Raw genomic sequence first — 72,089 nt, 5'->3', positions numbered from 1 at the left:
TGGTGCATCTTTGGCATAATTAAGTCATGGGCTATGCAATTGATCATCCATCAGTCCACGTGCAGTCAAGGTTTTAAATATCTGTGATATTTCCGATATATCTCCCGATATCTTTTTTTTTCGACGAATCGATGTATCTTGGGGGGTAAATATCTTATTTTCTACCGTTTATGCGAAATTTCTCCGACATCGTCAAATATCCCCGATATATTAGATATTTGCGATATATCCCTAATAAAGTGAAGAAATATCTGTAAAATTTGATATAAAAATTAAAAAAAAACTCAGTAATTCTCTAAATGAAAATTTGTGTGAAGAGAGATCTCTTCAAGGCAAATCTGAGTGAGGAGAAATCCCCTGAACGTGAATCTAGGTGAGTAGAAAGTCCCCTCAAGGCGAATCTAGGTGAGGAAAAAAAATCCCCTCAAGGCGAATCTAGGTGAGGAGAAATACCCTCAAGGCGATTTTGGGTGAGAAGTAATTCTCTAAAAGCAAATTTGTGTGAGGAGAGATTTGGTAATGTGTAGTCTGTGACTATTTCTGTAACTCTGTATGTAGTTTGTAACTCTGTAGTTGAATAATAGAGAGAAGATAAAGGTTCAATTATTCAAATGAGGCCAAATGACATTGCAGAAGGAAGTCAAGGAACCATATATGGATGACATGATGAGAAGAGAGTGCAGAGTACGGGGTATTAAATTTTGGCTATGCATCTTGAAAAAGTGAGGAATAATGAAGCTACTGTGTAGTATGTGAGTGTATAGTCTGTAGTTGAATAGTATAAAGAAGTTGGAAAAGCTTGTATACTGCTACTACAACATGAAGTTGTGGTTGCAAGATAGACAGGCAAAGAATAATGTGGTCAATGAAAACAACTATATAGATCTACTTCCATGTTGCAAGCAAGCCGCTTGATAATGGCATTGATCCACTTCATGATTGGATTATGCTTGCACACCTCGATGATGAAGCTGGAAGACCTCTTCCACAAGTTGTAGAAACTGTAACTAATGCTGAAATCAACGTAAAGAGAGTCTTATCTGAAGAAGTTGTTAAAAACCCAGAAGATAATTTAGATAGTGATGATGCGTGGGGTGGTACAACAACTCCAGAGAGTTCTGATGATGGTGGAGAGGGTGGAAGCGGAACAGGTGGTGGAGGTGAAAGATATGAATATGGACAATCTTCTGTGGATGGAGGATTAAACCAATTTACCTGTGAAGGTAATTTTGATCATACCACCCAAGATGAAAAGGACTAGAGGTGAAACTGATGATCAAAGTTCCCTATCTGATGTTTCTTCAATTGCCTTAAGTTTTGACTCTATCAGTTTAGGCACAGAGCGCGCGCAATTGGATCTCAAATGAATCTCATGAAGGCAACAATTAATTTGGTTATGATGCTTATGGATATAATCAATATAGAGAAGTATATGATCAGTCATCCAGTTGGGTTCATCCTTATTATCCCCTTATAGGGGAAACAGTCGGAATCTCTAAAGAGATCTATAACTATCATATGCATGTTCATCACTGCAATTCGCATTATATGGGTCATATGTCTTGGTCTGATTATTGCATTTTCGTAGACCAACGAGCCACTTTTCAACAGCCTAGAGTCTCTTTTTGGATGTAGATGAAGTTGACATTCATATGTATTTATATGTAATTCTAAATTTCTAATAAATTGACTTTTTTCAAAAACGTTATATTTTCTCCTCTATCCCCGATATTTCAGATATCTCCCTTTTTCAAAGTACCGATAGATATGAAGATACCGATATTTAAAATCTTGCGTGAAGCTAGTCTTCCATTTTCCCTTCTTTTACTTTCTCTCCCAGCCACACATCGAGCCCATCTCACTTCCTCACAGCCCATCACTTCAGCCCATGTTTTAATTAATCATAATTCCTTGCCGCTTCAACACAAGCCACCACGACCCATATATATACACCAGCCAATTAACCCTAGGAGAACACACTGACACAAGCGGCTGCACTCCCCATTTCATATTCCTTTACCCTTCCTCTAACACCTCACCAAGAACCAACCACCCCATATCTCATCTTTTCTTCTCCTCACCAATTTCTTCACCTCACCAAAATTTCATCACCTCACCAACTTCTTCTCCTCACCAAGATTCCATCTTCTCTCTTATTCTCTCTCTTCCCAATTTATCATTCTCCACCATTTTCCAAAGAAAATCAAGGGGCTTTTACTACCCACACCATCAATTGCTCATCAACACAAAGAGATTTTACTTTTGGTAAAAGTAGGGGCTTAATTTTAGGTTGGGTTCATGTTTGCCTATAGCAAATTGTGAGCCTAGCTTGTGTTCCATCTCTCCTTTATCATTTTTCTTAATTTCCTATGTATTTGATAATGGGTTGTGAGTAGTTCAATTTTGGGAGGTAGGGTTGTGAAGCCCTAACTCATCTTGTATAAATATTGATGCTTTACTTTTAATAAATGCAATTTCCATTGTGTATGCTTTAAATCCGAATTTATTGGTCCTTAGAAGCATGTTTCTAGGCTTTGTCAACCTTTGAAATTATGTTGTGGGTAATTGTGATGAATAGATTGATAAATTGACAACTTATTAGTCTTGTGGCATCTAGGATTTAAGTATGGCGACCATCAGCTAGCTTAATTGTAGCTAAGCTTGCTTGGGTCTCTATTATCTTGCTCTCTAGGCCTTTAATTTTGGATATTGTGGCCTTAACCGGCGTAATGCCCAAATTAGAGAGTTGATTGTGGCCTTAACCGACATAGTTAATTAATACACCGAATGGATAATTGGTTTAGTAGCCGTAACCGGTACTAGATACGGGACTCGACACATATAGGTAATGCATGAATTTATGAAATTGGCATCGATGTTTGCAAGATAGTTAATGTGAATCACCCGACACTCCCATGTTTCCATTAATTTGAAATCCGAATTTAATTTCTTGCTTGATAATTAGTTGTTTGCTTGTATTTTAGTTTGCATTTAATTTAGTTAATTCTCAATTCAAAACTCCCGAACAAAATTCTACCTTCCATTGTGCATAACTCGTTTGGGCTACAAGCTAGTTAGTGGCTTTGATTAGGCTTAGTGTGAGCTAAGCCGAGCATTGCGAGGCTTGGTGCCTTGTGAATATTATTTTATTTTTATTTTTCATTGTATGCATTTGAGTTGTCCGGCCTAGTGCCAATTACCTCGGTTAGGTCCAACACCTAATCTCCGAGGTACGATAAACTAAGGTCCAAATACTTTCTTTACTTGACACGATTCGTACGCTTACGAGAGTTTATGATTCAAGTCAGCTGCAATTCGGCAGAGACTGAGAAGCACTTATTTAAAGATTGCATGCATGGCACTCCAATGCTTTTGGAGTTTCTGTCCGTTAAAGTTAAAGCCTAAGAATCCTGTACGTGTTGCTGCTGATGTGAAGGCTTGGGTCTTTGATATGATGGATATATTGTGTTCTGAGCAGTGTGACTTTATTATTATGGGCCTATGGTTAATTTTCAGTCCTCCTTCAGGAAGACTGGAAATTAATGTTGATGGGGCTTTCTAAGCTGATTGTGGAAGTGATGGTATTGGGGTGGTGGTCAGAAATGAATTGGGCATGGATATTGCGGCAATTACAAGGCCTTTTTTGCATGCACACTCGGCTATTACTATGGAAGCAGAGGCGTGTAGAGCTGCTCTTCTTCTTGGTATACACCAAGGTTGGACAAAAATTGATATTGAAAGCGACCCTGTCATTCTGATTGCTGCTTTCAATAGCAAGGAGGTGAATTATTCGGAGGTAAGTCGAGTTTTGGATTATTGTAAAGATTACCTATCTGCTTTTCAATTAGTTATAATTCAGCATATTTACCGTGAAGCAAATGGTGTTGCACGTAGGCTTGCTCACCTAGCTAGTGTTGATTGGCTAGATTTTGTTTAGTTAGATGAGACTCATGCTATTATTCAGGATGTACTCTACGAGGATTATTGTCATTGTTCTAATGTAGCACGGGGTTCAGGTTTTATGTCCCCCCCCCCCCCCCCCGGTTGCAAAATATTATTTCAATAAATGGAACCGGGCGTGGGGCTGAGTCTCCCAGCTAGGCTGCGTTCCAAATCTCTTTCAAAAAAAAAAAAAAAATCTTACAACGATCAAAATGGAAATCAGAAGCAGCAGAAAGAGCATTTTCCCATAAAGAATTAACGATAACAAAGAAGCAAAACCAATAAAAATTACTGTATTTACCACAAAATTGACTATTTTGAGTATGTATTTGAAGTCGATACTAGAGAAAATGAGCAATTACTTGTAAGATAATGTATATCTTGAACCATAAACTTTGTTTGCCAAGGAACTTCAACTTTGTCATTTATACTATCAATAAGAAGCTTCGAGCCTTCTTCTTCTTGAATTTGATAGTAACTCTTGATAATCGCTTGATGATGACCAATATATTAGAGGCCGTTTTGGGATATGAGAACACGTCCTTTTAGTTTCTTCCAATATTATATTTTATAAATTAACTATAGTATCCTCATTTCTTATCTCACATATCGTGGATTATATATATATATATATATATCTATCTATTAGAAATTAAAAAAAAAATTAGGTGAACTGGTTGCATTAAATATATGTGAAGAGTGTCTTGACCCAAAAAACGTGTGATATCATATGTAATTTTTGCTACTATCATTTTCTCATTAAAAAAGATAAAAAATTTATTTCTGAATTAGACATAATATATTGTACATATGTGCAAATATAGTGTATATATCGCAAATGTAAATTAGACATAATACACCATATACGTATATATCTATGTGTATATATACACATATATAAACATATTTATATATGTGTGGTTTCATGAGAATAGCATTGAAGTAAACATAGAAATCTCATTTTTAATGTCATCGAACAAATGTTGGGAGCATGGGTTGTGTTGAAGAGGAAGGTTGAGAGAGGCATCTTGGCAGCAAGAACAAGAAGGTTAAAGCCCAAAGAAACAAGGTGCAATCCCTCTGCATCTTACTTATCCGTCTGCTAATGGTGGTATGTCTTGCCCTCACAAGGGGGAAAAAAAATTAATTTTCAATATTTTTTTTAGTCTTTTGGCTTATTAAATAGACTTTGTCATTGGACGACTTAATTCTTAGTTCGTCTAGTTGAACAACAATTGAGTTCTTTAGGCAACTAGATTTACTGTTATGAGAGTTAGGTTATTAGTCAGGGGTTTAGTCATTTGACAGGCTTGTTTGTTTCATTGAATAAGCGAGCTAAATCTATTTACAATGAGGGGTGGTTGTCAGTTTGTTCGGTAGCTTGGTTCAGAAGTGCTTGAGCCAAGACAATAATTTATGTATGTACCTTGACATTGAATAAGTAGTGAAATTATCTATTATTCTAAAAATTAAAAAATGTCATAGAACAAAAATGTTGATTGTTAAATAGACTTTGTATTATACAGTTTCACCACAAATTTATATCCCTTTCTAAATTTATATAGTTGATTGAGTTGCAAGCATTGAAATGAACATTTGAAATCCTCAAATTTGTTCAGATTGTTATGACTTTTCAACCATATATTTTTTTTTCCTGTGTAAGAAAGAACCAGAAATGTGAACTCAAACTGAAGTACTAAGCCTCTTTTTTTCTTTTTTTTCTTTTTTTTGAGAATAAGTACTAAGCCTCTTTAGAAATACAGGAAATGAAAAACATACTAAGGGGAATTTCACCAGAAGAGAGAGAGGAGAAAAAAAAAAGAAAGGAGCCGTAGAGGTTCATCCAATCAAGAGTTCAAGACCAATACCATACAATTAAACATCCTGCACATGCCTTTCCATATACTGCACACATTCGTCCATGTATCTATCATGGAGTTCCTTGTCTCCAAATAACTCACTATATTCTTTAGCTCCATCCCTGTATGGCTTCCCCTCCTCACGCACCACAACCAAATTCACTGACTTCGCCAACTCGTTCCTTGTAAACCATCCACTCTCTTCGTCTCTCGATACCTCAATCCCGATCCTCTTGTCCCAAAACCTAGCAATTAGTCCTTGATCATACATAATTGGCAGCATGATTAGAGGACGCCCATATTGGAGTGCCTCGATGAGGGAACTCCAACCGCAATGAGTCAAGAAACCCCCGACAGACTCGTGGGCCAAAATTTTAGGCTGAGGAGCCCAAGTGGTCCAAACAAGCCCACGATCTTTGGTTCGATCCTCAAATCCATCTGGTAGCCTAACCGAGTCAGCATCGCCGGACCCATGACTCGGTTTCCTCAGCACCCAAAAGAAAGGCAACCCACATAGCTCTAATCCAAGAGCTAACTCATTGAACTCTTCTCGGCTTAAATTAATCTCACTCCCAAATGCAACATAAACTACTTTCCCTTTCTTTTGTTTGTCTAACCACTCAGCAATTTTAGACCAATTGTTGTCCGGTTGGTCTTCATCACTTGTTGGGACCAATGGTGGCAATAATCCCGTGGGAAGTACTACAGGTTTCTGGTAAAGGTCTGGAAGTAAATCGAGCCACTCTCCCTCGATCTCTCTACAACTTCGAATGAAGAAGACTTGACAACCCTGGATAGTTGATTCCGCACGAGACCAATCCGTCATGCCTGTGGCATTTTTTGTCATAGTACCATCTATCAAACTCTTGGCCTCGAAAGGCCTAAAAAAGACTTTGGACGGGAAGGGAATCCATTCGGGAGGGACAGTGAAATGCTCAGGCCGTGTTCTCTGAGCATAGCGGGACACTACCTCCGGTGACGTTGATCCCATGAAACATAAGGTGGACGCATTGAAGATACTGAAATAGGCTCGTTTGATGCCGAGCTTGATAGCTATTGGAGGCAACCAGTATGGGGCAAAGTCATAAGTGATCCAATCGGGAGCGTGTGTTTTGAGGAATTCAGAGATACCTTGTTCGAGTCCATCATGAGCTATTTTGAGGTATGGGATGACGTCGTTTGGGACGTCCATGGTGGCCTCTGCGTTTTCAGGGAGGTTTTCGACTCGGGGGAGTGGGATTTGGACTAGAGTGATCAGAGGGGTTAGGTTTTGTGGGATTTTCGGGAGGCGTTGGATGTTTCTAGGTGTGGAAATGAAGGAAACCTTGTGGCCTCTGCGAGCTATGTGCTTGGCAACTTCAAGAAATGGGATTATGTGACCGAAGGCAAGCCATGGGAACAAAGCTATGTGGAGCTTCTCAGGCTTGGCTGCAGAGGTAGAGCTCATTTTGATTAGTGAGTGTGGTTTGAGCTCATTGTAGTCTCTCGTTGCCTTTTATAGGGGTCTGTGACGTTGAGGATCTACATATCCTTTCCTATTGATATATTGACCAGGGCAACCATTCAATTTCTTAGTTATCACGGAGCTGATGACATATTAAGTTCCAGATAGAGAGAATCGTAGCCGTAGGGAATCTGACTGAGGGTTTGGGTTATTCTACAATGAGTACCTTCGTCAAAAACAATGGGTACTTTTACTCTTAAGTTCGTACTTTTAATTGAGAATGAAGGTTCGTTCGTTGGCGCCGAGACCTTAAGCATGGAGTTGCAAAAATTAATTAGTCCACGATTCTAATTGCTTTTCAATTTGATATTGTGGCCACAACATTATTTGTCTTCCTATTCATGATTCATGAACATAGCTAGGCATGCAGTTTACTAGGTATGTACGGCACATAATTGTCAGGGTATTTGTTTGCCTCAGTAGTGTTTGTTTGACTTTGCCTCTGTAAGTGTCTTTCTAGCAACTTGTGGGTCGTGCTGTCAAATTTGTAGTCTATTTCTTCGTCAAGACGTGTAGAGGTTTAATTACTAGGAGCCCAGACCCACTGTATCGAACAGTCGAAGTAGACATTTTTGATTTTTCGGTTCATGTTTATGGACAGCAGAACTCGCCTTCCTCAAAATAATACCAGCGTTGTCTGTTAGTCATTCTCATAGATCAATCAATCAATCAAATCGAGGATTGAGGATGGAGGATTAAAGGTCTTTTTATTTGACGCATAACCCATAGATCGATCTCCAATTTGATTGGATGATATTTTATTTTTTAGAGGAATGAATATTTATATATTGAGTGTTTCTATTGAAACCTTCAAATCTGCTTATTTGACCTTAATCTATTATGAATTATTAAATGACATATTTAACCTACTATAAAATGACTATTAAGGACAATAATTATATCAAAAAAATATTATATTTATTTTATGTAGACTTTCCAATTCAATAATATTAGATTGTATTCTTTATTATTTTTCATATATATTTTTATTTTCCAATTTCACTACATACTCATTAAAGCATTCATCTATATTTAATAAGAATTAAAAATATGATTAAGATCATGTGACATAAAAATGTATGATATATATGTTGAACACAAATTGGTGAGGGAAAACAAAATAAATCCTATTATGATTTATGACCCAAATCTAAGTCTATCCATTATATTTGCAAAAAAAAAAAAAAAAATTAGCTAGCAGTTAAAAAAAACTAAAAAAAAATATTTAAATAATTAATCATGAGGTACAAAAAATAGAGAAAAAAAAAATAAACATCAAAAAAATGATTTCTTCATTTTTTTTTTGCACAACTAAAATAGAAAAAAAAAAGTTAAAAAAAAAAAACCACATAATAGTTCATGTTATTTTTTGATTGATTAAAAATTAATTTTTGAAACTCAATACCTTGTGTTTGATTTTTTTTTATTGGAAAAGAGATTTATGCATGTTGTTTGATTAAGAAATGTATATGTAGTTAAGATTTATAGAGTAATTAAATCATTGAAATGACTAAGTTTTTTATTTTAAAGATAATAATTTGTTTGCAAATTATGTGAGTGAGGTTATTTGAGGAACTTTACTGAGGTTTAGTGAGTAAATTTAGTATTTGATAATTTGATAAGAGGTGTAAAAAGCATAGAGGTCAAGTGAGTAAATTTGGAGGTTCCAATACTCTTATATATTCTCATAACTTAACAGAGTCATTGTCAGAATATTATATATACTAGAGTTTTGTTCAAGTAAATCCTTATTTGTGTGTCTGACCCAAACTCTAGGTTACTTGACCTAGTGGTAATAGGGTTTAATTAGAAGGATCTAGATATTCCTATTCAATGTATGATTACCTTTCCTTGTATGATTCGGATTCTATGCATTGTAATTCTCTTTATAAAGAGGCCATTATCATCAATGAGAACACACAGCAATTCTCTTTCAAATACTGTTTCCTTAAAACACGTTATCAGCACAAAGCCCTAACCCTGAAACAAATAGCCAAACCCTGATTCAAGAAGCTAAAAACCTTGAATCTGAATACAAAACCTTGAAGCCTTTTCTGCCTCCACCTCACACCTTGAAGCACTCGATCCCAGGAGTCCAGAACCGGCGGCGCCACCCGAAGAACCGGCCGGAAACCTACCGAACCGGCCACCGGAAGCTCCATCCAACCCGCAGCAAATATTCCACCAGTTCACCATCTTCCTGGCACCAAATTTCAACAAAATTTTTTCAGTAGACACCTCTCAATCTGAAGATTCAGGAACCGGAAGAAAAATCACAAAAACCGGCCTAAAAGTGTGTGAACCGGCCAACTGGAAATTCTGCAGAAAACCGGCAGAAAAGAGAAGAAAAAAAAAAAAAAAAAAAGGGAGAGACAGACGCAGCCCATCCACCGAGCCCAAAAGCCTTCGGCCCAGAAGAAGAAAGCACTCGGCCCAGAGGCCCACTAACCCAAGCCCAGAAGCCCGCTGACGTTAGCCCAGCAAAACCTGACACGTCATCATCCACGTCAGCAGCGGACCCAGCACCACGTCAGCCCCGGACCAGCGCCACGTAAGCACGGCCAACCCCCGGTCAACACCGGTTGACAGTTTTCGGTCAATTTTCCGGCGACTTTTCCGGCCACTTTCCGGTGACATTTCCGACCACTTTTTCAGGTCAAATTTCCGGCGACCTATTTCGAGGTATTTTTTACTAAAAGTTCCCGTTTTTGAAGTTTTAATTCTTTTTCTCGGGGACTTGCAACCTCCCTTCTTCTACCCCCCTTTCTTCATCATAGGAGAGACCTAATTAAGCCGAACTGTGGGGGTTCGTGCTCACTCCGAGCTTGGAGCTTGTTGAGATCTCCAAACTTAGAGTTTGTAGAGAATTTATGATCGACCACTTACGTCATTGTTTCGATCTAATCAAATACCTCTTGGAATTGAATTTCTTGGAAGCGATTACGCTCAGAAATTCCTAAATTTCTTGGAAGCAACTACGCTCAGAAATTTTATATGTTTTCGTGGTAGCCTTTCACGCTCTGAAACTAACCCTAATTTCTTTTTCTCTTTCAGGATGAGTAACCTGAACAGATTGAACTTTGCTCCATTGGGAACAACTGGCTCTAGATATCACAAGTGGGTTCGTGATGTCAGCCAGCATCTCAAGGCCGATGGAATCCTGGATACGATTCTCGAGCCTAGCCAGGACGTGCTAATTGTTGAGCAAGCTCAAGCTTTGGAAGCAAATAGAGCAGCCTTAGAGGCAAATAAGGCGAAAGTCATCATCCTAATGACTCGTCATATAGATGATTCGCTCCAGTTTGAGTGTATGAAGACCCCAGAAGGATGTGGGTCTCACTCGAAGAAAGATTTGGCAACGTCTGCGACTCCCTGCTTCCTGGCCTAGAAGTGAGATGGCATAGCCTCCGCTTCTGTGATTTCAAGTCAGTTCTTTACTAGAACTCGGAAGTACTTCGCATTAAATCCTTAATGGAATTCTGTGGTAAAGAGATCACAGATGAGATGTTGATTGAGAAGACTCTCTCTACCTTCCCCGTCTCTGCATTGATGGTTGCTAAGAACTATCTAATCGATGTTACTGCAAGACGGATCACAAGGTTTCATGAGCTTATTGGAGCTATGAATGTCGCTGAAAAGCATGACAACATCCTTGTGAAGAACTATAATTCGAGATCCATGGAAACAGAGCATATTCCGGAATCCAATTATAGTCCTGCCTCTAAGAGAGGGCGTCAAGAGCGAAACCCTAATCTTAGGGATATTTCTGGACGTTCTGGTCCATATAATCGCTCTACTTGAGAAGGTAATCGCCAAAATAGGCGAACACGGAATCGAAGAGGTAAACGTGGAAAGAGAGAGGGAGGCAACGCCTCTAGCCATGTTGGTGGCGCCACCAATACTATGAGCCATCTAAATGACGCTTTCAAAGCGCCTCAATCAATAGAGTCTGAGCAAAGAGATGTATGTTCTCAATGTGGAGTATCCGGTCATTGGGCACACATTTGTAGAGCTCGTGAAGAAATTGTCACCGCCTACAAAGCATATTGTGAAGCAAGAGAAGCTCACTATGTGGAACAAGAAGATCAAGAAGATGATCTAGAGTGAAGGGTTAAAGACTACAAATCTGGCTGGGATCAATAGATCGTCAATTCTGTTTTAAGTTTTTATTTTTCCAAGAGATGTAATAGGCAATTGCCATATATTTTTGCTAAATACTAGTTAGTACCCTGTGGTTTAGATCCAAAATCAATTCAGTCCCTGGACTTCTAATTTCATCAAAAACACCCCTGCACTTTCAATTTTGATCTAATAGGTCCAATTTGTTAATATTCTGTTATGGGTTCAAGTTATAGTTGGATTATTTGTTGAAAAACTATTTATTTTTAATAGTAGGACTCACTCCTAAATTGACTATGCAGACCACCTCGACACCACATCATAAAACATAGGCCATATATGAGTCACATTAACAAGTTAAATAACTCAATTGTCGGAAAACTAACAAATTGGACCTATTAGATCAAAATTGAAAGTTCAGGGGTGTTATTGATGAAATTGGAAGTTCAGGGACTGAATTAATTTTGGACCTAAACCACAGGGTAGTAATTTGTATTTAGCCCTATATTTTTTGTAGTAAATGCCAATGGTTTGGTCTTTCTTCAAAGTTGGCTCACCCCTTAAGTGTGATGTCTAGGAAGGTTCTGAGATTAGTGGTACTTAAGCGAGCCTTGCTCCACCAACATCTCTTTACTCACCTGGTCACATTTATTTTGGAATTACCGAAAGAAGTTAGACGACTACCATTGTTTTGCATTAGCTAGCATTTTGGATTAGATTTTCTTTGGTCAAAGAGACAATGATGTAACTCCGTTGGCTTATGAATAAAATTTCGAGTTCTTTTCATTATGACTCCATTTTGATTCTGAGCATATGACTTTGTGACTACGATGGCTGGGCCATCAGTATTAATTCAAGGACATGGAATAGCCCAAGTTCCCCTTGCCAAAAGGCACCTTGATTACTGTCGCAAAAACTCTCTATGCTCTTAGGGCAAATCGCACATATGAGTAGCCAACGGATTTCATGCGAAAACGCATGTAGAGAACGGAAATGAGTTCCTTTGCAATACCTCTAATGATTGCGAACAAAGGAGCATCTTAGAGAAGTTTATGTGTCTCTCTAGTGGACTCTATGTCACTATTCGAGCTATTAATCCAATAAAAGTTATGAGAGAAGATCTCTTGGATTTAGACACATATTGGCTTTGTCACGACAGGATAGATCATCCTAGTCATTATATGATGATCCGTCTACTAAAGACTTCACATGGACATCATTTCTTTAGAGCGAAATGAAGCATGAATCAAAAGTTGATTTCTGGACTAAGTGTGACCGACGCAGCTGCCTAGGGCACCGCCTCTGTCCACCACCAGCCTAGAGCTGGCGCAGTCCCTATCCATGACGCCATGGATGGAGTCCATCATGGTGATGGCGCCCTAGGTGATGCTGCAATCACCAACTTGCTTCAAATAACGTTTCAGACGCTCAGGCCTAACCAAAATTCTCATTGGTTGCTTCTAAAGCCTCTCGCTCGTTTTACAAAGCCCGTTTCTTAGGGAAATTAGGACTGAGACCTTCCTATGCAAAGGATATGAAAATACTCATTATGTTCTTACATAGAATCTGTAGGGATTCTGTGGACTAGTTCAACCAACTAGCGGACGTTTAAATATCTCATGATATTGGTTGACACGCAAACACTCTGGTCACGTGTTGTGCCATTGTCCACTTATAATGGTGCTTATGCTAGCACATATCATATTCATATAACTCCTAGCACATATCATATGACAACGGGCTCACTCCCCGAATCATCCTATTCAGTCAATTGGATTTGACTATGCTAGTGAGTTTACATCGAAGACTTTCGATGGTTATTGCATTGGGACTGATGTTGGATATCATATTCCCATGTACACACCCAAATGGTCTCGCGGAAACGACTACGATGGTCGTCAGGTTATTGGTAATGCGCACCAACCTCCTTATATCCGCTTGGGGTGATGCAATATCACATGCAGCTATGCTAATTCGTCTACGACCCACCGCCACTCAATCTACCTCTGCGTTACAGCTAGTGACTGGGTACAAGAATCGTACTTAAGCATATTTGAGTGGGCCATTTACGTGCCAATTGCGCCGCCACAGCTCTCTGTGATGGGTCTTTACAGATAAATGGGAAACTACGTTGGATTTGAGACTCCAACAATCGTCCGCCACTTCATACCCTTGCAAGGCGATCTCCTTACCGCTAGAGTTGCGGGTTGTCACTTTGATGAGACAGTCTTCCCGTCGTTAGGGGGAGATAAGAACACGGATGTTCAGCAGGAACGACAGGAATTGTCGTGGTCTGTCCCCACTATGTCTCATCTCGATTCCCGTTAAAGTGACGAGATCACACAAATATGCTGCAAACATGCCTCCAAGGATGGACGTCCCTACAAGAGGACGTAGCGCCACCCTACACGGAGGTAGGCATGGCGCCAACACCAAAGAGAGTGGCACGCTGGCGTTACAGGCCATGGCCCCAGCTAGGATGCGTGGGAGGCCCGTGAGTTCGAAGGATACTTTGGCACATTCCAATCCTTTAATCATCAAGACTCAAAATCCGTCTCATGAGAATCTTCCGGATTATGGTTATCGTTGGGGAACGCCTCAATGTCAGAACCTATTCCTGAGAATATAGAGCTCTATGAAAATTACACTAGTGTACATGAGACGTGGGATAGAAACTCCATCATAATTGATGATGTAGTTGCGCATTTTGTTGTGCATGAGTTTGTTTGAGTCCGATGACATCGAACCACGCTCCGTTGATGAATGAAAGCCAACGTAGAGAGATTTGGCCTAAATGGAAAGATGCGATCCAGGTTAAGTTGGATTCTCTAACGAAGAGGAAGGTTTTTGAGCCAGTGATGCCAACACCTCCTAACATAAAACCTGTTGACTAATGGGTCTTCGTTAGAAAGCGTGATGAGAAAAAGAGATGGCAATCTCGCCTTATGGTGCAAGGCTTCTCACAAAACTCCCTGGAATCGACTACGATAAGACATATTCTCTTGTAATGGATGTCATTGCACTCCACTACCCTGTCAGTTTGGTAGTTTCCGAATAACTGATTATGCAGCTTACAAATGTGGTCACTACGTATCTCTATGGGGATCTAGATACGGAATATACATGAAGGTTCATGGTGAACTTCATTTACCCAAGTCAAGTGGCTCTAGACCACGTAGCGCGTTTACAATAAGATTGAAACGCTTACTAAAGTGACTACTTGATTGGGAAAGGATATGCCCACGCGTTTACATAACAAGTTTCGGATTCTATCGCAGTTTATGTTGGACATGATCTTCATTGGAAGCCCTTAAAGAGTTAAGGGAAACCACTGAACACTTGAAATCCGAGTTTGAGATGAAGGATTTTGGGAGAACACGATTATGTCTCGGTTTGGAACTTGAGCATCGTGTTGATAGATGCTTAGGCATTTTGACAAGGTCAAGCCTCCAAGCACCTCCATGATCGTCTGTAGTCTTGATCCTAAAAAGGATTCTCTTCGTTCAAAGGATGATGACGAAGATGTGCTAGAGGCAGGAGTGCCTTACTTGAGTACAATAGGCCCATTATTGTACTTAGTTCAATGCACAAGACCAGACATCTCATTTGCAGTAAACTTATTAGCTAAGGTATAGCTCTGCGCCAACGCGATGCCATTTGATTGGTTTAAAAGATATCTTTCAGTACTTGAGATGTACAATTGATTTGGGCTTGTTCTATCCCTACAGAGAGATGATGGATTCAGACCCATCACACACCAGAAATGCCGCCAACGCTGGCATGCATTCTCTATCCCCACCCCAAAACGACATAAGTGTTTTGGAAGGTTTTGCTGATGTTGGGTATCTCTCTGACCCATACAAAGGTCATTCCCAAACTGGTTAAGTGTTCACCATGGGTAAAGACCGTGATATCTTGGAGGTCTACAGAATAGACCCTAGTCGTTGTATCTTTGAACAATGCAGAGATTCTTTCTCTTCACAAAATGGTTCGTGAATGTTTATGGATTGGATCCATAATTACGCATGTTCGAAACAATTGTGGTTTGAAGTCTACCACAGATGAGCCTACGGGCATTTAGGATAATGCTGCTTGCTTTGAACAAATAAAGCAAAGGCTACATCAAAAGCGACAACACCAAGGGTAATCAGCAACAACAGACTCTCCTCAAGATCAAAGTGAACTAGGTTCAATCTGAGGACAATCTGGCAGACTTGCTCACTAAGTCATTGCCTAAATTCCACTTTCGAGAAACATGTTGGTAGCATCGTTTGCGGAAGCTATTCGAACTCCAATGACCGTAGTCATCAGGGGGAGATGCAGACATCAAGGGGAGGTGTCTACATGTATGGTCTCGAAACGTGAAGGGTGTGTTGTGCTCTTTTTCCCCTTCGACCGAGGTTATTTTTGTCCCACTGGGTTTTTGTTACTTAGCAAGGTTTTTAGCGAGGCAATGAGAGAAGCACTGCATTTGGGCGACACAAGGGGGAGTGTTCAAGTAAATCCTTATTTGTGTGTCTGGCCCAAACTCTAGGTTACTTGACCTAGTGGTAGTAGGGTTTAACTAGAAGGATCTAGATATTCCTATTCAATGTATGATTTATTCAATGTATGATTACATTTCCTTGTATGATTCGGATTCTATGCATTATAATCCTCTATATAAAGAGGCCCCTATTATCAATGAGAACACACAGCAATTCTCTCTCAAATACCGTTTCCCTAAAACAAGTTTAAGTTTTTCGAAGCAATTTTTGTCTTTTCGGCCTAAATGGGAAGAAAACCCCTAGCAAATGACACCAATTCTAGAACTGCTATGTACATTTTATTCAAAGCGATAAACTAAGCTATAATTTGATTGGCATGGTTAATTGATTTGTCTTTGTTCTTTAATTTTGGGCGGAGCTTATTTTGAAAAAACAATTAATGAAAGAAATTGAGGAGTCTTCAATTTAATCATGCAAGTTCAATTCATATCTTTTATGACCCAATGCCTTCAATATCATCCATACATTTTCAGTTTTTTTTTTTTTTAGGGTAACGGAATGAATCCATTGATAAAAATCATACGACTTCTCTCGGTCAAGCTTAAGGGATCCAAAGACCCCCCCCCAAATATTACAATTCGATACTCAACTTATTAGGACTAAAACCAAAAGAAAATCCACGTTTCAAAAAAAAAAAAAACCAAAAGAAAATCCAAAGAAACTAAAATCCAAAGGGAAATGCAAAGAAAGAAATACAGAAAATAAAGTTCCCCTATCCCTATGAACCCTTTGTTGAAGCACTATCTTGATCATTTTGTCATCTAAGACCTTCATGATGTACGTCGCAATAACAAAAACAGCTATGCCTCAACCTAGAGCTCATAGGAATACGTCTCTTAGCCATAATGGAAAAGAGAATCCAGCCCCGAGATCCCCACCTGCTGGCCTCCAGAGCCTTGCTTCGGTTAAGTCGATATCATCAACTCAGAGCCTATACAGACTGATGCCGCCGGTGATACTTTGGGGTTATTTCTCCAGCGATGGGGGCTGCCTCGTTTCTTGTAGACCTTTAGGGTTGAGGTGATGGTCACTTCAAACAGGCCTTCTGAAGAGAGGTCCAGCCCTATGTTCTCCGACTGCAGACCTATCGGAACTAGGGCAAGTTGCTTTGCCCGCTTGCCCTCCGCTTGAGGCTCCTCCTCCCTCTGACGCCGCACACCAGCAACCTGAGGAGTAGCCGATGTCCCATCCGACGCAAGTGTCTCCACCATCTCCGGCAAAGGCTGGATCTGCACACTCCGCTTTTTTAGTAGATTCGGGAACCTGAAAGTAGGAAAAAGAGAACAAGAGATGGCCGACCCCACCGTTTGGGGCTGACCAGATCCCTCTATCAGCTCTAATTCGGTCTCTGCCTGCCTGGGGCATCTTTCTCCACCATGATTAAGCATGGCACACTATCTGCATCGACCCAGTAATCGCTCATACCTGAAACGAAGGGTAAGAACATCCACAGGGGAAACCCTAACCCTACGATTCAAGCAGACCGGCTCATTGATGGATAGTACAAGGCGAACTCTCGCTACTCCCCAACGCAGGGCCTCCCAATCCACATGCAAAACCTATCTAATCGTCTCCCCCACTAATCTGACAGTAGGTTCTATCAAGATACTCGGAGTAAGCCCCTGCAACTCCACCCAGATCCACACAAGTCACGGTATTCATACACTGTCATATTTTTGTATAACTTCAGACATCGAAATTGTTTCTGTTGCTAGAAAGATCATATTTATTTAATAATTGAAAGCTTGTCTATTTGATACATGCTTGCATGAGCCAGAATTGTCTTGAATAGAGATCTGATTGACTTCTGGCATCCAAATATATATCAAATTGTTTTGATTGCATTATCTAAAGCAAGAGAAGAGTTTTTAAACTACCACCTTTGCCTCTAACCACCAATCCAGCATTATATATCTCCCCGCCGGCTGGTCGCTGTCAAGGGTAGAGGAACCATTGATTAACATAATTCTCACCACTCCTGGAAGAGCCGGAAGAGGACAATACCATTTATTGATGGTCACCGTCTTCTCTTTTATTTTTCTTTTTCTTTGAGTAATTAAGTCCTAAAAGTGATAATTATATATATGTTCAACATATTGTTGAATTTCCAGTTAAACAATAAAAAGAAAAGAATAAATTAACCATTTGTGTGGCTTCTCCATGAAATGATGAGGGTGTCCTAGCCATATTGTTATGTTGTATACCGATTGTTGTGCAACAGAATGTGCATGGCTGACAATTAGTGGTATCATATATACTATTATTTAGAGAAGATGTGTAAGTCAAAACCAAAAATTTTGACAGAAGTGACCGTAAAAGATTGAATTTTTTTTTTAATTCACTAAATCATAAGAGCAATTATGATAATTGCAAAAAAATAGACTTTTATTAAGAAAAATAAACAAATGATCACACAATCCATTTTTCTCTCCCACACTACTACAGAAAATGAATCACACGACACCTCTCATACGACGTCACACTGTTTTCCGTGGTGTGAATCATTTCTCATTATTGAGACGACGGTTGTAAAATTTCTGTCTTCTAATATGAATTCAACCAACGGGTGTTTTTCATGCTGAAATTATGTATTGCTTCAGAAGACGTTTATAAATAGAAGCGTGGTGTGAGATTAAATTGTTATAGAGGCAGCAAGTTTCTTTCGCACCAATTGGCACCACTTAAATTTCCCTAGTGTGTAGTGGTAATACGACGGTTAGCTTAAAACTGTGGTATGAATCTATAGATTTCCAAGAGCGAAATTCCCCCCAACATTTCCCTTCATTCCACCCCCCCCCCCCCCCCCCCCTAATTTCCCTCCCACCCAGGCAACAAGAAGAGGCAAACTGAAAATTTAAAAGTGGCATTCAGACAACATGTATATGGAAAACGTGGTCTGATGCCTTAGAGTAACTCCAACAGCTTCCCTATAATTTCTATATTATAGGGAAGCAAAAATCAAAGCTTTAGCCTCTTTTTCTTCTCTAACTCCAACAGATTCCTTATTTTACAACAATCTCTAAAATCTCCATATTCTTTCTTAAAATTTTAGAAGTTTGCTGTAAATATAGGGAATTTGGTTTTCTCTTTCCTCACTTTCCCTAAAATATGAAAAGTTATAGGGAATCTGTTGGAGCAAAAGAGGCTTATTTTTTCCTAAAGTAGAGAAAAATCAAAATATGGGGAATCTGTTGGAGTTGCTCTTATACATGCATGCATCAACTAATGGCTTGTCTGGCCATGTGTCCATTTAGATCAAATTAGAACACTTGAAGAAAAGAAAAAAAAGCCTTAGACCAACCCTGACTCTTTCTTTTCATAACTCCACAGCTACCCGGCCCCCGACTCTCTCCCCGACTCACTCCACAGCTACGCCCACTTTGAAGCCCTAAACTCTAAATCCACCACCTCCGAAGCCCCGACTTTCTGGTACCAATCCCTGCCTCCGAAACCCTAAATCTGAGATTCGAGAAAGTCGTACCAATCCCTGCCTCCGAAGCCCTAAATCTGAGATTTGTCTTCGAATCTGGTTAGGAGGGTTTGATTAGGATTTGTTCATCTACGATTACTTCCGGTAAATTTCTCCTTGTTTTTACTGTTTTTGTTTGTCAAGTTTATAATACGTTATTGATTTCCAGGCGGTTCGTTGGGTCTGTGCTTGGGGCCAAGGACACTAATGCGATTCAGTCCATCGAGTATTTCTTTGATTGGCCCAATCCAATTTTGCAGGTATCAATTTGGGTTCTGATTGATCGATTAGGCTCAGTTAGGTTGTGAATTTTGTGCCTTTTTTTCACTGGTAAGAATGGTCCATCTTCCGATCATGGGTGGGTTTCGATCATCTCTGTTGTTCAAAGACTCTTTGTTTCTTTTCGCTGGTTTGTATCTCAACCTAATCTGTTCTTTTGGCTTTGTTTTATAACAATTTAGTATCGCTCCTTTGTCTATATGCAATTGTTGATGTGTTTGTTGCTCAATTTCACAGCTTTTGCATGTCCTGTGTGATTTTGGACCTTGATTCTCATATGGTTTTGGGTGTATAACCAAGTTTGAATTGATTTGGTAGTATGCTTTACACAATTAAGTTTTATTATCTAGCATTTTTTTGTAATTATAACAAGTGAAACAAATAAAACAAGCAAGATCTGAAGGTTACAAAGTAGAGGTAGGATTTGACCTGAATCTTTTTTTCTCTTTTCACTTGCAATTCTATGATGCATGGTTGCATTGTATATAAACAAAGGAACTGGTCCTTGATGTTGCAGACTGTAATTGTTGGAGATGATTGTGCATTGCCCCCGCCTGAGGATTAGCTGGTCGAAGGGGTTCGGCAGACACCATTCTTTTTCATAAGATTTTATTTATCTGCTTTGTTGAATTTTACAATATAGGAAATTATTGTTATATATTCAATAATCAGATATTAGCTGTTCATTATATGTACTAGAAAAAAAAATTCAGATATTGAGAATTCTTTTTGAACAATAATTTTTTTTTTAATATGTATTGATGAAGACACCAACCCAGCACAAACGTGTCTATATGAGAACATGTTAACCCAGCCACTAGCATATTATATAAAGGAATAGGGCCCATCCTATATCATTCACAAGACGACTAGTTGAGGAAGCTATTCGGTTGTATATGTTAGAATAAGATGATATTTGATGGAGTTTTCCTAACGTTTTCAAGGCTGTTTCCACGATCAGCAGCTATACCTCCTCAACTTCATCTCAACCATGCATCTCTAAAAGCTTCAGATTTCTTACGAATCGAAAAAATCATTCCCATCACAAAAAATTTCGCTCAAACAAAAAAAAATGGCCCAATTAATAAAGGTTACATTTGTATCTGATGGAACAATTGAAAGGAAAAGATGGGTCGAACGATGTATATGTTTGTCAATGCCATGTTGCATTGAACAAGATTAGAGCTCTGAATCCCTGAGCAGTCATATGGCCATAATGCTGCCTAGATTGATCAGTTTGTTGACCAATACCCATTATCCATCGATGGCAAAAGATGCTGGTCAAAAGGGTTAAGATGAATTACTTTTAAGAAGGAAGGGTTGCTGAAACTGAAACTACCCGCTATTTCTTTTCGACGTACTGCTATTTTTCTGCAAATTGGAATTATAATAAGAGAAAAACTAAATTACTTCTTAGAAACTCGATAATACACAAAATGGTAAACAAGTGACTAATTAACTATAATAGTTTGTAACAAAGTTGACTGAATATATCGCTTGAGAATGTAATACAATTGTTTATAATATATATTGCTCGGTTTGTTGGTCCTAAACTGAAATTTATTTATTTTCTTACATAATGAAGCTATGATTGGGTTATAGATTGTCTTGCTTAGAATTAGTGAGTACTAATCCCAATGGTATTCAAAAAAAAAAAATCAATATATAGTCCTGCATGCATGAGGCATTTTTACATAAAATTCATAATCAATGCTGCAATGCTGCCTTTATTTTCATTGTGAACATTTAGGTGAAAATTGAAGGCACTGGCCAACCAATTGAGCCACCTCTTTAGAAAATGCCTGAAAACTAAGGGTGTGTCATGTAACGTTTTATGAAACTATTTTTGTAATACTGGATTGTAGAATGAAAACAGGAAATCAAACTACAAATTTTTAAGATGTAAATACATGTTAGACACAAGTATTTCAAAATTTGAAATATTAAAAACATATCTATCATTTCAAAAAAAAAAAATCTGTAGCACTCAGTTTATACAATCTGAAGCTCTATTTTTTTTTTCTTCAAAGAGAAAAAATCATTTTTAGTTTTTCCTCAGTAATCTTGAAAGATTGACTATTTTGTTTGTATTGATCATGAATCCTTTATTGGTTGTTGTTTAAGGAGATTGAACAAGAAGAACCAATTCCCTCAATTTTGTCTATACAATATATCATATGAAATTGCAAGCTCCTGAATCTTTAGTTCAAAACGATAATTCAATCAAATGTCTCAACCTTAATTGTTAATTCCTCTAGCCCATGAGATAATCTAATTATATTGAAGCATAAAATGCCGAAGCTTTCACCCTAAATCATCCATATAAATTAGATCTGACACATGAAAGAGGAATTTTTTAAATCCTTCATTTTTCTCCACTGCATGATTCTGCAAGTTTCAATTGATTGAAAAAGACGGGGAAGAAGAAAGTTAAAACAACAGATAAAGTAGATGAGATCATGAGAATAGAGAATAAGTCTCAATGGAAATTGTGGGAGAGAAAGAGAGAAAGATCGAAAGAGAGCGAGAAGAAGAGTTTGTGGATCTATGTGCTTAAAAGTAAAAAAATAAAAATAAATCACTTTCTCTAATTACAGGGTGCAAGGAAACAAGGAAAACGTCAAAAAGTCATTTCCCATATTTATTCATAGTTCCTGAATTGTTTCCTAAAATTTGTTTTCCCTGTTTTTCAAATTTAATGCACCGAACGCAAATTACATAAGTTTTTGAATTCGTAAAATAAAAAACAGTATCGCAAAATGATACCGAACGGGCCCTAAGCCTTTCTCTTAATTCCATCCAAACTAGTAGCAATCAAACCTCATGATGCGCATGCATTTCCAGATACTCCACGCATTTGTCCATGTATTTATCATGGAGTTCCTTGTCCCTAAACAACTTACTATATTCATTAGCTCCATCTCTGTATGGCTTCCCCTCCTCATCCACCACAACCAAATTCAATGAATTCGCCAACTCATTCCTTGTAAACCGTCCACTCTCTTCGTCTCTCGGTACCTCTATCCCGATCTTCTTGTCCCAAGACCTAGCAATTAGCCCTTGATCATACATAAATGGCAGCATGATTAGAGGACGCGCGTATTGGAGCGACTCAACGAGGGAACTCCAACCGCAATGAGTCAAGAAACCCCCGATGGACTCGTGGGACAAAATTTTGAGCTGAGGGGCCCACGTAGGCCAGACAAGCCCACGATCTTTGGTCCGGTCCTCAAACCCGTACGGTAGATTAACCGAGTCACCTTCCCCAGACCCATGAGTGGGTTTTCTTAGCACCCAAAAGAAAGGCAATCCACAGAGCTCCAATCCAAGAGCCAACTCATTGAACTCTTCTTGGCTTAAATTAAGCTCACTCCCAAACGCAACATAGACTACTTTGCCTTTCTCTTGTTGGTCCAGCCACCCTGCAATTTTGGACCAATTACTATCTTTTCCGTCTTCATCACTTCTTGGTACACAGGGTGGCAATAAGCCCGTCGGGAGCACTACAGGTTTTTGGTGAAGGTGTTCAAGCAAATCGAGCCACTCACCCTCGATCTCTCTACTACTTCGAATGAAGTATACTTGACAACCTTGGACAGTTGATTCCAAACGAAACCAATCAGTCACCCCAGAATCATTTGGTGCCATACTACCATCCACCAGTCTCTTGGCCTCGAAAAGCCTAAGATATAGTTTGGACGGAAAGGGAATCCATTCGGGAGGGACAGTGAAATGCTCGGGCTGTGTTCTAAGACCATAGCGAGACACTAGAACTGGTGATGCTGGTCCAAAGAAACATAGAGCTGATGCATTGAAGATACTGAAATGGGCTCGTGAGATGCCGAGCTTGATAGCTATTGGTGGCAACCAGTGAGGGGCAAAATCGTGAATAATCCAATCCGGAGCGTGTGCTTGTAGGAATTCAGAAATACCTTGTTCGAGTCCATCATGAGCTATTTTGAGGTATGGGATAGCGTCGTATGGGACGTCCATGGTGGCCTCTGCGTTTTCGGGGAGGTTTTCGACGCGGGGGAGTGGGATTTGAACTAGAGTTATCAGAGGGGTTAGGTTTTGTGGGATTTTCGGGAGGCGTTGGATGTTTCTAGGTGTGGAAATGAAGGAAACCTTGTGGCCTCTGCGAGCTATGTGCTTGGCAACCTCAAGAAATGGGATTATGTGACCGAAGGCAAGCCATGGGAACAAAGCTATGTGGAGCTTCTCAGCCTTAGTTGCAGATGTAGAGCTCATTTTGATTGATGGGGTGGTTTGTGCTCATTATACTCTTTCATCGCCTTTTTATAGAAGCTCTGAGACCTTGACAACCGACATCCGAAACGTGAATGAGTTGTGTTGAAGAGATAAGCACATGCTTTCCCTGCAATCTTTGATTTATTGGCCGCCGGGGCAAACATTAATTCAATATAATTTCATATTGCTGATGATAAAGTAAGTTGCAGATAAAGAGAATCGCGGTCCACTACAGATTAACCCCATCGTTCAATAATGATTGAATTAAAAAAATATTAAATATCAACCATTTAGCTAAACAATAAAAAAGAAATTAAATATGAACCATTTGTTTTGGCTTCACCATGCGGGGAGATTTTCAGATTGATACCATATGTTGTTCAACAAATGTTGTGGCAGACGAGTAGTGGTATAGGTCATAGTATAATATTCATATTTTATGATATGAATATGCCACACTATTTCGTTATGCATGGATGATGATATTCCATTGATAAAAAGCCAATTCCAATAGATAAAGTGGAGAGTCTGGCGTACATCTAGTAGGGATTAAACTTACGAATTTGTGAGCACTTTAATCATTCAGTACAGTACATGGTGAGTAACCAAATTCCAATTGAAATGAAATTTTTAAGATAAATTGATGCAATTTAGGAGGTAGGAGAGAAAGAATATTTGTTTTGAAAAAATGATAATGATTAAGATAATATATTATTAATTCTCATATACCTCACTATTACAAAAAGTGCATCACACAACGGTGGAAATCTGTTGTGTGATTTGGATCATGTCTGTCGTCTATTTCGGTGTTGTCTGTTGTGTGATTTAGTGAATTCTAAAATTTTTGCAATCTTTACAAGTCATACAACATCTTATTTCTATACCGTATTTTCAACATCTTATTTGTGAATTCTAAAATGAGAAATTTTATTTACACATATCTAATTTCTTAATACACACCTCTTGTTTTTGAATATTTTTTTAATACATTTTTACCCCTTAAACTAACAACGTGTTGTCCTTCACGGATGTTCTACTCCCGGCGACCCATGAAGCTCCTCCACCGCTCACCACACCGAAGCTTCTCTAACTCCGGCTGCACTACTCTCTGATAACGTTAGGCAAAGGCAAATCTAGGTTGAAGGAAATTGGTCAAGTGGGTTTCTCGCTTTCTCCATAGATGTTATTCAAGGTCTTGTGATTATGATTAAATTAAAGCTTTCTTATTGCATCTGTGCCTGTTCCTTAATACTTTTTGTTTTTGGGTAATTGAATGAATTCAATAGAACATGACTTAGGAGCAAAACGCAGCCAGACCAAACCTTGATTAGTTTTGGTACTTTGATGAATTTACCTGAATGAATTTGATACTTCATACATATCTTGTTCATTATTCATGAGGATTTCAATTTAATAGATGTTAGGCTCATCTCATGATTATAGGCTAAGACAGATATAGAACATGAAGTGTAAGATTGAGACTGGGAGTGTTTGCATTGCAAGGAGGTGGGCAGCGACTTCGTGGCGGTCGAGTTACTCGAACCTTTGGTTCTCTGTCCTTTTTTTTTTTTTTTTTTAAGAAGAGGGGCATTGAAGGAAGTTTAAGGGAAAAAATGAACAAAAAAAAATTTGGCTATGTGTATCTAGTAATTGCGAATGTGTGGATAAAATTTCATTTCTAAAATATCACAAATGATCATTGAGTTATAACTCATTCGACACTTAACTCACTGTATTTTCAACAATATCACTTAACTCACTCACTTTTACATCCGTCTTTCACTTAACTCACTGTCGTTAATTCTACCGTTAAAAGCCACTAAAATTGAGGGTATATTTGTCTAAACACTAAAAAAATGCATTTCTAACTTTAAAAAAAAAATTCTGAAAAAAAAAAAAAGACAATTGTTTTTATCAAATTATATCTTTAAATTAAAATAAAATTCTTTTTTTTATTAGAAATTTCAGAAATTAAAAAAAATTGAAAAAAAAATCTAATAAATTTAGAATTTTTTTAAAGTTAAAAATGTATTTTTAAGCTTTTTGACAAGTATACCCTCAATTTTAACGGTAGAATTAACAGCAATGAGTTAAGTGAAAGACAGATGTAAAAGTGAGTGAGTTAAGTGATATTGTTGAAAATATAGTGAGTTAAGTGTTGAATGAGTCATAACTCAGTGACTATTTGTGATTTTTTCCCAATCATAAATGGCACAAGCTGCCAAGCAAAAGATATGTGACCCTCACTGTTAACACATTCACTCACTTAGTGAGCCTAACAACAAAATCCTCACTACCAACCTCTCATGGACAGTAACTTAATCGCCTAGAGATCTCAATTAGTATACAACTAGAGAAACTAAGATGAAAGCAGTAGAAGACCCAACTTCTAGTCTGATTTAAAGCTTGGTTTATTCTACAATTAAATCAGTACCAGAATTCGTGATTCTTTCTTGGAACTGGTAAAAAAGAATGTGCACTATGAATGTTGGCAAAACATACCTAGTAAGTGAAAATGAATTCAAGCGTGGAGGCACTCTAATTACTTTTCAATTTAACATTTGTGGCTACAACATCATTAATTACTTCTCCTACTCTTAAACATATAGGTAGTTTACTTAGGTACGGCATCATAATTTTCTCAATATACAAGCCTCATTAGTTTTCGTTTGATTTTGTCTCTATGAGAGTGGTTTCTTGATGTTTTGTAGATACTCCGGTCAAATCAAAACGTGAGTTATCAACTTTTTTTTTTTTTTTTCTTCTTTTTTTAACTCTTAACCCACCCTACCCTTACATATGTCAGTGAGAATCGAACTCATAACATTTACAATGTTAGAATGATAACTTACCAACATGTCACAGCTCACCGACCACAACAATATTAGTGAGTTATCAACTTGATCATTTGTTTGAGGAGTTTTGACAGTTGATTTCCTTTGTGGCTTCTGGGGTTAATCTGTAGTCGACCACTTTGTTTTAATTTTGATAAGGAGTTTTGATTTTAAGTACCTTCTTATCTTTTGTCAATTTCCTTATCTTTGGTACAATTTGAAGTTTTAGCTAAGCAATAAAAAAAAATTAAAACTCAACCATTTGTTTTTGCTTCACCATGCAGGGAGATTTTCACATTGATACCATATGTTGTTCAACAGAATGTCGTGGCCGACGATTAGTGGTATCATAGTATGATATTCGTATATTATGATATCATTATATGAATATGCCACACCATTTCGTTATGTATGGATGATGATATTCAATTGATAAAAAGCAATTTCAATAGATTAATTGGAGAGTCTCATTGGCGTGTATCCAGTAGGGGTTGAACTTACGAATTCGCCAATTATGAGTTGAGCGCTTTAAGCATTCAGTCATGAATGCTTAGCGAGGATCCTCGTATGTGGTGAATAACTAATTAATTTCCAATTGAAATGAAATCTCTAAAATAAATCGTTGTAGTTTAAGAGCTAGGACTCGATGAGAAAGAATATTTGTTTTGAAAAAATGACAATGATTAAGATAATGTATTATTGTCACATACCTTGACGGAAATATAGTGTTTTATCTCAAAAGAACTCAGAGCTACGTGTTGTCATTAGTTATATTATGTACATTGTTGTGCCTATTAATTGAACCACACAACTTGTCAAAATAGGCACGAGGAAAAGGTCACATCACAACAATTTTGCCTAAACAACAATAGAATATTGGTCAAATTAATAAAGGTTACATCTCTATCGATCTGATGAAAAAGGAAAAATGGATCGATTGATGTATGTGTTTGTCAATGCCATGTTGCTCTGAATCCCTGAGCAGTCAATATGGACATAATGCTGCCTAGATTGATCAGTTAGTTGACCAATACATATGGCCATTATCCATCAATGGCAGAAGCTGCTGTTCAAAAGGGCAGGGAGGAAGGGTTGTAGAAGCTGCTGGTCAAAAGGAAGGGTTGCAGAAGCTACTGGTCAAAAGGGTAAAGTTGAATTGCTGTTAAGAAGGAAGGGTTGCGGAAACTGAAACTACCAGCTATTATGTTATTTTTCATCAAATTAGAATTGTAAATAAGAGGAAAACTAAATAACTTCTTAGAAACTCGAAAAAACACAAAATAATAAACAAGAAACAAATTAACTATAATGGTTTGTAGCAAAACTAACTGAATATATCGCTTGAAAATGTAACACAGTTACTCAGAATATTGCTCATTTTGTTGGTCCTAAGCTGAAATTATTTATTTTCTTACATAATAAACCTGTGATCGTCTTGCTTAAAATTAGTGAGTACTAATCCCTATGGAATTCAAAAAAAAAAAAAAAAAAAGAAGAAGAATAAATCAACATATAGCCCTACAATGTCACAAATGGTGCACCATCAAAACAAAGGTGCACAAAGTCAAAACAAAGTTAATTGGGCACCACCTCCAATGGGAACACTTAAGTTTAACTTTGATGGGGCATGTGATGTGAAAAGAGGAGTATGTGGTCTGGGAATAGTCTTCAGAGACCACCAGGGACATTTGAAAGGTGCTCTTGCAGTCCCACAAGTAGGCAATCTCCCCCCTAGATCTGTGGAGGCCCTAGCTCTTCTACATGGTCTTCAATTTGCAGCACATGTCGGGTTCACCAACATTGACATTGAAGGTGATGCTCTCTCAGTTATCGACACTCTACATGAAAGTTCAGAGGATCTAAGTTATGAAGGTCATTTAATTGAGGAAATTGAGTTTTTAATTAAGTCTTTTCCTAGTTATAGTAGCCATTTTGTGAGGCGGGAAGGTAATGAGATTGCCCACCGTTTAGCAAAAGAGGTTTTGAAAGTTAGTCAACCGTTACTTTGTTTAGAGTCAGGGCCAGTTTAGCTTCACCAGTCTGTCAGTAGGGATTTCCAGTGTGAAGTCTAGTTGGGTTTGATTTGCAAAAGTCACCATGTCGGTGTGCTTTTGTAGACTCTTGACCCACAAATAATTGAACTGAAGTATACATTATTAATGAAGTATCTTTCTGATAAAAAAAAACATATAGCCTTACATGCATGAGGCACGTTAAACAACATGATCCTAATTCATTATTGTACATAAAATTCATAATGAATGCTACAATGCTGTCTTTATTTTCATTGTGAACATTTAGGTGAAAATTGAAGACAGTATTGAAGGCACTGGCTAACCAATTGAGCCTCTTATTTAGAAAACACCTGAAAATAAAGCCTCTCTCTTAATTCCATCCAAACTAGTAGCATTCAAGCCTCATGATGCGCATGCGTTTCCAAATACTCCACGCATTTGTCCATGTATTTATCATGGAGTTCCTTGTCCCTAAACAACGACTCACTATATTCATTAGCTCCATCTCTGTATGGCTTCCCCTCCTCATCCACCACAACCAAATTCAATGAATTCGCCAACTCGTTCCTTGTAAACCTTCCACTCTCTTCGTCTCTCGATACCTCTATCCCGATCTTCTTGTCCCAAAACCTAGCAATTAGCCCTTGATCATACATATTTGGCAGCATGATTAGAGGACGCCCGAATTGGAGTGACTCAATGAGGGAACTCCAACCGCAATGAGTCAAGAAACCCCCGATGGACTCGTGGGCCAAAATTTTGAGCTGAGGAGCCCATGTAGGCCAGACAAGTCCACGATCTTTGGTCCGGTCCTCGAACCCATATGGAAAATTAACTGAATCACCTTCCCCGGATCCATAACTCGGTTTCCTGAGCACCCAAAAAAAAGGCAATCCACATAGCTCCAATCCAAGAGCCAACTCATTGAACTCTTCTTGGCTGATATCAGGCTCACTCCCAAATGCAACATAGACTACTTTGCCTTTCTCTTGTTTGTCCAGCCACCCTGCAATTTTGGACCAATTACTATCTTTTCCTTCTTCATCACTTATTGGTACACAGGGTGGCAATATGCCCGTTGGGAGCACTACAGGTTTTTGGTGAAGGTCTTCAAGCAAATCGAGCCACTCACCCTCGATCTCTCTACAACTTCGAATGAAGTAGACTTGACAACCTTGGATAGTTGATTCCGAACGAAACGAATCAGACACGCCAGAAGCATTTGGTTTCATAATACCATCCACCAGTCTCTTGGCCTCGAAAGGCCTATAATATGCTTTGGACGGAAAAGGAATCCATTCGGGAGGGACAGTGAAATGCTCGGGATGTGTTCTAAGACCATAGCGGGACACTAGAACTGGTGATGTTGGTCCACCGAAACATAGAACTGATGCCATGTAGACACTGAAATGGGCTCGTGAGATGCCGAGCTTGATAGCTATTGGTGGCAACCAGTGAGGGGCAAAGTCGTGAATAATCCAATCCGGAGCGTGTGCTTGTAGGAATTCAGAGATACCCTGTTCGAGTCCATCATGAGCTATTTTGAGGTATGGGATAACGTCATATGGGACGTCCGTGGTGGCCTCTGCGTTTTCAGGGAGGTTTTCGACGCGGGGGAGTGGGATTTGGACTAGAGTGATCAGAGGGGCTAGGTTTTGTGGGATTTTCGGGAGGCGTTGGATGTTTCTAGGTGTGGAAATGAAGGAAACCTTGTGGCCTCTGCGAGCTATGTGCTTGGCTACCTCAAGAAATGGGATTATGTGACCGAAGGCAAGCCATGGGAACAAAGCTATGTGGAGCTTCTCAGGCTTAGTTGCAGATGTAGAGCTCATTTTGATTGATGGGGTGGTTTGTGCTCATTATACTCTTTCATCAACTTTTTATAGAAGCTCTGAGACCTTGACAACCAACATCCGAAACGTGAATGAGTTGTGTTAAAGAGGTAAGTATGTGCTTTCCCTGCAATTATTGATTTATATATTGGCCGCCGGGGCAATCTTTTTTTATTTATTTTTTTTTAATTTTTGGTACATTGGGGGCCAAAGGCCCAGAAAGAAAAACAAAAACAGCTTAGCTCAGACTGTTAGAAACCATTCTAAGGTGAGCTATAGCAGCAATGTCATCAAGGTACTGGTAACCATAGCAGGAGCTCTTCGGAGGAGACAAAATTCAGGAGAGTTAGAGACACTAGCCTTGGCAAGAATTTCAGTTGCCATATTTCTTTCTCTATGAACATGTTGGACTTGAGAGTAGTTAAAATACTGCAGAAACTGTTTGCAATTGATCAAGATGGTTCCCAAAGGGTAATAATCAATGTCATCATGCTTGAGAAGGTTCACCAATACAACAGAATTAGACTCAACAGAATTAGACTCAATTTCCAAATGAGTGATTGACAAGTCAAAGGCAAGCTTCAGCCCATAAAGGCGGTCGGGGCAATCATTAATTTATATGATTACATATTATTGTCTCTTTATCGCGGCCCCCTACTGGGAGGAAATCTGTTGTCCCTTAAACCTATCCCAATTATGTCACTGTTCTCTTATTGCGACATCTGACCATCAATTTAACTGAGAGTTGACACCGTTATGTTAAATATTTATCAATGTACTTTTTAATGAAAATAAAGTTATTGATTATTGAAGAACAACCGAACCAGATTATGTGTCCAGCTCTGTACTTCCTCTTCCTTATCCATCCGTATTTTTCTTCTCTTCTTCCTTCTCTAAAACTCTGCAACAAACCAAACACCCTTCTACCTCTTCCTCTTTCTTCTCTATCCCCGTATTCTTGTTCTCTTCTTCTTTCTCTAAGCCTATGCAACAAACACATCACCCTTAACTATGTTTGAAGGAAAAATATCTTGCCGTTTCTTTCTGCTTTCATATCCAATTGTCTTTTCTTCTTCTTTTTTCCTTTCAAAGACAAATCCCTTCGCATTCTCAAAAAAAAAAAAAAAAGAAAAAAAAAAGACAAATCCCTTCAAACCCAAACTTGATTTACAGAATCGTCTTTATACCAATATCACCAACCCAATTTTCATCAATTCTTTTCCTCAGCGCAGATCCATGTATTATCGTTTGTATATATCAATTTCGTCAACCCATTTTGCCCTTTTTTTTTTCTTTTTTTTTTTCTCACAACCACAATCAGATAATTGTGAAATTGGTTTGGGTTGGGAAAAGATGGGGAAGATGAGAAGCTCGGAAGGATTAACCTTGGTCTTTACAGGGCGGGATGGCTTTATGCTTAAGGATCGCCGATGGTGGTTGTTGAGATGGGTGCAGTGCAGTCATGGCAGTGGAGGTAGAACTGAATCGGTGGAAGTGGTGGTTTGAGGGATTTAGAGCAAGTTCACCCATTGGGTCATCAGGTCACTACTATTCACTACTTTTTAGTGTTTATTTCCATTCTTTGAGTCACGTGCACAGTCCTGAGTCACCAGGTCAGCTTGCAGCCCAGTAAGTGACCCAGGACACGAAATACACTGTACCCGTGACCCAGAGAGTGAAAATACACATAAAAAGCATTGAATAGTAGGTGACTTGGTGACCCACGGGTGGACTTGCTCTTAATATTCCCTTTTTTATTAAGGCGTTAAACATGAGTTAAAATTTAATAAAATATAAAAAAAATTGATAAAAAAATATATATGTAAAAAGTTAACAGAGTTAACATTCTGTTTAGTGGAAAACAGATGTCATGATATGAGTGAAGAGATAGAATTGGTAGATTTAATGGGGATAGCAGACCAACCCCATCGTTCAATAATTAATGATTGAATTAAAAAAAAAATTAATGATTGTTCAATAATTAATGATAGAATTGGTAGGTTTAATGGGAACAGCAGACCAATCCCATTGTTCAATAATTAATGATTGAATTAAAAAAAAAAATAATGATTGTTCAATAATTAATGATAGAATTGGTAGGTTTAATGGGAACAGCAGACCAACCCCATCGTTTAATAATTCGCCTAGCAGAGCCTTAGGGTTTTGAGCGAAGAGCGGCGGCGGAAAATCTTCCGTTTGCCCTCTGTTTGTCTAGCACCGGCGAGGCTTCGTCGGGGGTCGTGCAGCACTGGGAGTCAAGGCTCAGCCCGGCGTAGAGGAGAAGAAGATTGGGACGAGGCGTTTCTTGGCTTGGGTTTGACATTTGGTGGACGGATCGAGGTCGAAGCACGGGTGATCGACGTCGATTGCAGAGCAAGCAGTGTGTTTCGATCTGGTTTTGCCGGTAAGGTGTGTGAAGTCGAGGGTAGATCGTGCAGGGAATTTTGCCGGCTTCGATTTGGCTTGATGAACATTGCTTGGCTCCTGGTGGAGGGGTGGAAAGGCCTGGCGGCGGTAGAGGCAGCCTGGCATCAGAGGGTCAGGCTTCCCTCTCTTGATCGGGTTTGGGCTTGGGTCGTTGGGCCTGGGTTCAAACTCGAACTGAGGGGTGCTTGGGCTTTGGGGCCTAGGTTTGAGTCCAAGCTTGGGCTGTGGGAGTCTAATGCAGAGGCATTGAAAAAGAAGAGCAGGACCAACCTGATGCCGAGGTTGTTGGCTCCTAAAGAGGCTGAGGACGGTGCTGGCTCCAACCCTAAGGGGATGGAGCAAGCATTTTCTTAAGTCTCTCTGCTATTAGACATCTGGTTACAAGCCTTCTAAAGTTGGAGTAATCTCTATGAGTTGTTCTAAGATGTTTCTAGTTGTTATTTGTACCACAATTGCGTGCTGGCAGATTAGGCTAGATGAATGATTTTTTCCTTAGAATAGCGAGGTTGTTCTTGCTTGTTTTAGGCTTGCTTTCCAGCGAGCGTCCCTTTAGACTTTAATGAGTTTAGTTTGGCTTAGATAGGTTATCTGGTTTTTTCCGGATTGTCTTATGTAAGTTCTGTTAGACTCTGGCCTGTTTTCATGGCTTGATTACTAATGAAATCAATTCCTATTCAAAAAAAAATAATTAATGATAGAATTGGTAGGTTTAATGGGGACAGCAGACCGACCCCATCGTTCAATAATTAATGATTGAATATTAAATATCAATATCAACCATTTGAAGTTTTAGCTAAACAATAAAAAAAAAATTAAATATGGTTTTGGCTTCACCATGCGGTGAGATTTTCACATTGATACCATATGTTGTTCAATAGAATATCGTGGCGGACGATTAGTGGTATCGATCAGAGTATAATATTCATATTTTATGATATGAATATGCCACACTATTTCGTTGTGTATGGATGATGATATTTCAGTGATAAAAAGTCAAGGGACAATGATAAAAGAGGTCATTTTAAAGTGCCTTATTATAATCCAGGTACTACAAATGTCCTCATGATAATTAAGGTCATCATTTAACAATCTAACCCTAATAATAATAACAATTACGAAAACTGCCACTGGCAGCTCTCTCCCTCCTTCAAGCCCGTATGAACTCTTATCAAATGCGCCTCCGATCTGCGACAACTGCGCCTCTGAGGTCGTCGCCTTCCGCTGCTCCACCAAAAACTTGGACCTCTACCACGAGTGTGACTGGGTCATTGACCGGTGGCTGAAGAAGATGACGCGGCCACGACCCGATCCAAATCCGGAGAAGAGAACGCAGTCGGATCCGAATCGGAAGAAGAGAATATATCACCGATCGAAATCGCATCGGAAGAAGAGAACGCAGCAACGGTGAAACCCCTATCGGATGGAGAGAAGGCAAGCATGCCCTGTCCAGTTGGTAGAAAAGACCAAGGACAACAGGCCGTCTTCGAAGTTCTGTAAATGGCAATTGTATGGCCGTCTTCAAAATTCAAGTTGGATATATAGGCTGGTTTCTGGAGTCGTCCAAAACATGCACACAGGAATTCAAAGTCAAAATGTTAATGAAGTGAAAAAATTTTGCATGATTATGATTGTAGGCCTTCGTCTATCACAAACTTTTGTCTTTGTCCTTGGAGATGCAAGGAAACAACTTACCTTGCTATAATTCTGTTCCTGAGCTTGTTTTGCACTATAATTACTATTACTTAAAGGGTTGCTCGTATATACGTAGTTTTGTCTCTTTACCTGATAGTTATGCTGTTATAGAATAAATTAAACTCGAACCGTTTCACCTTGGTGTGTGTTCATTGCAATGTGTCTGAAATTTAGTTTTTTGTTTTTTTTTTTTTTTTTTTTTGTGTTTATGGTTTGGTAATGAACTAAACTAAATTTCAGACACATTGCAATGAACACACACCAAGGTGAAACGGTTCGAGTTTAATTTATTCTATAACAGCATAACTATCAGGTAAAGAGACAAAACTACGTATATACGAGCAACCCTTTAAGTAATAGTAATTATAATGCAAAACAAGCTCAGGAACAGAATTATAGCAAGGTAAGTTGTTTCCTTGCATCTCCAAGGACAAAGACAAAAGTTTGTGATAGACGAAGGCCTACAATCATAATCATGCAAAATTTTTTCACTTCATTAACATTTTGACTTTGAATTCCTGTGTGCATGTTTTGGACGACTCCAGAAACCAGCCTATATATCCAACTTGAATTTTGAAGACGGCCATACAATTGCCATTTACAGAACTTCGAAGACGGCCTGCTATCCTTGGTCTTTTCTACCAACTGGACAGGGCATGCTTGCCTTCTCTCCATCCGATAGGGGTTTCACCGTTGCTGCGTTCTCTTCTTCCGATGCGATTTCGATCGGTGATATATTCTCTTCTTCCGATTCGGATCCGACTGCGTTCTCTTCTCCAGATTTGGGTCGGGTCGTGGCCGCGTCATCTTTTTCAGCCACCGGTTAATGACCCAGTCACACTCGTGGTAGAGGTCTAAGTTTTTGGTGGAGCAGCGGAAGGCGACGACCTCGGAGGTGCAGTTGTCGCAGATCGGAGGCGCATTTGATAAGAGTTCATACGGGCTTGAAGGAGGGAGAGAGCTGCCAGTGGCAGTTTTCGTAATTATCATGAGGACATTTGTGGTATCTGGATTATAGTAAGGCACTTTAAAATGACCTCTTTTATCATTGTCCCTATTATTAATTCTCACATACTTTGACAGAAATATAGTGTTTTATCTCAAAAGAACTAGCTATGCGTTGTCATTAGTTATAGGGCTAAAGTCTGTTTAGTCCCTGTATTATGCCTCTCTCATCGTTTCAGTCTCTGACATTCCAATTTAATCTGAAAAGTCCATGAGGTCTCAATTTCCGTCTAATAGGTCCTTTCCGCGGGAAATTAGGTATGTTGTTGTGCTTGTTATTGAACCATACAACTTGTCAAAACAGGCACGAGGAAAAGGAGAAGGATATGGAGGAAATAATCTTTGAAGGAAAGGAAGGTTGTCTTTGCCAATCCGGTAGTGAGCTTAGCCAGGCCACGACAGTCTAAGGCTAAGTTTAACATAACATATAAGTACAATATCACTCCAAACCACAAGGACTATTTATAAATTTTACCCTTCTGTTACATCTTATAAAAATTACTAAAATGTTTTCATAAGTTAAAAGCTACAACTATTTATATATATATATATATATTTTTTCTTCTTTTTTAAAAGAGGATCAAAGGTACAACTATTTATACTTGTCTTTTCATAACATAAGCCTCACAATCTTACACTCTTCTCTGATTCAACATTGCAACAATATTAAAAAGATTATATTTTACTATCTTCTCTCGCGCGTGCACGCGCCTTTGAGAAAAAAACCCAATCGTTCGTTCTAGGGTTTTTCTAGCGTGCAGCCGCTCCGCAGCGGCTCACCGCCATGGGTGAATCCTAACCAATCTGCCCTTGGAGTTTTCTTGGTCCTTTTGCAGATTCACATCCCGTCTCGGCCCCTGAACCAAAGCTTTCCAAGCCAAAGACTTTTGCATCAGTTCTTGTGAATGAAGTTGAGTCTCACGTGCCCATAAGTCAACTTGCTACTCCAACAATACGTGGTGATACAGTCTATGTTAAGATCAATGAGGAGATCTATCAAGAACAATTGAGAGCTTGCCGCAATAACCTCATTGGGCGTTTACTTCTTCGGAAGGGAACCACACCATTAAAAACAGAATCCCTCAAGTCATCCTTGAATGCTTTATGGCGACCTTCAGGACCGTGGCGCTTAGTTCCCATTGGCAAGGGATATTTTGACCTTCACTTTCACTCTGAAGCTGATATGCGCAAGGTATGGGGGGGTGGAACCTGCACCCTTGAATCAGGTTTATTCAGACTTTCACAATGGCATCCTGATTTTCGACCAGGTGATGTTCTCCCTCAAACACATGCTCAGGTTTGGATCCGAATCTCGGGTCTTAGCCAAGAATACTGGCACCAACATCATATTCTAGAAATTGCCCATGGTGTTGGAACACCTTTACAACTTGATGCCGCAACAAAGGAAAAACGTTTTGGTTATTATGCACGGGTATTAGTGGATGTTGATCTCCTTAGTGCTCTTCCAACTTCAATTATGGTAGAAAGGGAGAATCACTGCTTCCTGGTTCAAATTGACTATGAGAATCTTCCTCCGCAATGTGGCCATTGTGGTCTGATAGGTCATGAACAGAAGAATTGCAGGCATTTGAATGTGAAACGGTTTTCGGCTAATAAAGCCCTTGAGAAGCATAAGGTGGTTCGTCAGGAGTATCGGGTTAAGCCCACGACTATAATTCCTACAGTTTCTTCACCACCCCAGGTTAATGAAGGCACTCCCTCTTCAGTGTCTAAAAGTGATGGGGGTTCTGCATCTCCATCTTCATCTCCTGTGATAAATGCGGATAAGACTCAAGAGATGAATGTCTTGGAGCACTCTGCCCCAACTCATGATGATGCCCTTATTGCAGTAGAGACTTTTGTTGAAAATATTTTGGAGGATGCCGCTGGAAATATCATGGAAACAATTGCGCAAAGAGTTATGGAGGAGGATGAACCTGTCTTAGAATCTAATGAGCATGACGTCTCTGAGGCTTCCGATAATGATTCTCATGTTAGTGATACGCCATCCCGGACTTGGGGTGAGATTTTTGATGAAGAACGGGATGGAGGTCTAGGTGCTGCGAGTGCTCCACCAAGTCTTGGCCCCCCAGGCTTTGGCCCGTCATTTTGTAAGGCTTCTTTTGAAATGGATGCAGTTGCAAGGTTTGTTAATGGTGAAGAAATTGATGGATTCACTCCAGTTCTTACGAAGTCTAAAAAAAAGTTGGCGAAAAAGAAAAGTAAGCAAGCTGATGCTACTGCTGCACGCAAAAACCCTGATAGGGTTCGTAATAAACCAAAGCGTCTCCAATGAAGCTTCTCTATTGGAATATTAGAGGTATTGGTAATTCAGATTCCCGTTCTGAGTTATCTTCCTTTTGTCGTCAACATCATCCAGATTTGGTTTGCATTTCTGAACCAATGGTATCTTTTGACTCAGTTCCTATTTCCTTTTGGGATTCTCTAAATCTTCGGTTAATCACTTTGAATGACCGGGGTACTATTATTCCAAACATTTGGTTATTTGGTTCAGTTCATATTTCTACTCCTTCTATTGTTTCTGTTTCAGATCAGCAAATTACTTTTCAAGTTTCACTGGAGGGATCTCTCACTCAATTCACTTGTGTTTATGCTGCTACTTCGGCAGCTAAGCGTAAAGCATTGTGGTTAGAGCTTTTGCATATCCGACAAAGTACTACGGTCCCCTGGATGGCAATTGGGGACTTTAATGCAGTTCTCGGCGCTCATGAAACTAAGGGTGGGGCTATTCCAGCTCGATCTTCGTGTGAGGATTTTCGCAGCACTACTGAGCTTTGTAATTTTACTCATCTTGATACTTCCGGTTCTTTTTTCACTTGGTCTAGAGGTCGTGGACAACGACGATTGGAAAGACGTCTTGATAGGTCATTGTGTGATGATTATTGGCTTGAGGTTTGGCCTTACACTTCTTGTATGACACTTCCTCGTGTGGTATCTGATCATAATTGCCTTTTGTTCTCGGCTAATAAGAATCTGTTGACTGGTCCAAAGCCATTTCGCTTCCAATCCATGTGGCTTCTTCACCCATCTTTTCATGAGTTGGTGGCGAATTGTTGGTCTACAAATACGGCTGTTGGCTGCCCCATGTATGTTATCTTACAAAAATTGAAAGCCTTGAAAGCTTGCTTGAAAAATTGAATAACACAATTTTTGGGAATGTGCATAGAAACCTGGAGTTGGCACGCACTAAATTACAAACTATTCAGCTTGACATTGCTACAACTGGGCCTTCTGATATCATCTTGGAAGCTGAAGTTACTGCCAAAGCTGAGGTTCTTGAGGCAACTCGTCGACAAAAGGCTTTTTGGCGTGACCGGGCCCGGGTTAAGTGGCTTAAAGAGGGTGACAAGTGTTCTTCTTTTTTCCATGCTTATGCCCGTTCTAAATCATCACGTGCTCATATTCATTGTCTGCAAGATGGGGTTAACTTACTTACTGACCAGCATGATATTGCCGATCATATTGTTGAATTCTATAGGACTTTGTATGGTCCAAGCTCTGCTCCAATTGGTGTGGTTGACTGCTGCCAGGTAATTCCCAGTTTAGTCTCTAGCGATGAGAACGCTAGTCTTGTTTTGGTGCCTACTTCAGATGAGATACGTCGTGTGGTTTTTTCTATGGATCCGACTAGCTCTCTTGGCCCTGACGGCTTTCCTGGGTCATTCTATCAGAATTGTTGGGATATTGTGGGTGATGATGTCATTGCTTTTGTCTACCCTAATGTGAATTCTAATTTTATTGTGCTTATTCCGAAGGTAGAGAGGGCCTCTGTGATCTCTGACTTTCGTTCTATTGCTCTAGCTAATTTTCTTTTTAAGATCATTCCGAAGATCATGGCTGATAGATTGAGTCCTATTGCTTCACGTATTATATCTCCAGAACAGACAGCTTTTCTGAAGGGTCGCAGAATTGCAGATTGCATTGGGTTGGTGTCAGAGGGTTTTAATTTATTAGATCGTAAACATTATGGTGGTAATGTGGGCATCAAGGTTGATATTGCTAAGGCTTTTGACACTTTGAATTGGCAATTCCTTCTCCAAGTTCTGGAGCAGTTTGGTTTCTCTTCACGGTTCAAGGATATGGTTCATACAATTCTCCAATCCGCTAGATTGTCAATTTTAGTAAACGGGTCTCCCCATGGTTTCTTCTCTTGTTCTCGCGGGGTTAGACAGGGTGATCCTCTTTCCCCGCTTCTATTTTGTCTCGCTGAGGAAGCTCTTAGTAGGGGACTTTCTTCTCTTTTTTCTTCTGGAAGAGTAAAGTCTATATCTTTGCCAAGAGGTTGCAAGCTTACTCATGTGCTCTATGCTGATGATTTGTTAATTTTCTGCAGAGGTGATGTTTCATCCCTTAATCGGTTGCAGTTATTTCTGGACTCTTAAGGTGCTGCTTCTGGACAATTGGTTAACAAAAATAAAAGTACCTTCTATATGGGGGATTCTTATTCTCATCGGCGTAAGCATGTTCAAAGAATTTTGGGGTTCAAGTCAGGGATTGCTCCTTTCACTTATTTAGGTGTTCCTATCTTCAAGGGTAAGCCACGTCGTGTTCATCTTCAGTCTATTGCTGACAAAGCAAAAGCGCGTCTTGCTGGGTGGTATGGAAAATTATTATCTATGGCAGGTCGAGTTCAATTGGTTCATGATATTTTTCAAAGTTTATTTCTTCATAGCTTTTCAGTGTACTTGTGGCCACCATCTTTGTTGAAACATTTATCGACTTGTGCGCGAAATTTTATTTGGTCTGGTAATATTGCCGTTAGGAAAATGGTTACGGTCTCTTGGCGCCAAGTCTGTGCTCCTAAAGCTGAGTCTGGGCTTGGTTTGCGAGATCTTAGGACTCTTAATAGGGCTGCTCTCTTGACCATGGGATGGAGTACTCTCACTTTGAAATCTCTATGGAGTTCTTTTGCATGTACGAGGTTCTCGATCTCCTGTCATATGAATTATCGCTATTTTGGTTCGTCATTATGGCAGGGGTTGAAAGCTACTCTTCCAATAATTTTCCAACACTCAAGATGGCTCATAGGAGATGGTAAGTCTGTTCATTTTTGGTCTGATCGGTGGCTTGATACTTCTCTTCTTGATAAGCTGCAGGTCAATCGTTTCCCTAAGCCTTTAACAACTACTGTCGTTTCTTTTATTTATGGTCAGCAATGGAGTTTGCCACACCGTTTCTCTACTTTATTTCCAACTCTGGTAGATGAGATTCATAGTTTGCCCCTCCCTATTGTCCCTGAAGATGATCTTTTGATTTGGGAGGATTCGGGTAATGGGTTTTTCTCCTTTTCTGAGGGATATAATCTTCTACGTCCACACTTTGCTTCTAACGGTCCACAAGCTCAAGTTTGGAGGCATTTTCTACCACCACGGTTCTCTATACTTGTTTGGCGTCTCCTCCATAACAAGTTACCCACAGATGACCAACTTCAACGACGGGGCATCCCATTGGTTTCGGTATGTCAGCTTTGCTCTTTTTGCACTATGGATGACTCAACTCATTTATTTGTTTCTTGTTCCTTCGCTCAGCATGTTTGGCAATGGTTGTCATGCTGTTTTGGTACTTCGTTACCAACTCATGGCTCAATTGGTGATTTATGGACTATAATTGTTGGTAAACCGTTTTCTCCTCAACTAAAAAATTTATGGCTTGCTGGCTGTCTGTTTGCTTTCATGGCTATTTGGAAAACACGTAATAAGCTTTGTTTTAATGATCAGAGGCCTTCTCTTATGCGTGTTTTTCGCTCTATTAAATCTTGGTTGCGGTTTGCTGCTCCTCATTTGCCTGGTTATTCCCATGGTGTGTTGGATTCTCAGTTGCTAGTAAGCCTGGGAATCCAACCAGGTGCTCGCAAATCAGTTGCTCCTCGGTTGGTTCTTTGGCATCCCCCTATTTTCCCTTGGATTAAGCTTAACACTGATGGGTTAGCTAAAGGTAATCCTGGCCCTGCAGCTTGTGGTGGTGTTTTTCGGGTTGCTAATGGTCAGTATTTTGGAGGTTATTGTCAAGGTTTAGGTCAACACTCAGCTTTCTTTGCGGAGTTAATGGGAGTTATAATTGGTATTGAGATTGCTTTTCGAGTGGGTTGGCATTGTATTTGGTTGGAGAGTGATTCGACGAGTGTTTTAGCATGTATTTCCTCTACCTCATTTGCACCTCCTTGGCCACTGCGCATTGCTTGGTTGAATTGTTTATCTCACATTCAGTCAATGACATTTCACTGCTCTCATGTTCTTCGCGAAGGCAATTCCGTGGCAGATAGGTTAACAAATTTGGGTCTGGCTTCTTCATCTCTGGTTTGGCATGCCTCACCTCCACCCGAGATCTCTCCATACTTGAGAATGGATGACCAGGGGTTCCCTTATTCTCGTGTTTCTTCTTGATGTTGCTTTGGGCTTCTTGGAGTTTATCTCTTTCTTTTTCTCTGTTCCACAGATGGAAAATTTATTTCTTTTCCATCTTTTATTTCTTTCTCTGGTCTGTACTTTTGGGATTTGGCTTTTGTCCTCCCTTCTCTTGTTTGTATTTTTCTTTATTATTAATAAATAAAAATAAGGGGACGGGCGGTGGGCTCCCAGAGTGTGGTAGACCCTTCACCTTCGGGTTTGAGGGTGGGACTTGCTCCCTAAATCGTCTACTTCCGAGGAGCTAATATCGCCTCATCCCTTATTTTAATTATAAAAAAAAAAAAAAACATTGCAACAATATTGTACACATACAAGGTCCTTGAAGAGATGTGAATAGTTCACACCCATGGACTCATGGCAGTATTAGCTACGTCCGCAAGTTGTTAGATGAGTTGCCTGAAAAGAAAGTCTTTGATGGAGTGTACCTAATGATTTCAAAGCTTTATATTTCCACTTGGATGGGCAACAATACCTTCTTAGCTTCATCTCAACCATGCATCTCTTTGATGGAGATGGTCCTAATATTAGAAATAACATATGGGTTGATGCCTGATGAGCAGTCATATGGCCATAATGCTGCCCAGCTTGATCAGTTAGTTGATTAATACATATGGCCATAATGCTGCCCGCCTTGTAAAACATTTGATCATAGAGAAATTTTATTAACACATTGCAAAATACTAGATACACATCTCCTACTTAATATACCTTCTATTAACTTTTTTATTTTAACATTTTACTAGAAACACAACCCTAGACTTCCTAAACTATCCTTATTCACAATACACAATACCTATTCACTAAATACACATCCTTTTTCTTTATATATATACCATCTTAACTTGAAAAAAAAAAAAAAAAAATCTTGATAAGAACAAGTTCTTCCTTAGTTGATGTTGAAGATTAGCATTTAATGTCTTACCGCATAAACTTATGCATGCATCTTCTCATTTTCTCTCTCGAACCTAATGAAATTACTTAAACTCGAGTCTTTGGCTTGGACTCAACGATATGATGTATGCAAAGGTGAAGAAATGAAAACACATTCCTAAACTTTTCACAATCAGAGCAAGTTGAAGCATTGTTGATCATATCTTGGTGCAAAATTAAGAAGAAGAAAAGTTTTATTTCACACAAAAAAAAAAAAAAAACTTACAGACGTGATAAAAGCACCAGTGTTTTATTTCAAAAAAAAAAAAAAAGCACCAGTGTTTTTCTTATTTATTTTTTGAGACAATTATTAAAAAAAAAATTCGTCGCAGATAATTTTTCGAATTCGAAGGCAAAGATGGAACAGAGGGAAGGAAGGTAGGTTGATATTGCCAGTTTGGAAGACTCAAAATAGTAAGTAGTGATTGGGAGTTACTAGTGTTTGCTTCCATCAAATATGGGTATGGCCTTTGGTTTCCCCAAGCATTTCAATTTGCTTGCAACCTTGGAAATTATAACAGCAACCCACCTCAAGTCCTTGACATCTCTTGCCCATAACACAAGCCACACAGAGGCCTCAAACTTTTACTCTTCTCTCATTCAACAATGCACACAGACAAAGTCCCTAAGAGGCTTGGGAATAGTTCAGACCCATATGATCAAATCCGGGTACATACAACTCACTATAGCCAATAAGCTCATTGATGGGTGTTTGAAATGTGGTAGCTTACATAATGCACGTAAGGTGTTCGACGAATTGCCTGAGAGACATGTAGTCATCTGGAATGCCATGATTTCTTCATACATTGGCCACAAGAAGAGTAAGGAGGCTATTGGGTTGTATGGGAAGATGGTCTTTGATGGAGTTTTGCCGGATGAGTACACGTTTTCCAGTGTTTTCAAGGCTTTTTCGGGTCTGGGTCTTGTATATGAAGCGCGGAGGGCTCATGGGTTGTCAGTGGTTTTGGGTCTGGAGGTGGCAAATGTGTTTGTTGGTAGTGCTCTTGTTGATATGTATGCAAAGTTTGGTAGAATGGGGGATGCAAGGTTGGTGTCGAATCGTGTTGGGGAGAAAGATGTTGTTTTGTTTACGGCGCTGATTGTTGGTTACTCTCAGCATGGTGATGATGGTGAAGCTCTTGAGGTTTTTGGGGACATGATCAACCAAGGAGTTAAGGCTAATGAGTATACTTTTGCTAGCATCTTGATCACTTGTGGGAACTTGGAGGATTTAACTCATGGTAAGTTGGTCCATGGTCTTGTTGTCAAATCTGGTTGTGAAGCTGCTGTGGCGTCACAGACTTCACTTCTAACAATGTATGCTAGGTGTGGATTGATTGATGATTCTCTGAGGATTTTTAAAAGGTTTCAGCATCCAAACCTGGTAACTTGGACGTCTCTTATCGTGGCTCTTGTTCGAAATGGTAGAGAAGAGTTGGCTTTGACAAAGTTTAGAAAGATGATTCGTGATTCAGTAGTTCCGAATTCTTTTACTTTATCTAGTGTTCTTCAGGCATGCTCAAGCCTTGCTATGATGGATGAAGGACAGCAAATTCATGCCACGGTCACAAAATTTGGATTGGATAGACACATATATGCTGGTGCTGCTCTCATTAACTTGTATGGGAAATGCGGAAATACAGAGATGGCAAGGTCAGTTTTTGATGCCTTGATTGAAATTGATTTGGTCTCCATGAATTCCATGATATATAGCTATGCGCAGAATGGATTTGGACATGAAGCACTTCAGCTTTTTGATGGGATGAAAGACTTAAGACTTGAACCAAACGATGTAACAATTTTGAGTGTTCTCTTGGCATGCAATAATTCAGGATTGGTGCAACAAGGCTGCCAAATTTTTTCTACCATTAGGAGTAATCACAATATTGAGTTGACAAGGGATCACTATGCTTGTATGGTTGATTTGCTGGGGCGTGCTGGAAGACTTGAAGATGCCGAAATGTTGATAAAAGAAGTCAAAAATCCAGATTTAGTATTATGGAGGGCACTGCTAAGTGCATGTAAACTTCATGGACAGGTTGAGATGGCAGAAAGAGCTCTAAAGAAAGTGCTTGAACTTGCTCCAGGAGACGGAGGATCTCATGTCCTGTTGACAAATCTTTATGCTTCAACTGGTAATTGGAGTCAAGTTATTGATATGAAAATTACAATGAGGGAGATGAAAGTCCAGAAGAACCCGGCAATGAGTTGGGTTGATGTGGACAGGGAGGTTCACACTTTCATGGCTGGAGATTTGTCCCATCCAAGATCTAGAGAGATAAATGAAACCTTAGAGAAATTGTTTGAGGAGGTGCAAATATTGGGTTATGTTCCTGATACAAGATTTGTGTTACAGGATTTGGATGAGGAGAAGAAGAAGAGGTCTTTGTACTATCACAGTGAAAAGCTAGCCATTGCCTTTGCTCTATTAGTGAGTAGTAAAAAGAATACCATCATCAGGATATTCAAGAACCTTAAAGTTTGTGGGGACTGTCATTCCTGGATAAAATTTGTCACCAGAGTTATTGGGAGAGAAATAATTGCTCGGGACGCCAAAAGATTTCATCATTTTAAGGATGGGTGTTGTTCCTGTGGAGACTATTGGTGACCCCCAAATGTGACATCTGGATATTGATCTAGATAATCTTGTCTGCTGTTTGGAGTCACCAACTGTTTGATTGGCTGTAATTAATCACACTTTATGCTGCTGTTGCGATCTTCTGCCAAAGTATTGGTCTTCAGGGATCTTGTTAGGGAAGCCTAGAAGGTACTTCATTAAACAACAAATTTCCTTGTGTTTTGTCGATGAAATAGCTAACTTAATATTTAATATCAAACTGAACTGCTATTAATTGAAGAAAAACAAAATTCAAACTTAACTGCAAAGTTTTTTTTTTTTCTTTCTTTTTTTTTTGGTACAAACTGCAAAGTTTCTATGTATCAAAAAAGGGTTTCTGTCAGGTAGATACTCCACGCAGGATCACTTAATGACACATGCGTTTCTTGTTCTCTGTCCTATGCACATTTTATCCATTTCCAGTGTACTTTACTTTCTGCAGGTATCCCCATAAACTGGATGGCTCGGCTGATAGAGCTTTTCTATTTTGCTAAATATTTCTTTTCTATCAATACAACCACAGCTGCATTGCAATCTATAGATTTGTCAAGGAGGATGTGCTTCACCATTGACAGGTGAGAACCTATGTAGAAATCTGTTTAATGTAGAAATGAGCCGAATGCTGATTGATTAAACTTCTGCAAAGATGACTTTTGAAGGTTATTTCTGTGTTGGACCCACTAAAGACTTTAAAGTTTCAAACCAAAGAAATCGACTGATAAGCTATACATCAGTGATTGTTCTCTACAAGAGAAATCTTCTATATGGGTTGTTTCAAGTTTCTTGCTCTGTTCCTTAATGTAACACATAGCAGAAAACCCATAGTTGGTATTAGCGAGATGACAAAGATTTAGAAGCCATTGTTTTCAATTACAATCTGAACAGAATTCCCCCATGTCGGCGTCCAGTTCCGGTGCTCAAGCTATCTGCCCATGGGCGTTCATGGGGTTCCTTGACTCGACTACTCCTCCGCCCACAGCTCCTCCTCCGCCCAAGGCGAAAACTTTCGCATCAATTGTTTCAGATTCAATTGAATCATCGGTGTCTCTTAGCCAACTACCTGCACCGATTGTTCGCGGAGATAAAACATACATTAAGATCAATGAGGCTCTTTATCAGGAGCAATTGAAAAGTTTCAAAACCAACCTCCTTGGTCGTCTACTACTCCGTAAAGGCTCTGCACCTTTGAAGACTGCTGATCTCATAAGCTTAATTTATGAAGATTATTTTTTGGAATATTCGGGGATTAGCTAATGCTCCTACAAGAACTGCTCTTCGTAGTTTGATTAGAAAGCACTCCCCTGATTTCCTTTGTTTATCGGAACCAATGACATCTTTGACACGTGTTCCTGATTCTTTTTGGAGATCTATTGGTATGCAATTGGTCGGTGTCAATGATAGAGGTCAGTTATTGCTGATACAGGTTTGGTTGAAAATATTATTCCTTCAATGGTTTCAGATTCAGAAAATGGCTCTTTACTTGCTATTCCTTCTGCTGAAGATGTCAAAAATGTTGTATTTTCCATGAATGCTGATAGTGCCCCAGGTCCGGATGGTTATTCTGGTCACTTTTTTCAGGCTTGTTGGGATGTAGTTGGGTTGGATGTGGTCCGTGCTGTTAGATCTTTCTTTCAGTCAGGTTATATACTGCCTAATCTAAATTCCAGCTTTGTGGCGCTTATTCCCAAGGTTCAAGAAGCTGATGTTATCACTCAATTTCGGCCCATTGCTATGGCTAATTTTTCTTTTAAAATTATTACTCGCATACTGGCAGACCGTCTTGCTCCTATTGCTTCCAGGATTATATTGCCGAATCAATTTGGTTTTTTGAAAGGAAGACAAATCTCTGATTGCATTTTTCTGACTTCTGAGTGTGTTAACTTGTTGGATAATAAATGTCGTGGCGGGAATGTTGCCATTAAGTTTGATGTAGCAAAGGCATTTGATACTCTGAATTGGGACTTCCTTCGAAGGGTTCTTAATGCTTTTGGTTTTCATGCAACTTTTGTTGAATGGATTAGTTCTATATTGGCATCAGCTCGGCTCTCTATATTATTTAATGGCTCTCCAGTGGGATTTTTTAGTTGTAGCCGTGGAGTTCGACAAGGTGATCCACTGTCTCCTCTTCTTTTTTGCCTTGCTGAAGAGGTTCTTAGCCGTGGTATCTTGCGTCTGGCTGATATGGGGCATGTCCAAGTTATATCCTCTCCTCGTGCTGTGAAAGTCCCTTCTCATGTTTTATTTGCTGATGATATAATGGTTTTTTGTAAGGGAGATAAAAGAAGCCTACTAAATCTTATGGCTTTCTTTGAGGAGTACGGACTCAACTCGGGTCAATTGGTGAACAAAACCAAGTCTCATGTTTATTTGGGGAAGTCAGCTCTTCATCGTCGTACTCTAATATATTCTTGGTTGGGTGTTTCAGTGGGTAAATTGCCTTTCATGTACCTTGGTGTGCCAATTTTTGTTGGCCGTCCAAAGCGAATTTACTTCCAAGTCTTGGCTGATCGAATTTGTAATGTTATGTCTAATTGGAGAGGGCATTCTCTTTCCATGGCAGGACGGGTAACTCTGGTCAATTCTGTGGTGGTTAGTATGCTTTCCCATAGTTTCACAATTTATGCTTGGCCAAGGACTGTATTGCAACAAGTTCGAAATTGGATGAGGAATTTTATTTGGACCGGCAATGTGTCTTCTAGAGCCTATTATCCAGTCTCTTGGAAAAAGTGTTGTGCTCCATTGAAGGAGGGTGGTCTTGGAGTTCGTAATATTATGGCTCTTAATAAGGCTTTCCTCCTAAAAAAATTTTGGGATTTCTTCACTAAGTCTACACCAGCGGCTGCTTTTTTTTCTGCTCGGTTTCTTCAACGTTCAGGTCAGCCATGTTCTTACTATAAAAAATCATCTATTTGGCCTGGCATGCGACCCTTGTTTATGGATATTTTCTACAACTCTAAATGGTTAGTGGGCAATGGTCGATCAATTGATTTTTGGCATGGTAATTGGCTTAATGGTTCAGTTGTTGATAGATTGGGTATTGTGCATCCGCTTGGCAAATTATTATGTGCCAAAGTTTCTGATTTCATCAGAGATGGCTCTTGGTATTGCTCTACAAATTTGATTGCTGATCTTTCTGCACTTTGGTCAGAAATTTCAGCTGTTAGACTTCCTTATTCAGACATGGAGGATAAGCTGGTGTGGTTGGATTCTTCTGATGGGAGTTTATCTTTATCTATAGCCTATGAGTTCAAGAGGAGTAAACAGGCAATTGTTCTTTGGGATAGATGGGTTTGGCGTCGATGCTTTCGTCCTCGAAACTCTGTTACTCTATGGAAATTTCTTCATGGTAAGCTTTTAACAGATGATCTCTTACTTCAGTGAGGCTTTTCTTTTGCTTCTATGTGCTCTCTCTGTCATGCATCTGCTGAGACTGCCCACCACCTTTTTTTTGAGTGCTCTTTCTCTATGAAGGTATGGTCTGCAGTTTTATCTTGGTTTAAAGTCAGTATTCATATCCTGGATATATATGATTTCTTCTCTTACCCACTGCAACATGGTTTTGGTACTCAATTGCAATTGCTATGGTGGGGAATGATGGGAGCTGGCTTCTACTCTCTTTGGGAGGCTAGAAATTCTATCCGTTTTGATGAGCGTCGCTTAACTACTGATTATTTGATTCGCTCTATCAAGCAGCAAATTCGAGAGGTTGATTCTTGGGGTTTCGGAATTATGCGTAACTCAGTAGATGAGCTTTGTATTTTCAGTGCTCTTAGAATCAGCGGTAGAGCCTCAAGATCACATCAAATTCGTGAGGTAAATTGGCATGCTCCTTGTGCTTTTCAATTAAAGGTTAATACAGATGGTGCTGCTCGTGGGACGCCTGGACTCGCGGGCTATGGAGGTATTTTTCGTGATCACTTGGGTAATTGTATGGGTTGTTTTGCTGGTTCCTTGGGTATTGCTACTGCCCTAGAAGCAGAGCTTCAAGCCATTATTCATGCAGTTTCAATAGCATCAGGAAAAGGATGGACTTCTCTCTGGATTGAGTGTGATTCAGCGGTAGCAATTCACTTTCTTGCCAATAAAAATTACTCAGTCCCTTGGCGTCTAAGTGTTGATTGGGTCAATTGTTGTACCATTCTCTCCTCTATGCAGATTCAGTTTTCACATATTTATCGAGAAGGGAATCAAGTGGCTGATTGCTTAGCTAACTATGGGGTGGATCATGAGGGGCATTATTGGTGGGACTCTTGCCCTCCTTGTGCATCAGCTGCCTTTGTTCACAATCTGCAAGGGTTACCGAATTTCCGTATTAGCTAATTCTGAAGTGCTTGATTGATTTCATGCAACGGTGGTTTCTGCTGCATGATTACTCTATTCATTAGTTCGTAACTATTTTAGCTCAGTGCTCACTTTGAGTACTTTATTTCATTTTGTTTTCAGAGAGGTTTTGGTTCTTGTCCCCCTCTCTCCTCTTGTGTTTTCTTTTCCTTTTTTAATAAAATAAAATAGAGGGATGGGCGGTGGGTTCCCGGTTGCGATGGCCCCCTTTCTTTCGAGATTGTGGGTGGGTGCCAGTCACCTCATATCGGCTGTCGCAGAGGAACTAATATCGCCTAATCCTCTATTTAATTGATAAAAAAAAAAATAACACACTTTTTAACAAACATAAGCACTAAGTATGCAATGATTGTTCCTATCTGATCCCTAAATGAGTGATCCTGTGTTGTAATGGAGCTATCGAGACATGGGATTCCAGGGGTCTCAAACCAAAACATATGGGCGCTCAAGTAACCTCTCTGTAGTTGGTGTTCACATCTTCTCCGTAATCCAGATAGCCTCTGAGGATGTAAATGATATATACAGCTATCATGGCAACATCAATGAGTCCACTCTCGTCCTGAAATGAACTGAAGAGCTTCTTTTGGCCTCCCTAAGAGAGACAATACTGTTGCTGAGATCTGCCTTGATGAGAGGCCTGCTTCTTCAAGTTGATCCTGGGGTGCTCCATGATCAATGTATCTATCAGGAAGTACCATTGCTCTCAACTGCAAAATAAAAGCTCCCAAACTTTAGGACGAAGAAAGAGAAAAACTCAAACAGAGAAACGTCAACTGTGTGTTAAAAGGTTTAATGAAGTTTACCTTGAGTGGTCCATCTAGAATACCACTCAAACTTAGGTAGTGTGATACATGAGATCCAAAACCTCCAATTGAACCTTCTTCCACCGTAATAAGGATTTCATGCTCCTTGGCCAATTGCTTGATTAGCTCTGTATCCAAAGGTTTGCAAAACCTTGCATCTGCGACTGTCACGAATATGTCCCTGGTTTTCAGCATGTTTGCTGCTCCCACACATTGCTGAACTATAGAACCATATCCCAAAATTGCAACTCTACTGCCTTCCATCAGTACTCTTCCTTTCCCAATCTATTCAATCATAATATTGAAGAAAGATATCATTAGGCTATCTATTATGTATCTTTCACTTACAATTTGAATTTTGTTTATACTAACCTCAATTGGAGTTCCTTTGTTATGGGCAGGAAGAACTGCTCCAATACCATTGCCTCTTGGAAATCTAAAGCAGCTTGGTCTATCATCTATAACTGCTGCTGTGGCGACCATGTGCATCAGTTCAGCTTCATCAGATGGAGCCATAACCACCATATTGGGCAAGCAAGCCATGTATGTGATATCAAATGCTCCACAGTGGGTGGGACCATCTGCACCAACCAAGCCAGCTCGATCCATTGCAAAGCGGACAGGTAGTTTTTGAAGATCTACATCATGGACGACCTATATACCCATTGCAAGTCATTAGTGTCATATCAAGCAATAAGTTAGTATAAAAACTATATTTGTGGCATTCGCCCCAACTGCCTAGTCACTTTATGAGCTTACCTGATCATATCCTCGTTGCAGGAATGTTGAGTAGATAGCACAGAATGGCTTGAGACCTTCTGCAGCTAAACCAGCTGCAAATGTGACAGCATGTTGCTCAGCAATCCCCACATCAAAGCAACGATCTGGAAACCTCTTCTGGAAGTAATTTAGACCAGTGCCACCACCCATTGCTGCATGGATCGCTACAATTTTCTCATCTGTTTCAGCTTCCTTTATCAGAGATTCAGCAAAGTACTGAGTGTATGAAAGCGTAGGGGATTTGGTCTTAAATTGCTGGCCTGTTGGTGGGTCAAACTTGACAACCCCTGAAGGACAGGGTATTAAGTAATGTTAAGTATCACCATAAGAATTCATAAAATGAGTGTAGGATCATAAGTTTCAAGCCTCACCATGCATTCTATCAGCTGCGGCCTCAGCTGGGGGGTAGCCTTTTCCTTTCTCTGTCATGATGTGGATCAAAACTGGCCCCGGGGCAGGCATGGCTTTCACTCTCTGGAAAATGTTGACCAAGTCTGCAACATTGTGACCGTCTACTGGACCAATATAATACAATCCAAGCTCCTCGAAGAGAGTGGATCCAGAAGCACTAATCATTCCTCTTGCATACTCATCTACTTTAGCTGCAACTTCATGTGTTTGTCCTCCGATTTGCTTTGTAATGCTCTTTGGAAAATTTTTTCAAAGTCAGATCATATACAGAACAAGATATGAAGGAATTATTATGTGTAAGCATAAGGGCTTACTTTTGCAGCTTCTCGAAGTTTGCGAAACTGGGTGCTTGCTTGGAGTTTGGTTAGAGCACTGCTGAGGGCTCCAACTGGCATTGCAGGGCCATCAAGGGTGGCGGTGGGTAAAGAGACTTGCTTATTGTCATTCAGTATGACGATCAGATTAGCGTCAAGGTATCCTGCGTTGTTCATGGCTTCATATGCTTGTCCTGCTGTCATGGCTCCATCTCCAATCACTGAAATGATACTGTTGTCCTTCCCAAGTAGATCTCTTGCAACTGCCATGCCTGCCAATAATTTTGCAGAGAAGTTGGATGGCATTAGAATAGCATTCATCTGTTAATACTAACAAATATTTTGTTCAAGTTTGAGATGAACGCGGGTTTGGGGGTTGAGGATGGTGGTTGATTTAATTTTTAAAGGTACCTAAACCAGCAGATATGCTTGTAGAACTGTGCCCGACACCAAAAGCATCATGAACGCTCTCATCCCTTTTGGGAAATCCTGCAAGACCTGAAGTTTTCCTCATTGTATGCATCTTGGACCTCCTTCCTGTGAGAATTTTATGAGGATAAGCCTGCACAAGGTATTGTTTCTTTCAGAACCTATTGGATTTATATTAATAATAGAACCTATTGGATATATATTAACTATAATTTGATGTCTTCTGATCAATTAATTATAAATACCAGTATCAGTTCTTTCCAATCAAATTAGAAAATAATGTTTTTTGTACCTGATGACCAACATCCCATATGATTTTATCGTCAGGGGTGCTGAACACATGATGCAGTGCCACTGATAGCTCCACCACACCCAAGCTAGAACTGAGATGCCCACCTGTCTGTGAAACACTGTGAACAATATCCATTCTGAGCTCTGCTGCTAGTTGTTCGAGATCCTGAAGAACAATGGTTCGATAACTATGAGTAAACCAACATAGATGAATGAAACGACGGACGAGTAACACCACAACAAAACTTGTTGCCTGTATCTACCTGTGTTGATAGATTCTTCATGTGAGCTGGGTAATTGATTGTGTCCAGCAATGGCGTGGCTGGTTTTTCAGTAGTGTACTCGATCTTACATCCTCCGTCTTTCTCCTTTCTTGTCAACTTGCGGTCCTCGCCGTCTGAGTTACCAGCTGAAGCCTTCAAACAGAACTGCCACAGAGAAACAAAACAATCATTGAAACATCAGTAAACACAGTTCTTAAACAAGACCCACATCAGAACAGGAAATTCAAGAGTCAATCAGAAAAGCAAAGGGAAGTGAGAAGCATCTTCCTTGGTTTTCAAAACGGGCATAGGTAAATGGAGATCATGGAGCTCATTTGCAAGAACAGAAAACAGAGGGGAAGACATGGACATGAAAGTATTCTCAAACCTGTTTTCTGCAACTGGGATTTAGTCTTGGACTTGGAGTATTGACGCATGAAGAGAAGTACTGATTTGGTCTAATGAATGTACCAGAGACCGCCATAGCTAATGGAATCTAGGTGGAGACAGGGGAAGGGGGAGAAGGGCGTGACCTGTTGAGCATCCTAAAGAGGGGCACAAGTACAAGTTTATATAGTTGGCCAAATACAAAGGAAGAGGACACCTACGCGGCCAAGAGTTAGGGACGTTTCCAACTTTCCATATTCTGTATTTTACGCATTTATGAAAATTTACCTTTTTTACTATTTTCTCTTGACTGCGACTAAATGCATCTCCTCTAAAACTATGAATGATTTTTTTTTTCCTAAATATTCCTGTTTGTTTCAACTTTCAACTTTCAACCATTACATGTTATGTGTTAGAAATGGAGGAAGATCCGTGTTCTTGTAGCATAGGAGGAAATGATAGTTTGGGAATGCCGGTGTTTTAGCTGAAGAGTTTATGTACGGTGTAAAGAAAAGAGAATAAGAAAAAATGAGAATATTTAAGGGGAAAAATATTGTTTGGATTAGCCTTTTTTTTTTTTTTTTTTGGATTAATAGGCATTAGTTTGGTGAATTCAGATTAATGTAATTTGTTGGATAAGATTTCATATTTCTAATCAGGAAAATACCAAATATGGAAAATTCACCTAAATTGGTAGACAACTAATGTCTGTTTGAGCATTTGGGGTAGTTAGTTTGTGATGTTTGCATAAGACCCAGGAGTTGGATTAGACCATATTCAGAATCTATCAAACGAATCTAACCAAAAAATAAAACCATTAAGAAAATAAATGATTGAATCTCATTAATGAAATTTAACTACCGACATTTTTTACTTTTCTTAGAGTAAAGAGGATCCAAACTTAAAACATTTACCAACATTTTATTTGAAAAGAAAATGTTTTATCCACTATATTAAGTGCTAATTAGCTAACATCTTTCAGATACAGTCATTCTAAAGCTATACTCAACACAGAAATAAGCCCTAAACGATGAAATATGACCCCCTAATCCAAGATTGAATTCAATCAGTCGGCTTCAAATTTTTGGTTTGAAAAATTACCCTTACAGATTTAGATTATTCGATTATTCATTTCTATGCCTTGCCAAATGTTGTATTCTTTGGCCCGTAGTTTGTATATTTTCAAATCTAGTGCATTCAATCTAACGCCTAAGAAGGCTAGTGGAAAAGTATCATCCAATTAAGTTGCAAGTTACCTCATGTTTTATTTTAAAGCAATGATGTTAGATGAACCACATTTTAATTAGTAAATCATTTAGAGCCGATCTTATGTGACGGCTAATTTGACATAACCATTTACAAATCATCAACTTTCATTAAAATTAGGGGAAATTACTGGTCCCCCCTATACTTTTTAGGATTCGACAGTTCAGTCCCTGCTATTCCAATTTTAACAGATAACTCCCCCCACACATTCAAATTTCACACAATTTGGTCCAAAATGACCATTTTACCCCTCACTTCCTTTTTTTTATATATCTAATACACACACACACACACATATACATATATCTACATATACATACATACATACATATACATATATATATATATACACACACACACACACATATACATTATATATATACACACACATATGTATAAAATTATACATATATTTATATATCTACATATACATATACATATACATAAACATACATATATATATATATATATAGATATACACACACACATTAGATATATAAAAGTTGTGAATTTTTTTTATAATATGAAACATAAACATAGTATATAGACTTACCAAATACATAAACACATTAGATATATATGTATACATACATATACATACATATATATATATATATATATACACATATATATATATACACATATACACATATATCTACATATACACATACACATATCTATATACATATACATATATATCTACATATATATATATATATATATATATATATATATATATATATATATATATATATATATATATCTGCATATGTGTATGTGTATGTATATATCTGCATATATATATGTACACACACATATATACATATAAATATATATAAAAAGAGAGAGAGAAGAATAAAAATACACACACACACACATATACATACATATATACATACATACATACATACATATATACTCTCACACACACACACATATATATATATATATATAAAGAGAGAGAAGAATAAAAAATATATATACATACACACACACACACACATATATATATACATATGTATAAAAGAGAGAGAGAAGAATAAAAAAAAAACAAAAAAAAATAAGTGAGGGGTAAAATGGTAATTTTGGATCAAATTGTGTGAAATTTGAATGTTTGGGGAGTTATCTGTTAAAATTGGAATAACATGGACTGAACTGTTGACGCACCAAAAGTTAAAGGGGGGACCAGTAATTTTCCCTTAAAATTATGTGGCAATTTCATATCTGTTGTCACATAAAATAGACTTTAAGTAATACAATAAAAGGCAAGAGATGGTTCACTTAGCATTATTCTTTTTTTAGACAAGAACCATAAATATATTTTACTTTATAGTTCAGACAAAGACTCAAAGAGGCGTGAGCTATTATTGATCATGGTTTCTATTAATTATTTGTCTTGTCTCATAACTTACTCTTGCTGACGTTTCAGAAATTTGCAGAGCTAATCACCCATGAACGGGGGAGGATTCAGTGCACCGACATAAATGGATGGTTAGATTATATTAAATACACTCTTAGGTTATTAATAAAAATATTAATTACAAATATCAAGGGTTGAGATCATCTTATAAGTGTTGGGTCATTTGCACCGTCAGTGCATAGAATAATTTTCACCCATGAACATGTGAATATATCACTAGCTTGAATAAATATATATTTAATTGTATTTATGCTTTACCCCAACTAGTGTTATATAGAAGTATTTTAAAAGCTGTAAATTGTTTTAATGTATAAACTATAGTCCTTTTCTTTTCACACTAGCTAATGCTTACTAAATATATATAATGAAGGATGCGGTGAGAACCTCAAAGGACTTGATACTCTTCAAAGACCTTGAGGGAAAGAATCTTCTACAATATAAAGAGTACAAAATACAGCCGAGGTATCCTTGGCGACTACTTCGAGTCAAATTAAATCTTATTTTTGGAGCTACAACAGATGGTCGAGCTTCTGTTAAATGATTACATTTTTGCATGCATCTTTTGCGTTTTCTAAACATCATAATAAATCATCAACTTGATCGCATGACATCACCCAACTATAAGTACTAATAAGTGAGAACCTACAACTTCCATGTGATCTTTTTTTGTTTGCTTAATCTAAAGGAGTGTGTAATTATTGATTTTAGTTGGACTCCATTCAGTAATGGAATCAGGATTTGATATCTGGAGGAGCACTCACAAAATCACAAGTTGACTCAAAACTTCATAAAACATAAAATATAATAAAAGTAAAATAAAATCAAAGTGATGTCTTATAGACTCATTAGTTGTGGGCAAATTATCTTAATGTTTTTATGTTTATGATGTTCCATGTGCCAAAAAAAAAAAAAACCACAAAAGCTGCAATCAAACCTAAAATCACTTAGAAAGTATGTGCATGCAAGACCAGTACTGTGCTAGATAATTAAGTTGTATATTGATATGAGGGAACTAAATATTATATAATCTGTATTCTTACATGTTTTAGAAAGAAACAAAATTAAAACTAGAGCACAGGCTCTAAGGTGATTATGCCCTTGACTTTACATACGTTTCGCTTCTCAAAATACATAAATCTCTTAGAATGAGAATCGCTTCTCTCAGTTTATGCTAATAATAAAATATTTACTAACTGAAAATGCAAGAGAGATATGGAATGTAAAATGATAACACACATGTAAAGATCTTTTGTTAGAACTTACCGAATTTTTGTTAAAATGTAGTGTTATATAGCTGTTAGAAATGAGAAACAAAACTGAGTAATCATACTCAATGTCATTGTGTGATCTACAAGAGTGTTGACAACTCATATATAAGCCCAATTAAATGATAAAAATGTTTAAATTAACCACATTTATTTGGTTAAATTTGCCTTAATAATTAATAAGAGCATCAACAAGCCTGTGTTATAGGTAGATACTAACAAGTATGGGTTTTGTCTCTTTTTGCACCGGCCCTCGTATCTATAATTTTCCTCCTAAAACTAATTAATTAAGCAAACCCAATGAAAATTTTACTTTTGTATTCTTATTGCTTCTCAGTATATTCTTCCTTCTGGATTTGTGAGGCAATATAATATCGAATAATATGTTTCATATATGTACGTGTATATATATGAAATAATTGGACAACAACTGGGGATCGACTATTGTAAATTTATATATACCTTCAATCGATGCGTCTTATTTATACATACATTAACACCTGTAACACAGCAGTAACTGGGAGAACAAGGAAACAAAGAATGAAAACAAGATTTATTAATGCAGTTCGACCAAGCCTACAGCTGTGGAATCTACAGAGAAAAATGCTTTCACTACGAAAAATGAAACATTACGAAGGGTTAATTACAACAAAATCGTCGATTTGCATTTTTGATATATTTCAATGGTCAAATGACCTCTGATGGTTGGTTTTTTTTTTCTTCTTTTTTCGCTGGTATAATCTCTCAACAATAATCTAAAGATAACAATTAAATCATGAAATTACTTCAGGATTTGAGTTACAATTTGAAAAAATTTAGTAGAAAAAATTACTAACATTCCTCTTACAATAGCTTTGTTTCAATGTACGTATCTATGAAACTCTCTTGGTGCTCTTAGCACAACAGCTAGCATTTTGTAAGTGCAACATCATTCACCTAACCAGATTGTTGCTATATTGTTCTCTCGTACTAAAAATGGATTGTTACTACAATATTGTTGGTATAAGGTAACTTCTTTAGTAACATAATGTGGGGATGCTCGAAAAACTGTAATTACTTGAGACAAAAAAAAATCCAAAGAAAGAAAAGCCTTGGACCAGAGAGAGCTTACTTAAATTGGCCTCAGGCTTTTCATGATCACGATGGATGTTTATAATTCGTTATTTCTGTCGTTTTGGGTTTTAGGGTGTCGGTCTTCGATTGCTTTCTTTGGAAGTATTCAGATTTAGTAAACCTCTCATTACGTATTGACAACGAGAGGCATAAAAAGTGGATAACCATCCAGCTCCGATCCTTCTCTCTACGTCGACGACCTGTCGTTTATCCCAACTTCTCTACTCGTTTTCAGAATTCAGATACGAAGTTTTGTTTTCTGGTGAATAACTTCATTCTCTTTTTTCATTGAATAGATACTTCTGCATTATATCTCAGCAAAAGACAGAAACCAAAACCAAAACCCTAACTCTAACCCAACGCGTTTTAACTGATGCGCGCGCTCTCTCTATTTGTATAGAGATTTCAGAAAGTACAAGAACAAACACTTGCCCAGCTACTAGCTAGGCTATAGAGATCGAGTTCATGTGGACCACGTTTTTGCTGTTTGTTGCTTAGATAGTTGGACTATCCAATGGTTCATGAAGGTTGTGTGACGTCGCTTGATATAAGGAAAGAAATAGGAGAATAGTAGAGATTGTTGCTTAGATAGTTGGACTATCCAATGGTTCATGAAGGTTGTGTGATGCTTGATATAAGGAAAGAAATAGGAGAATAGTAGCCAAGAATACAACCGAGAGATTTTATGCTATAAGAGAAAGCTTATATTCAGTTCAATCAAAAAAAAGATAAAGTACAAACAAAAATTTATTGATCGAGTTACAAGATTATGAGATTATCAAACCTAGCCTAAATGGAGCAAAATCTATAAAAGATTTAAAATCTACCATGTTGAGCAGCAATTCAACAAGCGTAGAGCTATCATTATCAATATATTTTTGGCCATATTTTGGTGTCGGGGTTTATTAAAATTAGGGGTTTTATTTCTCATCCTTCCATATGTGTCTTTTATATACACATAACATAGTGCATTTGTAGTGGGATAGTTGTCTCAATACAATGAACAACGTATGCATAGTTTGAATAACTTTGGATTCAAAGATTCCTGAGTTCGTGGGAGCGAGATGCACAAGTTATAGCAGACAAAAGTGGATTACTAGAAGAAATGCACATCGCAAGCTCATGCTTACATAAACCAACACTGGACTTTGGACTCAGACTTCTCATTGTCTGTGTCATCTCCTCACCTAATGACGTACAATTCTAAATTTAGATCTATCATATCTTTTGAAGACAAAATTGTTCGAACAACTTTCATTTAAAAACGAAAGTCAAAATTTCTAAAAGTGGATTAGTGGACGCGTAGGGTTAAGGTAGATGCCAGATATCTCAAAGTGGTCAGGCACTGTGCTGCAATGCACAGTTGAAGCATTTCACATGCGCCGAAGGGGTTTATGTTGGGCCTAGGAAGCTTTTGGGTTCCCCTTGACAAAGTAAAAAAAAAAAAATAGATGCCAGATATCATAGTTACGTGCATGCTTACGTACGTCCACTAACAAAAAATTTTGGACTCACCTTCTCATGACGAGCTTAAAGCACTGAACCTAATATCCTAAAACTTCAAATTCGCCGTCTAATGTATCTTTTGGAAAGGATTAAAAAAAGAAGAAGACGGTATTTAATTTCTTAATAAGAAACAAAGTCAATTTTTTTAAAAGCATCGCATGTCTATAGGCATTGGTCTTTTGAGGGTTTTATGAGAACATGAAGATGACTAATCTTCCTTACATAATTAATGATCTTTGACCACAAATATTCTTAGATACTAAATGCATGTTCAACATCTTTTCAACTTTTAGAGTTTTCGATAGGCAATTGATGATGGGCTGGATTGAAAATGCTTGGAAAGTTGGAAGTAATGAGAAGAAAGAGGACTGGAACTCTGTAGTGTAATCTAAAATCTGAACTGAGAGAACAAAAAAAGAATGAGAGAAGACTTCAAATTATTTGAAGAAGGAAAAAAGACTTGAAATTACAAAGGATGTTTTGGGATGGGCTACTAGATGTGAGCTGTAGTTGGGAAAAAAAAAAACTCGAGATATCTGATCCTAGATCTAAAGTCTACTTTTTGGATCCTATGTTTTCTAAAGTTGGTCTTTATTTAGATCATGAGGGAGCATGCAGAACTAGGGCTATCACTCGGTCGGTTATAGGTATTACCAACTTCAAAACCAAAGCTTTCGGTTTCAAAATTGAGCTACCAATTACCAACCAAAATTTTTGGTTTTTAATCATAATTACCAAATTTGGTATTTTGGTTTTTGGTATTACCAACTTTAGAACAACTAATTCTTTGTAATTAAAATTAGAATGAACAAAACTAGGTTCTTCAATTTTATAGTCGTAAACTTTGTACTCATCTCCTAATTATAGCTTTCTAGCTTTTGTATATATGACATCAAGTTTTAGTCATTTTTTCGTGATAACATTTGTAAATTAGTTCAAAACTATTTTTCATATTTTTTCGTTTTTGACCTAGCCTCTCTACTAGGGTTTACTTTCTAGGGTTCTAGAAAGCAAGATTCATTCTACCATGGATATGGACATACTTAGTTGGAATTGCAGAGGGATTTGCAACGACACAACAACTAGGGCTTTGAAGGATCTCATCTCCCAAAACAAGCCTCAAATCATCTTCTTATGCGAGACCAAGATCAGTCGTCTTGCTGACTTCAAAGCTCTACAATTGGCGTTAGGATTTTCGAATTCAAAGGAAGTTTTGAGTGAGGGTCAATCTGGAGGGCTGGGTATGTTTTGGAACGAGGACGTGAAGGCTCAGGTTGGTACGTTCTCTCAACATCATATTGACATTGTGATCGATAGTGGGTCTGGAAACCCTAGGTGGCGTCTTACAGGATTCTACGGGTATGCCAGAACGTTAGAAAGGGACCGTTCTTGGCAGCTGCTATGTGACCTATATGATCTTGACTCGTTACCATGGGTTGTAATTGGTGATTTCAATGAAATCCTAAACAATGGAGAGAAGAAGGATGGTCCTGCAAGGGCAGAAAGTCAAATGAGAGGCTTCAGAGAAGCCCTTGGTTATAGCGATCTGCTTGACCTAGGTTTTCAAGGGTCGCAGTCGACTTGGTGGAATTCAGAAACTCAACTCCGTTTGGATAGAGCAGTCTGCACGCCATCATGGTTTGACATTTTTGGTTTTGCTCGGTTGCAACACCTTCCACCCAGTGACTCAGATCACGTCCCAATTCTTCTGCATGCTAGCACGGCTCCGCTGCCTAAAAGATCAAGACACCATCGATTTAAATTCGAGGCGTACTGGTTGCAACATGGGGAATGTGATGGGATTGTTACTGAAGCTTGGAAGACTGATGTATCTAGGCATCCAATGTATCAGGTTTCCCAAAAGATTGCTCATACTCGAATGGAGTTAGACAAATGGCAGAAGGAAACTTTTAAGGGGGGGCAGATACAGATGTTGGGTATTAGGGCAAGGTTAGATGAACTTATTGATGTAACTTTGTCTGAAGTTGTTTTGACTGAAAAGAAGCAATTAATGGCAAGATTACAAGCTTTGTTGTCTCAGGAGGAACTGTTCTGGAAGCAACGTTCCAAAGTTGCGTGGTTGAAGGAAGGTGACCGGAATACTGGTTACTTTCATAGAAAAGCGACAAACAGACGGAGGAAGAACACTTTGACTAGGTTGTTTGATGAGGCAGGGGAATGGTGCGAGGATGATGAAGGTGTGGAACGGGTGGTGACATCCTACTTCACTAATATGATCAGGGCTTCTGATATTGATATAGAGGCTATGGCTTCTACACTTGAGGCAATTCATCCGTGTGTTTCTCAATCTATGAATGACCAGTTATGTGCAGAATACTCCTTGGATGAAGTAAGGTGTGCTCTTTTTCAGATGTATCCTACTAAATCCCCAGGCCCGGATGGCATGCCTCCACTTTTCTTTCAGCATTATTGGGATACTATTGGTGATGAGGTTACTGAGGCAGTTCGGAGTTTTTTATACTCAGGTCAGCTTCTTAGACAAATTAATTTCACCCATATCTGGCTTATACCAAAGGTTACCAATCTGGAGCACATGTCTGACTTGAGGCCTGCAGCATTGTGCAATGTTATTTATAAGATATGTTCGAAAGTCATTGCTAATAGGTTGAAAAGGATTTTGCCAGAGGTGATTTCACCTTTCCAAAGTGCTTTTGTACCTGGCAGATTGATAACTGACAATACCCTTGTAGCAAATTAATTGGCTCATTTTGTTCACAATAAAAGGGATGGTTGTGAAGGTTTTATGGCTTTGAAACTAGATTTGAGTAAAGCTTACGATAGAATGGAATGGGTCTTTCTTAGAAGGGTAATGGAGAGATTTAGGTTTGCAGATGTGTAGATTGACATGGTGATGCAATGTGTCTGTTCTGTAAGGTATTCATTCTTGGTGCGGGGTAAGCCTCGTGGTTTAGTGGTTCCTAGACGAGGGTTGAGACAGGGAGACCTTTTATCTCCTTATTTATTTCTCATTGGTGCAGAAGGCTTCTCTGCTTTACTTCAACAGAAACAAAATGCAGGTTTGCTTTCTGGGATTGAAATTTGTAGTGAAGCACCTTCAGTAAGTCACTTGTTATTCTCAGACGATAGCATGCTTTATGCTTCTGCCTCATTGGAGTCATGTTACCAGATACAAGATGTCATAGAAACATATGGGAGAGCTTCTGGACAGTTGGTTAATTTTGATAAAAGCTCAGTGTTTTTAGCAAAAATGTTTCCGATTATATGCAGGAGGAGATTTCAGATTTGTTGGGTGTGAAGATTGTTGAATCACATGAAAAGTACTTAGGACTACCTACTTATGTTCGTAGGAAAAAGACGACTATGTTCCAGTATATCAAGGAGAATTTAGCAAAGAAGGTTGCAAATTGGCAAGTGAAGTTGTTGAGTGGTGCAGGACGTGACATATTGATCAAGGTGGTGGCTCAGGCTTTACCAACTTATGCCATGAGTGTGTTCCAACTAACAAATAACTTTTGTGAAGATTTGGAGCAGATGTGTGCCCGATTTTGATGGGGGAGCACGCTTGATAAAAGAAAAATCCATTAGAAGACTTGGAAGGCTTTATGCAACCCTAAAGAAGAAGGTGGTTTAGGGTTTAGAAGCTTATCTGAATTCAATGCAGCAATGTTAGCCAAGCAAGCTTGGTGTGTGCTAAGCAATCATTTGTCCTTGGTTGCCCGGATTTTTAAAGCTAAGTACTTTTCGGACGACTCTTTTTGGACGGTGGAGCCTCACGCTTCTCCTTCCTACCCGAGAAGCATATTTTCTACAAGAGACTTGTTACGGCAAGGTACCTATTGGCAGGTAGGTAATGGTGTGGCAGTGAATATTTGGACTTATTCATGGATTCCAGGTGTGCCAGATTAAAAACCTAGGGCAGGTAATAGTGCGACTGGTGACATTAGTTTGGTTAGTGATCTGTTGAGCCAAACTGGAGTATGGAATGCTAATTTAATCCAGGCGGTTTTTCCTTTGGATGAAGCTGAGGCAATTTTATCCATTCCTTTGTCAACTAGAGTGGTTGATGATCGAGTGGTGTGAAGGCATGAGAAAAGTGGGAAGTTCACAGTGAAAACTACTTACCGATTCTCTTTTTCTACTTCTCCTTCTAGGAGGCCTTTTGAATTGCCTTTGGGGGTGAACTTTTGGAAGAAGTTATGGAAAGTGAATATTCCAAATTTTGCCAAAGTACATATATGGCGTGTGTGCCATAATATTCTGCCTTCTATGGAGCGGTTGGCTTCCAAGAGGGTTAATCTGGAATCACTAGTCTGTCCTCTCTGCAATACGGCCTTGGAGTCTACTTTGCATATTTGCCGAGACTGTTCATATACTAAGCAGCTGCTTCAAACTAATGGTGTCGTGAACCAGGTTTGTTACAATCCCCATTTTGCTAATTATAATATTTTGGAATGGTTAAGTGCTTGTGTTAGAGACCTTTCTCTGGAAAGCTTGGGTGAGTTGATATATTTGCTTTGGAGTATTTGGAAGGAAAGGAACTGCAGAGTCTGGGAGAATAAAAATAGTCCGATTTGTGATGTATTGATCAAAGCAGCTTCTAAGCTGCAAGACTTTAGATTTCATAACTTGAAGCCTGGGATTGGACCTAGTGGAGGGAGAGTAGTTCGCTGGACTACTCCTCCAATTGGTTGGTTTAAGATAAATGTGGATGGATCTTATCATCATGCAACTAAGAAAGGAAGTGGAGGTTTTGTTATCAGAAACTAGCAGGGAACGATGCTTGCTGGTAGGGGCAAACCATTGCATGGCATGCTTTCACCAGAGCATGCTGAGGCTGTGGCCTGTAGGCAGGCAATGGATTTTGCAGTGGCAAATCTTTTCTTACCAGCGATAGTGGAGACTGACTCACAGTTGGTTGAGAGGCAATTGATCAGCAAGGGCAGTACTCACACGTCCATTTTGGGACGCATTTATGACGATTTGGGTGTGATATTGGAGGCTCATTCCAATATCAGAGTGGTTCATACCAAACGTACTGCAAATAGGGTGGCTCATCTTATGACAGCACATTGTAGTTCATTTCATTCTGACTTTTTATTTTTCAGCTCCATTCTTTTTACAAGCTGCCGTAGCAGCTGAAATGTGTACTGTTTAAGTTTCCTATTTTTTAATAAAGGCTCACCTCCTTTCTCTCAAAAAAAAAAGTTTTAGTCATTTTCAATAAAACTAGGTTGTTGTAGTTGGCGATTTGTGAAGCGCGATTGCAACAAGGTTGCACATCGTCTTGCAAAGGAAGCCTTGAGTTTAAGTCAACCTTTTTTGTGTTTGGAGTCGGGGCCTAGTTGACTCCATCAGTGTGTCAGTATGGACTTCACTAGTGAAGTCTAAAGTATGCAGAGTTTCGGGTTGATGCTCTTGCTGCTAATCTCATTGTAATCTTCGTTCATTAATGAAGTTCTTCTTTGATTAAAGGAAAATTCTACAATGTGTTAACGTATGACATGCATACAATTGCCTTAAAAGTGGTAAAATTAGTCCTCAAAATAGTAATATTAGTCCTCAAAGTAGTAACATGAGTTCTTAAAGTGGTAAATTTTCTTAGTTACCACATGAGTCCTCAAAATAGTAATATTAGTCCTCAAAGTGGTAACATGAGTCCTTAAAGTGGTAAATTTTTTTAGTTTACCATATGAGTCATGAAAATAGTAATATTAGTCATCAAAGTGATAACATGAGTCCTTAGAGGAGTAAAAATAGTTGATGTATGAGAAATGTTAACATACCATAGCTTTACCCTTGATTAAAAAATAGGCAAAATAGTCAAATTACCCCCTAACTTTTCCCATAGCTGCCATTTTACCCCCTGACATTTCAATTTTGATTTTTCACAGCCCAACTTTTCTAACTCTTGCCGATTCACACCCTACCGTTAACTTTTAGATTTTCCATCCAATTTCTCCGTTAACTTGCTGGGCGTTTTCGTCTTTCCAATTGACACCCAAAAAAAAAAATTATTTAAGCATACGTTAAGTAAGAGTATGAGACTCCTTTTATTTTCTTTTCTTGTCGAGAAAAATCAAACGACAAAAGCGAAGAGATGAAGCTTTCATTGTAGAGATGAAGCGTTCTTTTCTTTTCTTTTCTGAATATGGAATGGAGAAGGTGAAGGTAAGGAATAATGGAGATGTTCCAAACTACTGTAAGTGACTAACCTCTAGATTTTTCCTTGTCTTTGAGTTCTAGTGAATTTTAAATTAGGGTTTTCTGTAGACGTTGATTTAGGTGGACTGGTGTATGGTCCCAAAACTCTATTCTTTTGTTTGGTTTGTTCAATATCAATTAGGGTTTCTCAATTGTCTTTTGTGTTGATCAAACAGTTCAGACCCAAAAAAAAAAAAAAATCAAACAGTTATACGAAAGAATAGAGAGTTGAGAGTTATTTATGTAAACTTGTGTGTTTCTTAATCTAAAATATGCATAGGCTTGCAGTCAATAATGCAGGAGAAGACTTGAAGTCATAAGTGAACTTTGTCATTCAGTTTCCTACTTCAATTGATTTTAGGGCAAGTCAACAACAACTACACTACTTTATTTTAGGGCTCTGTTCATGCTTTAATAGTTAACTCCTTGGATTACAATTTTATGTTATCTAGGTCATTTAACCATTCAAACTTACCCATAATGTGGGTTGATTATATATATATATAAGACGTTGTTGTGCTGCTGCTGCATGTTTATTTGATTAATGTATATATCTACAAAAGCTATCATCTTTATGATCAGCATTGCATTCTTGTTCTGCATATATATATAGTCATTCATTGTTATTTAATTAACTAATAAAATGTTTTTTTTTTCCTTTTTTGTGTGTGTTTTCTACAGCTGATCCAGACAATTTTACTCTTGAAATTAGACATGGGGGTGTATTTTCTAGTGGAGAGTGTGTGGGTGGTTCTGTATGTTGGGCAGACAACTATGACGTTAACTTATTTAGCAAGTGGGACTTGGCAGTAATTGCTAGAATCTTGGATATGATATTGAGAGAATTCAATACTTTTTCTACCATAAAACTGATGGTTTGGTAGAGATAGATAGTGACATAAGGGTTCTAGAGTGTTCACTAAACCAATCCACTAGAAAGGTTTATGTTGCTTATATTAGTGATTGCATAGTTTTGGATGAAACTCTTGCATTTAATGAAGAATCACAAGTTACTAATCATGTTCAAGCTGACAATGAAGCGGGTGCATATGGGGATGATAAAGCGGATTATGATATAGGACTTGATGTTAATGTCTTGGCAGATAATGATTTGGATGGAGATTCCAGCAATGATGAAGATGTACTGGATCCTGAAGATGCACAGTGGTTTGTGGATGAAGAATATGTTCAGAGCGATGAAGATATGAGGCAGTTCAAGAGTTGTGTTGTAGATGAAATTGAAGTTGATCATCATGTGGAACCTGGAGAGGAGTCTGATGACTGGGCTATGGACAGCGATGATCTTGAGAGCCTTGATGAGAGTTCAAGTGATGAGGAGGTTAATGAGCCTGTTAAGTACATGAAGCCTAAGAAAAAGCAACCAAAGTTCAAGCAGTATAGAAGAGATACTGACTTACGGGATCCATACTTCAAACTGGGTCTGGAGTTTCCAACTATGGCACAATGTAGGGAGGCCATAAGAGAATTGTCTATCAAATCTGGAAGGCCACTAAGTTTTGACAAAAATGATTCTGACAAGGTTATAGTGAAATGTAAAGGACAATGTAAGGGAAGTTGTCCATTCAAAATATATGCATCTATGGTTGGGAATGGTCCTACTATGAGGGTCAAGACTTATGAGCCATTGCATCACTGCGGGAGGTCAAAAAAAATAAAGCATGCTACTTCTACTTGGATAGCAGACAGGTTTGATGAGGTCTTCAAATCCAATCCCAAAATAAAACCTAGAGACTTTATTCGAATGGTGGCTAAGCAGTATGGGATTGATGTTACACTTGATCAGTTTTATAAGGCCAAGGAAAAAGCTAAGAGGAGGATACAAGGTGGCATTTAGGAGCAATATGCAGTACTAAGAGATTATGGTGAAGAATTAAAGAGACTTAACCCGGGCAGCACTGTTAAAATTAAAACTGAAATGACTGAAGAATGGCCTGTATTTAAGAGAATATATATTTGTTATGCAGCTCTAAAGAAGGGTTTCATTGAAGGTTGTAGAAAAGTAGTAGGATGTGATGGGTGTCACATTAAGGGTCCATACAAAGGGCAGCTTCTAAGTGCTGTAGGGGTCGATGCAAATAATGGTATGTACCCGATAGCATTTTCCATCGTTGAAGTTGAAAATAGAGAGACTTGGATGTGGTTTCTGGAATACTTTATTAATGATGTGGAGATTTTAAATGCGGGAAATGGTTGGGTCTTTATTAGTGACAAGCAAAAAGGTTAAAGGTCTACTTGATGCTATTGAAGAGTTGATGCCTTAAGCGGAACATAGGCATTGTGTTAGACACCTCTACAATAATTTTAAAGGTGCTGGTCACACAGGACTTGTATTGAAGCAAGGTATGTGGGCAGCTTCGAAGTTCACTACTGTTCCTTGGTTTGAAGAAGAAATGGACAAGGTATTAAGGTTGTGTAAAGTTGCTCATGACTGGTTGAGAAAAAGGGTTGCAATTCATTAGAGTAGGTCGCATTTTAAAACTGAGGCCAAATGTGATATACTCCTTAACAATCTTTGTGAAGCATTCAATTCTGCCATATTGGAAGCAAGAGATAAACCTATCCTAACAATGCTGGAGAGGTTGAGAATGTACTTAATGCTAAGGATGGCAAAGCAAAGGGAGTTGAATTGGACACAACCTGTTGGACCAAGAATATTTGGTATTATTGAGAAAAACAGAGAACTGAGTTATAATTGCTATGCTGAATCTTCCATTGGAGGCCATTTCGAGGTCACTCATCTTCATGGAAGAAAATTTTATGTTAATATGGAGGATAGAACTTGCTCATGTAGAAAGTGGGACCTTTGTGGTATTCCATGTTCTCATGCAATGACTTGTCTTGGTTGGATGGATGCGAGTCCATATGATTTTGTACATAACCATTACAAGAGGGAGGCTTATGACCGAGCCTATGGTTACTTCATTTCCCCAATGTCCAGTCAAGACTTGTGGCCTAAAACTGGTGGCATGCCGATTCTTCCACCACTCTATCACAAACAACCAGGAAGGCCCAAAAAGAGAAGAATTTTAGAACCAAATGAGATTCCCAAAGGTGCAAAAAAGCTACAGAGATATCATGCCCCATCTAAGTGCTCACTTTGTAAAAATGAAGGTCATAATAAGAGGACATGTCCTCAGGTATGTATTTTAAGCTTTCATTTGCAGTATTGTACTATAACTTCAATATTAAATAAATTTTTCATGTAGCTTGTTCAACATTAAATTCCTTATGTTCTCAGAGAGGACAAGCACTAGAACCTCCTCCTCATGTTCCAGCGAGCGAAAATATGTACAAGGCAAGTGGAACAGCAAGAGGAAGGGCTAGAGGAACCGTAAGTTTAAAAGCCTTTTTGGTTAGTTTAATGTAAGTAATGGCTTTGGTGAATGATTTGAGAAATTGTAGTATCCTTACAAGGCACAAATAGAGGAAGAGGTATTGGAAATTCAATTATGACGGAAGAAGCACAATTTGGACAAGGAACAAGAGGACGAGTTAGTCAATTAAGTCTATATACTAGCATACTTAACTTATGTTTGTTTGTTTAAATTTTTTATTTATTAATATTTTTTTAATTTTCACTTTTAAATTTGCAATGTACTGTAGGGAAGACATGGTGTTCAATATGTTAGAGTTGGGGGGACTAGAGGAGGAAGAGGCCAATTTGTTGCTCCAACAAGAGAAAGAGGACAGTTTGAAAGCTGTATTGGAAGGTCACAATCTACAAGTTTCGGTACTAGAGGAGGAGGACAAACATTTGCAAGTGCCGGAAGAGGAAGAAGCCAATTTAACAGTTAAACTATTTAGTACGTGGTGAATCTATTTAGTATTTGTCTTACTATTAGTTGAAGTGTTGATTATGCTTTCATTATGGAAAACCAATGTGCTATCAAATTAAGTGAAGGGATTATGTAAAAATTCTAGCATTGTTTTGTGTGAAAGTTAATCATGACTTGAATATTTGGATTTTAGACTTGATTATTTTGGCTGAGATAGCTCTAATTGTAATGAACTATTGAATGATTTATTATTCAATTGCGTTGAGGAACCAACAATTATGGTTTTGGTGAGAGGGAGTATGATTTACGGTTTTAGGGTTGATATCTTTTTTGTTGGTGTTAAGAGTTAAAAAAAAAAAAAAAAAAAAAAAAAAAAAAAACCCTCATTTGTACGTATTGATATTCTTGAACAATTGGTTTGTTTAGTTTTTTTTTTTTTTTGGGTGACGATTGGAAAGACGAAAACGCCCAGCAAGTTAACGGAGAAATTGGATGGAAAATCTAAAAGTTAACGGTAGGGTGTGAATCGGCAAGAGTTAGAAAAGTTGGGGTGTGAAAAATCAAAATTGAAATGTCAGGGGGTAAAATGGCAGCTATGGGAAAAGTTAGGGGGTAATTTGGCTATTTTGCCTAAAAAATAAAACTAGGTTATTTAACCATCTTTGACAAGGTTACTTAAAATACATGTACTATAAGGCCAAGTTTGGTTCACGGATTTGAGGAATCAGGAAAGGAAAATCTTTCATTTCCTTTGTTTGGTAGACATAAACTTGGGAACTATTTTCCTGACAGATGGGAAAATAGGGTGGAAGATGGTTCCTTTCATAACCCATGGGATTGATTTTCCCTTCTGCTTTCCCAGCGTTTATTATGAAAATTTAGGACTACAATATCCCTACTCAAATGTGTTTTTGCCAATTTCACCCATGATGATAAATTTTAAAATACAAGTGTATTATTGAAACATTGATATATTTTTTCTTTCCTTTCCTGACCAACCAAACACTGGAAAGAAAATCAAATAGTCTTTCTTGAGTGTTTTTCCTGCTTTGACCGAAATTTTAATTTCCCATCCCTATGGAAAAGACAAGGGAATTGATTTCCCTTCCGTGAACCAAACTAATGTAGTATATGTAGTAATGTTCATACTATTATGAAAATTTTTATGTTTATTTCTTAATATACATGTATGTGTATTGAAAACCATAGTATATAAAGCTAATATTTAGATAATCGGTAGATTCGGTATTTACCAAAACCAAACTAATTTTTTCGGTAATTTTTTATTTCGGTTTTATCGGTCTCGGTTACCAAAAAGTCGGTTTACCAAACTTAAAACATCAGTTGGTATTCGGTTGGTTTGGTAATTACCAAACCAAGTGGCAGCCCTATGGATAACACAAGTGAATGGAGAACGGGTTCGAAGTTGGCCTACCATATGCAATATTATAATTTAGTCCCGATTGGAGTTGAGTAAATTATAAACTTTACTATTTAGATGAGCAGTACTTTCTAAATAATACTTTTAGGCCATCTCCAATTGTCAAGGTCTAAAATAGACCATGGTCTAAATTTTTAGGCCCTTGAGAAGTACTATTAATCCAAACATTAAGGTCTAAGGTCTAAATTATAAACTCTAATGTATTTTATTGTTTTTAATTTGTATACTTCAAAATCACAAGTGTTTTTGGTTACATACTAATTCAAGTCTACTTAAAATTTATTTTTGAGATAAAAATATAATTTTAATGATTGAAGGAATCTTGCAAGCAA

General features: G+C 38.5%; 6 protein-coding genes across 6 annotated transcripts; 2 read left to right on the top strand and 4 right to left on the bottom strand.

The window, feature by feature from the left end:
- Positions 1-5,631: 5,631 nt before the first annotated feature.
- Positions 5,632-8,018, bottom strand: LOC133727525 (putative UDP-rhamnose:rhamnosyltransferase 1). The gene has a single exon (XM_062155118.1). The coding sequence runs from the start codon at positions 7,246-7,248 to the stop codon at positions 5,818-5,820; it is 1,431 nt and encodes a 476-aa protein (XP_062011102.1). The 5' UTR covers positions 7,249-8,018; the 3' UTR covers positions 5,632-5,817.
- A 14,267-nt stretch (positions 8,019-22,285) lies between these two features.
- On the bottom strand, positions 22,286-24,138 carry LOC133727523 (putative UDP-rhamnose:rhamnosyltransferase 1). The gene has a single exon (XM_062155116.1). The coding sequence runs from the start codon at positions 23,965-23,967 to the stop codon at positions 22,534-22,536; it is 1,434 nt and encodes a 477-aa protein (XP_062011100.1). The 5' UTR covers positions 23,968-24,138; the 3' UTR covers positions 22,286-22,533.
- Positions 24,139-28,333: 4,195 nt separating this feature from the next.
- LOC133722603 (uncharacterized) lies at positions 28,334-29,138 on the top strand. Its single transcript, XM_062149507.1, has 2 exons — positions 28,334-28,789; positions 29,103-29,138. Exons 1-2 carry the CDS (start codon positions 28,334-28,336, stop codon positions 29,136-29,138), a joined length of 492 nt encoding a protein of 163 aa, XP_062005491.1.
- Positions 28,938-30,775, bottom strand: LOC133727522 (putative UDP-rhamnose:rhamnosyltransferase 1). The gene has a single exon (XM_062155115.1). It carries the CDS (start codon positions 30,646-30,648, stop codon positions 29,212-29,214), a length of 1,437 nt encoding a protein of 478 aa, XP_062011099.1. The 5' UTR covers positions 30,649-30,775; the 3' UTR covers positions 28,938-29,211.
- Positions 30,776-43,452: 12,677 nt separating this feature from the next.
- On the top strand, positions 43,453-47,054 carry LOC133723055 (pentatricopeptide repeat-containing protein At5g65570-like). The gene is made up of 2 exons (XM_062149889.1): positions 43,453-45,897; positions 46,190-47,054. Exon 1 carries the CDS (start codon positions 43,588-43,590, stop codon positions 45,736-45,738), a length of 2,151 nt encoding a protein of 716 aa, XP_062005873.1. The 5' UTR covers positions 43,453-43,587; the 3' UTR covers positions 45,739-45,897; positions 46,190-47,054.
- Positions 47,055-50,380: 3,326 nt separating this feature from the next.
- Positions 50,381-54,011, bottom strand: LOC133723041 (probable 1-deoxy-D-xylulose-5-phosphate synthase 2, chloroplastic). Its single transcript, XM_062149881.1, has 10 exons — positions 53,768-54,011; positions 53,380-53,544; positions 53,118-53,282; positions 52,808-52,958; positions 52,397-52,668; positions 52,043-52,316; positions 51,651-51,958; positions 51,264-51,545; positions 50,892-51,176; positions 50,381-50,795 (listed from the first exon to the last, which is right to left on the bottom strand). The coding sequence occupies exons 1-10, from the start codon at positions 53,861-53,863 to the stop codon at positions 50,628-50,630; spliced, it is 2,166 nt and encodes a 721-aa protein (XP_062005865.1). The 5' UTR covers positions 53,864-54,011; the 3' UTR covers positions 50,381-50,627.
- Between the last annotated feature and the right edge of the window lie 18,078 nt (positions 54,012-72,089).

This window comes from Rosa rugosa, chromosome 1 (assembly GCF_958449725.1).
Source record: "Rosa rugosa chromosome 1, drRosRugo1.1, whole genome shotgun sequence".
Lineage (NCBI taxonomy): Eukaryota > Viridiplantae > Streptophyta > Magnoliopsida > Rosales > Rosaceae > Rosa > Rosa rugosa.
This window is presented reverse-complemented; position numbering and strand designations above follow the sequence as displayed.

Excerpts from the sequence above, each read along its gene's own strand:
- LOC133727525 (XM_062155118.1), bottom strand. The coding sequence starts at position 7,248 with ATGAGCTCTACCTCTGCAGCCAAGCCTGAGAAGCTCCACATAGCTTTG.
- LOC133727523 (XM_062155116.1), bottom strand. The coding sequence starts at position 23,967 with ATGAGCTCTACATCTGCAACTAAGGCTGAGAAGCTCCACATAGCTTTG.
- LOC133722603 (XM_062149507.1), top strand. The coding sequence starts at position 28,334 with ATGGTGCACCATCAAAACAAAGGTGCACAAAGTCAAAACAAAGTTAAT. Across the intron at positions 28,790-29,102 it reads TAGCAAAAGAGGTTTTGAAA|GTGAAAATTGAAGACAGTAT; the intron begins GTTAGTCAACCG and ends GTGAACATTTAG.
- LOC133727522 (XM_062155115.1), bottom strand. The coding sequence starts at position 30,648 with ATGAGCTCTACATCTGCAACTAAGCCTGAGAAGCTCCACATAGCTTTG.
- LOC133723055 (XM_062149889.1), top strand. The coding sequence starts at position 43,588 with ATGGGTATGGCCTTTGGTTTCCCCAAGCATTTCAATTTGCTTGCAACC.
- LOC133723041 (XM_062149881.1), bottom strand. The coding sequence starts at position 53,863 with ATGGCGGTCTCTGGTACATTCATTAGACCAAATCAGTACTTCTCTTCA. Across the intron at positions 53,545-53,767 it reads ATCCCAGTTGCAGAAAACAG|TTCTGTTTGAAGGCTTCAGC; the intron begins GTTTGAGAATAC and ends TCTCTGTGGCAG. Across the intron at positions 50,796-50,891 it reads TTCTAGATGGACCACTCAAG|TTGAGAGCAATGGTACTTCC; the intron begins GTAAACTTCATT and ends TTTATTTTGCAG.